Source organism: Camarhynchus parvulus, chromosome 1, assembly GCF_901933205.1.
Source record: "Camarhynchus parvulus chromosome 1, STF_HiC, whole genome shotgun sequence".
Lineage (NCBI taxonomy): Eukaryota > Metazoa > Chordata > Aves > Passeriformes > Thraupidae > Camarhynchus > Camarhynchus parvulus.
Genome location: NC_044571.1, coordinates 71611725 through 71672672, shown reverse-complemented (window position 1 = coordinate 71672672; position 60948 = coordinate 71611725). Strand labels below are relative to the sequence as shown.

The 60948-nt window shown below is 44.0% G+C and overlaps 1 protein-coding gene across 1 annotated transcript; it reads left to right on the top strand.

Annotated features, from left to right (window-relative positions):
• Positions 1 to 6932: 6932 nt before the first annotated feature.
• FGF9 (fibroblast growth factor 9) lies at positions 6933 to 33541 on the top strand. Its single transcript, XM_030961480.1, has 3 exons — positions 6933 to 7641; positions 14040 to 14143; positions 32677 to 33541. Exons 1-3 carry the CDS (start codon positions 7365 to 7367, stop codon positions 32920 to 32922), a joined length of 627 nt encoding a protein of 208 aa, XP_030817340.1. The 5' UTR covers positions 6933 to 7364; the 3' UTR covers positions 32923 to 33541.
• The last annotated feature ends 27407 nt before the right edge of the window (positions 33542 to 60948 follow it).

Genomic DNA, 60948 nt, shown 5'->3' with positions numbered 1-60948 from the left:
TGGTTCAGTGGTTACAACAACAGTCAGAGTAAAATTGCAAATATAATACTGAAAATAATTTTTAAATTGAGGAAGGAGAAAAAGTATAAAATTTATTTGCAAAATGGGAAAAGTGATAGCGTCAAGCTGAAGTCTACAGGAAGAAGGTCACTGCCAGTTTTTTAAAAGACGTGAATTTTCTAAAACATTTGTAAAGCAAGCATTCCTACTGATAATGTATGAACTTCTGTTAGATGGAGATAGTATGCTTAAAATAATGTAGGAAAGGACTAAGTTTTTAATTAATTTGGAACCAGGAAGGAAGAAGATGATGGAGATGGCGATACTGAAATATTTTCTAAACCATTAGCAGAAAAGGAGAATTCTTAGTAGACACAGGCTATACAACTTAAAGAACTGAAATGGTGTGTCAGAACACCCCACATGAGCGCAGATGTCCTCCCTTTCCCAAACACAGCCTCCAGCATCACTTCCACCCCACTCAGCTGTGGGCTGATGCAGAGCTGCCTCCAGGTCTCTGCGCGGCCCGTGCCCAGCACTCCCCTGTCCGCAGTGACTGCTCCCTTCTTCAGCAGCAGCGGGCACACGATGTTTGCCCAGCAGCTGGGGTGCACAGCCCCGTGCTCCCCTTTGGCTCCCCATCCGTAGCTGTGGTCATAGCTACGGGATCATGGTCAGCCACCAAACCGTCGGAAGGAATCGCAAAGACGAATGGTGTCCCTGACTGCCCCATTACGATCTTGTTCGTCAGCTCTTCGTGCTGCTGGCTGGGGCCGTGGCGCTGGGTCGCTCTCGCCGCAGCTGGTTGAGCGGTGCTGGCATCCTGGACAGGCGCTCTGCTCGGAGCGCTGCTCCCGCCGCGCTGCCCGGCCCGGCTGCCGCAGCACAGTCCGGCCCCAGGGCACGGCCCGGGCCCCAGCCCCCGCGGGGCTGTCCCGGGCGGGAGCCGGGTCTGGCAGAGCGGGCCGCAGGCTCCGGCCCGGCACGGCAGCGCTGGCCGGGGGGCACGGCGGGGCCGCCCCGCTGGCTTCGCCCGCTAGAGGGCAAGAGAGCCCCGCACAAGCGCGGCTGCCCCTGCCCGCAGCCCCCGGCCCGCCGCGCCCGCCCTTCCCTGCCCCGGCGGGGTCAGCGGCGCGGCCCCGTGGGGAGCAGCCCCGGGCGGCCGCTGCAGGCGTGGGCTCGGGGCCGTTCGGCACGAAATGTCCTGGGTGGCCACGGTGTCGTGGAGGGAGAGGTAATCCTTTCCATCGGGAAGGCTCTCAAGGCCTTTGGCCGTTCCAGAAAGCGGGCACAGAGCCATCCTGGAGCTGGCACGGGCCTAATCCGTCGGGGCACGGCACACCGGGCTGCTGCCGCGCCTGCCGCAGCGCACATGGAGCGGTAAGCGGGGCACGCACCCAGCTCCTGCCGAGCTGGGCAGGTGCCGAGAGGCGCCTTCTCCCTGCCCGGCAAGGGGGCAAGGACCTGGCTGCTGTCTGCAGCTCCAGCCTAGCACTGGTAAGTAGCATCCAGCTGATGGTCAAGCTATGTGCCTTGGTTGGTGTACGAAGGTCGCCTCATCTTTCAGGCAGTGAACTATCTACAGAGGAAGAATATCAGCCGAAGGAAGAGCCTCCGGGATGCCCTGCGGCCTGCTAGCAAACCCTACCGAGACTGCTGCTACAACTGAGCACCGATAGTATGGGAGCATGAAGAAGGCAGAAACCTCTGATGAGGCACTTGTTTGGGCAGGGAAGGTGCACCAAGCAAAGCACTGCCCATGGCAAAGAAGTTCTCACAATGAGCAGTTCTGTGAGCCTTGCCACACAAATTGCTTGCCATGTGGAGGCTTGTGCGGTCCCCTGCACACATGGCAACCCTGATTTCCTCCCTTTTTCTCCTTTCAGTCAGTGGCACTTTGGCTCTTGAGCTGGAGGGACTTGCAACACAGTAGACAATCAATTCATTACTAAAATAAGCAGATAGAAGCTATGTACAAATAAACACACCACAGAAATTGCAAACATATTTGGCAGCTTTCATACTTACATCACCCTGTCTACCTTCAAGTATCACCGAGGACGTGCATTCAAAAAGACTGTGTTGACACCTGTGTCAATGCACTTGACTTTATCCTAATAACTCCCTCCCTAAGATGATCACAAAGATCATATTCTGCCAGTATTTGTTTATGTGATTCACTGATTCCTGTACACTGCAAAATACCATAACACCATGAAAAGTCCATGTCAGATATCCCACTGTTGCTGTGTATCACATGGTGACACTGACACTGGTGTTTTCTTGGAATTTTCCATCTAAACTGCATGTTTTACACTACTCTAGTGTGAAATTTTGATGAACTGGCCTTTTCCTGCTTAATTCTGGAATTTTAATGGGAATCTTTTTGGTCAGAAATACTGCTATTTTTTCTACAGTCTCTAAAGTGAGAAAGCAAATACATTCCTCCAGTTTAAATTTTCTGGATTTGTAGACATTTCTTTTATTAATCCAGTTAACTTGAATCATATGGATTTTTGTTTTGTTTTGTTTTCACAATTGTTTTCTTTATTTCCAGTCAATCTGATGTTTGATAATTATGACTTTCAGTCATTTTTCATTGCTGAGATCACATGAGTTTTCTTTGGAGTGTTAATTTCTGTAGCTGTATTAATAGTTTAGTGCCCTCACCAGCCATTCTGGGGAAATGCTCAATCACATGTATGAGGCAGCAGGTGGGATCCATGCAGTCCTAGCTAGACCTCTGTCAAGTAGAAGTCTACATCTAATATAGGCTCCCTCCATACACGAGGAAGAATTAAGCATCTTTAATGCATGAGTCATGTCATCCTAAAGTAGATGCCTAGAATAGGTCAGATAATTTGTGCCCTAAAATTGCTCCTATTTCTCTGTGTTAAAGAACAAGTCATTTATAGTTTGATGTTTCAATTCTAGCAGCCTCAAGTGAGATGAGATTAATTAATAGTCTTATATCCAGGTTTATGTCATGCTTTGAAATACCCTAAAAATTCTTATTTGTCAAGAACACTGAAAACAGCATTACTTTTTATATTATTCTCAATTTATATATAAAAAAAAGCTTTTAAAAGTTTTTTGCCTCAAGACATTTTAGTAAAAATGGCAAATGCCATGTGTTTCATGGGAAAGTCATAACACCTCTCTTTTTAATAACTCAGTCTTTCAGTTCTCTGTCTGCAAGGATGGAAAATAAATGAGTTAGATACATTAAAGGTCTAGAATAAGAACCTGCTCTTGGTGAAATTATACAATACAGGAGGAGTTAAAAAAAACCCAAAACACCAAGAAAAAAATTTTGGCAAGCTGAATTATTTTTTATATGACACTCAAAAAATGATATGTGAAATGATCTTTTTAAACTAAACTAGGTGGCAGAGTACAGGTGAAATAGTTTTCTTTTAAAAGTGCCATAATATCTAAAACCTGACAGAGGTGTCACATTAGTGTGGTACATGTGAGAAGAACGTGTGCCAGGAACTCCTCGAGAAATGCAGGATCCTTCTGACCAGTTCTGCTCTCAGGAATTAAAATCCTGCATAAAGCTGATGAGTAAGCTCTTGATGACTCACTGTGGCAGATGCAGTCTTTAATTCCAGGAGGGTATAAGGGAAGTGGGTGTGAATCTCGAGTAGAGGGGAGCTAGGGATGTTCCTGCCTCAGTGTCTTGGGGATAAAAGTGTAGGTTTTTAATACAGCCCCAGCTATCAGCAGTGCCAAACTTCTGTAAGGGGTAAGTTTGACATTACACATCGCACATAGATTTTATGTGAAGCAAGGTTGGAATACCACCTACTCACAGATGGGTATAATTTTGGGGATGTCCTGCATAATTCATGTGTGGCTTTGATACTTATGAGTAATTCAGACATCAAAGCCTCAACTTAGATAACACTTTTATAACACTAAACTTCCTATAGCAAATAACCTGTAGGCTTTCATTTAAGTCCCTTAACAAAAAAAAAAAGGCAACTATTCCAATACTTTCTTCTTTACCTTAAGATATTTTTCATAAGGTAAGCTGGTGTGAAGTACAAGATAGAAAATACTGAAGCCTGAAGTAAAGAAAAAAATCCATATAATACTCTTCACTGGAACTAGAAATGTAAATTTAAAGCACTAGAAAGGAGCTGGGAACCTCTTTCCTGAGAGCACACCAGATACCAGGCCCTTATGGTCACTCGGCAAGATTCCCCTCTGCTTTGCCAGTGGCACAAACCTTCACTTTTCCGCAGTGCAATTTTTTTACAAGCAATCTTATGTTCTCTTCCAAGTTAGCCATTATGCGTGGAAAAATCTCCCCATTAATAACCGTAAAGCTTCTTTATTGTTCTCCTTCAAATCTCCTTAAAACTTCCTTCTGACACCAAACACTTGTCACTGGCTGGGCCTGTTGCTTTTTATTCTCAAGGCTGTTTTTCCCTTATCCTTCCCCCATGGGTTTGTACTATACACCTGTTGTCTTTCATCATGGGTTAAGATCATAAGCTCTTTGGGCATAGACCATCTCTCTTATTACATGTGTCTACAGTATCCGACACAATGGAACTGTGAGCCCTGAATGGGGCCTCCGGGTACTGCCATGATCCACTTGATAAAGAATGATGATTTTTGACATGGTGAGTTCTGCAGTTTTTTCCAAGTCATTCTGCAGTTGTTCATGCTGATATAACCAGTGTGTGAGAGCAGTGTCCTTAAATCCTAAAAAAAAAAAAAAAAAAGGATAAATGCTTCGGAACTATTTGCTAGAGAGCAAGGACTTTACTGCTTTGGTGTTGGGGTTTTTTTTTCTGTTCCTGCATATTGAAGTGCATGGGCTGACATGCAGCAACTCTTTCTTTTTGTAGGTTTGTACAGAACTGGAGTGATGTGACCCTGCTCTGAAGCTTCTGCATCCTGTCCTTCAAATTGCAATAAAGACTGTTAGAGTCAAATAAAAGAGGGGGGGTGACTCCTGCACCACTGGCATGAGTCAGTTCCCTAAAGGTCCGTGTGGATTCAGGACACAGCTTTTCCCTGCTGCAGTTTCCCCGCTAGACATGGAAACTAGTCTCTCTCCCTCCTCTTGTGTTTAGTCACATTGGCAAGCGGAGGGATGCAGGAAAGCTGCACCAGTCAGAGCTGGACTGCTGGCTTTTGTGGTGGGGAAGGCAAGGAGAGCCACCCCCTCTACCGCATGCCCATCGAGCAGGAGGACATGCAGAGTCGATTATTTTTAATTAACCCCCTTGCAAAATTCTTCTCTAGAGTTCTCTTTTCAGGCTCCACCAACGACCCTCCCAGACCCCACTACCTCAGCGGTGCACATCATCATTCACACCATGCAATCTCTTCCCCCAGCCCCCAAGATATTATATTTCTCCTCCTTTTCTCCCTGCCTCTCTGTCTCCCCTCACCATTCCCAAATGAGCCTGTCTTTAGGTTTTGTGCTCAATTCAAGGGTTTGCCAGAGTGTCCTCTCCCTCGTACAAGGCTCCGCATCGTGCCCAGTCCTTGAGCTCTGCTCAAGAACGCTTTTGCAAATGCAGGAGACCTTCTGGCCCTTTGCTGATTCACACAGCTCTTTTCGAAGGGCAAAACCACAATAACACCAATTCTGGACATCGTAAGAAGAAACAGAAAGCCTCTCTCCATTCGCGAGTTTCTCCCGACAGTTTTAAATAACTTCATTTTGGGGGGCGGGGAGGGGTTGAGGGCAAAGAGAACACGTATTTCGCACTGCACCCCTATGTCCCCCCATACCACCTCCTAATCGCTTCTCCCTTCTCTCCACCGCGCTCTTACAAACTGGGGTCGAGCTAGGAGCCGCGGGTGGCCCGCGGGGCGTCCCGGGTGGCGGCGGGGCCCCGGCGCTCCCCGCACCTCCAGCAGCATCCCCGAAACTGCCCCTGGCAGCGCCGGGGCAGAGCGGGAGGGCTGCGGACTGCCGGGGCGAGGGGCCGGGGGGGAGAAGGCAAAAACTGCGGCGTGGGCAATACCGACCCGCACCACCCCGCCCCAGGTCCCCAACTTCCCGCGCCCCGCCGGTTCGCCCGCCGGAGCTGAGTTTGAACCCCGCCTGGGACAGCGGCAGCCCGGTTACCTGCGGCAGAGCGGGCCGGGGCCGGGCTGCGGAGCGGTGCGGGGCGGGCTCGCCTCCGCCTCCCCTGCGGCGGGGCCGGGCCCCGGGCCGAGCTTGGGCTGGGCGGGCAGGGCGCTGCCCGCCCCGCTCCCCCCGCCAATGTCAGCGGGGACTCGGGCTATGCGGGCATCTCCCGAGGAGCCCGCTTCCCGCAGCGGGCGGGCGCGGTATATTTAGCATCGCGTCGCTTTATTCCTCCCCCAAAGTTTCGCCCACTTATTTATTTATTTGCCGGCGAGCGCCGCGCTGCCGCAGAGCAGCAAGAGCCGCTCCGCGCCGTGCCGAGCGCTGGAAGCGGCTCGGTATTGCAGCAGGTAGGGCTGAGCGCTAGGACCTCGGAGAATCCTTCCAGCAGCAATCAGGACTACCTTAAACCCAACCCAATGCCTCTTCCTGCGCCACTCTGCGTGCTGGATGGAGATCCACAGTCAAGAGCTGCAGCTCAGTGCTGGAGTACAACATTTCACAGGGAGCCCTGCAGAAGCAACACCTGTTTCGAGCCAGCCAAGAAAGACACAAGCACTTGTATGTTGCTGCTTTGCTTGTGGATCGTCAATAATCCTAAACCAGTGGACATCTGCTGAGCCTCCTGAGAATTCTGGATAATAGATTTGGACGTCAAAAGTTTTTTTTTTCCTTTTTCTTTTTTCCATTTTTTTTTTGGATTTATCTCAGCCAACAACGTGAGATTTCCCCCCTCCCCCTTTGCAGGATTCATGCTGATGTATGCAGTCTGTTATAGAGTAAAAACAGCGCATGCCTTTCTGGAGTCAGAATCCATAAATCCTGACGTAGCCTGTGCATCTTAAAAAAAAAAATCCCTATAACGCCTAGGTATTTAAGTTGCTATGGTCATTCTTATCTTAAACCAAATGGAGAAACTACGGATTTTTTTCTTTATTACAGTTGGATGGGCTGAAGACCGTATTGCTTGCTAAGAGCTGGGGATATATGCATTTATATAGATATACACATCTATGTGTTTATAAATATGTCAGTGTGTGAGTATAAAGTGGTGGTTTCTTAGACTAACTGGTTTGACCTTGAACCTGTACCAGTCAAAACAGAATATTACTTTTATTTATGCATTTAATGGATTGAAGAAAGAACATTTTCTCTGTAACTGCGCTAGGGAGGGGAGAGGAGTGGAATATACCTAATCTTATATCTCCTGGGTTTGGCACCATCATTATTGTTTATTCTCATTCTCTAAAAGCAGAATCTTCTGATGGCTCCCTTAGGTGAAGTTGGGAACTATTTCGGTGTGCAGGATGCAGTACCCTTTGGGAATGTGCCCGTTTTGCCGGTGGATAGTCCGGTTTTGTTAAGTGACCACCTGGGTCAGTCTGAGGCAGGTGGGCTACCCAGGGGGCCTGCGGTCACGGACTTGGACCATTTAAAGGGGATCCTCAGGCGGAGGCAGCTATACTGCAGGACTGGATTTCATTTAGAAATCTTCCCCAATGGTACTATCCAGGGAACCAGGCAAGACCACAGCAGATTTGGTAGGTATTTTCCTTAACCCTTTAGTGGTCATGTGATGAAATAATGGGGCAGAACTGCGGGCGGGGGGACGGTGGGGGGTGCGAGGCGGGCGGGAAGGGGGGTTTGTGTTGATGGCTGATCCGCCGAGGGGAAAAATGAATGTGTCCGGGGGTGCAGATGTACACGAGCGGCACCACCGCGGAGGAGCAGGAGCCCTCGCCGGGTGCTCGGTAGCGATGTTTGTGTAGCCCCAAGTTCTGCTTAAGAGCAGACGCGTACTGGGAGGTGGTGGTGGCGGTGGTGGAATTTTTGCTCGGGACGTTTCTGCTGAATGATTTGATTTCGCGAGTTTAAAGGGTTTTTAATCATTAACCACCACAATTTAAAATTCACCGAGTTTCCTGGAGGGAGTGGCTCTCGTCCTATACGCAAATTGACGAGGGCTTTTCTTTCGTTTTCTCTGCCGATTACCTGCCCTAGTAACTGCCCGAATTGCACGCCCTGTCTGGTTCGCTGCTCGGCGAGGATTTAGCGGCAGCGCACCCGCAGCCGACCCGCAGCCAGGCTCTCCGCCCGGCCGAGCCCGCACCCGCAGCCGTGCGGCAGTGCCGGTGACAGGCGCCCCGGGAAAGAGGGAGCGCAGGTGGGGTCCGGAGCCAGCCGGGAATCCTGCACCAAAACCTGCCTTTCTCGAGCTGTGTGGCGTGTCACAGCGAGTTTGAAAAGAGCATTCCCTGGGTTTCCTTTCCAGGGGACACTGTTTGTGACTCAGCAGCGAGGGCTGGAGGGCTGCTGGCCCCGGCCGCTCCGGAGAGCCTGTGCATGCACACACGCACACATGCACATGCACACGCGAGTCCAGTGGGCCTGGAGCTTTTCGGCTGCCAGGGAGTCTGTTAAAGGCCCGGCAGATTGAATGTATGAAAGTGACTAAAACAGCCTGGCTGAGCTGATACTTTGGGTTTTTTTTTAAGGAGGGGTTCGGAAAATATGCCAGGTTAGCTCGCCACGCTCCCAGCTGTTGGAAGGAGTTAACTTGTGAGTGAACCAACCTGACAACACTTAAATTCGGTCGTAAAAACAAAGTCCTGCGTTGATTTTTTTTTCTCTCTTTGTATTTTAATGGCAGATGTTGAACGATATCTAAGCTGCATTTTATTGCTTTGTGAAGCTATTTAGATAATGCCGGTGTTGTAGGAGATGATCTCCAAAGGGCTCATAAGGGAAGCGGAGAGGGAGGGACGGGGGAGGAGAGGACTGAGGCTCTCGCATGGTCGCAGGTTCATCCTCCATCCCCCTCCATCCGCTGCTCCCTGACACTCTCACGCTGCTTACAGGCTCTTGCTCCCTCCCACGCCGCCCGCCCGCGCTCTCCGGGGCTGGGTGCGGGGTGGGGGCAGCGTCGCAGCTCTCCCGGGGGCGCAACATCCACGCTTCCTGGCGAGAAAAAGTGCGGAAAGTGTTTAAGGCAGACGCGTAGCGAGGGGAATGGGGCGGGAGGGGTGGGGGTGTGTTGCAGCTAGGCGTTTTCCTTGGCACGGGCAGGCGCCGCGCGTAGCTGCCGAGCCGCCGCCGCAGGTTCCCCTTTCCCGCTGCGGTGCGGGCGCGGCGCGGGGCCGGCGGGGCGGCGCGGAGCGGGGCCGCAGCAGGTGTAGGGCGCTGCGCGCACCGGCAGCCGAGGCGGCGGGGGGCCGGCCGCCCGCGGGGCCCCGCCGCCCCCGGAGGAGGGCCGCCAGCTGCTCCCTTCGCAAGGCGGCCGTGACCACATTATTCGTGGCGTCTATTTTTGAAAATGGCTTTCCAGCCGCAGTTGTAGGAAGCTGACAATTCCGAGGGGCAGTTCTTCCACCCCTTGCAGCGCCTTGGCTTTAAATAGATTTTTTTTTTTTTGTCCTTGTCGGTTTGATCTCCCTCTTCCCTCCACCGGGACGCGCCTCGGTGGTAACTCTTTTCCCCATGCAGCGCGCCGGTGATGCCCCTGCTCGCTCCGGGGTTGGGAAGACCGGGCTCGGCAAACCCGTGGGATGCCTAGGGGCTCCCGGTTTCTTTGCGGGAAGGTACTTTTGTATCGGTGCCGTGACATTGCTGTTGTGCTTGCCGGAAGGTCATAGAATAGCTGGTGCTATTTGAGTTTTGGTGATTTTGAAGTCTTCTGATGATCCTGGGGAGGTCTGTATCCCAACTCGGGAGTTGCCCTGGGGAGAGCTCACATGGTCTCCTGCGAGCGTGTGCGGGAAAGCTGCGTGCGCGTGTGTGGATGCGGGGGTACGCATCAGAGGGAAGTTTTTCTCCAGGAATAAGGAGGACAAAGAGAAAACCCCGGGGGCTGCGCGTAAACTCTCTGGGCTCTGCCCTGTGGGAATCCCCCTCCCCGCACACACCTCTGGAGAGACATCAGATAAGAGTAATTCTTTTGTGATGCTATGTTGGATGTGTGCCTATTGCGTACAATGAACCGAGCCATATTGTGTGTCTATACTCGCCCGGTTCTGGGAGCCCTGGCATTTCGCAATTCCTGCAGCAAGACGTCCATCTCTAAAAGAAAAGCTCCCCGGGAGAACCCAGCTGGGTCCCCCCCGTAATGTGATCTCAGGTGATCAAAGCCTTATCTCTCCCGGGTCACAAAAGAAATTTTTTTGATGCAGTCTCCTTTAGTGTAGGGCATTGGCTAGACAGTAGAGTCATTGTAAATTCAGGAACTCTTTAACAGCGGAGAGGCGTGTCTCTGTGCGTCAGCACAAGTACTGCATGCACAGCATTAAAAAAATAGGAGCATGCAGGAAAAGGAAAAAAAAAAAAAGCTTGTCAGCAGGTGACCTCCGCTCCCCGGGACCTGCTGCTACAAGGAACCGCTGCGTTCATCATCTGCGGGAGCCGCGCAGCCGCCCGCCCGGCCCGCCCTGCCCGCCCTGCCTGCTCCGGCGCTGGGCTGGCGGGCGGGCTCAGCGCCGGGAGGGCGCGGGGGCGGCTCCGGCCGGGGGTCCCTGCGCTGCCCGCCCCTCTGCTGCTGGATGCGGGTGGGCGGGCCTGCCCCCCGCCCCAAGCTGTCTCCGGGGAGAGCCAGCAGGCCGGGGCGGGGCGGGGGGAAGGTGATGCATGCGGGAAGGCGCTGGCCCCCGGGACTGGGAATCGTGGGCCAGGTTTTAGGCGGAGGGAAAGGCGCCGAGCAGGCCCGACAGTCTCCTCCGCTATTGAGCGTTGCAGAGGGGAGGGGATGGGGGGGGGCGGGCAAGGGCGCTGTGAGAGCCTGAAACTGAAGCAGGGCCCTGCTGCCTGGGGGTGCCGTGTCTGTCTGCGCTCCCGTCTTTTAATTGGCATCATGTGGGGGAGCGAGCGGGGTGGTGACAGCTGCGACAGGCGGGACGCATCCCGGCGGAGCGCTCATCCCCGCGTGTCTCCGCGCAGCCCCGCACCGCAGCCTCGGCCGGCGTGCGGGAGGCCGAGAGTGGGGGCGCCGGGGAAGCTCCTTCCCTCGCCCCATCTCTGGGCTGACCTCCCGGCGGCTTCTGAGACACGAGGGCCTCCGCTTCCCTCGCCCCGCCGCTCTCCGCGGCAGCCCGGGGAGAGGACAGTCCGGAGGGTCCCCCAGCGCTCCCCCTGCGCTCCCCTTCCCCTGGAAGCCGTACAAAGAGGGGGCTGGCAGAGATACTTGCTCAGCGTCTTCGTTGTCATAGATGGTCTGTTGCAGTGCTAAGGGAAAGCTAAACTGCTCCACTCCATTGATACAAAGAAAGCCAACGTGTAGACAAAAACGGGAAAAGGTCAAAGCAGCAACAACATAAAACTGTGCGGTTACAGAGGTGTTAATTGCCTAAAAGCTAAGGAAAATGCTTCTGTAGGCCTGCTTTTCACCAGAGCTAAGACAGATGAAAATTAAAATTTTACTTTAGTGAACAACACACCTCCTCTCACCTGTGAGCGTGTTGGGAGAGCAGGACCAGCGTTTATGTCAGGCTGGTGTCCTGCACCATTCAGCATGGTCTGAACCGGATCATGTAGAAGAAGGTGTGTGAAGGGCTGATATGGGCATGTAGCAAATAAATAGCTTCCCTGAAACTTTCTTCCTATCCTTGTGAAGGAAGCCTTTGAGCATTTTCCTCAATAAAACCAGTTCAATGCAGTGAGAAGAAATTCAGCACCACATGTACTGAGTTATTTCCCCTCTACTTCTCTTCCTTTCCACATTTTTACCTATAAATAGGGCTCTGCTTTCAAAGTTTGGAGTTGTCCTGATTTTCATTTGATACAGCCTTATTTTGAAGAGGATTGTCTATTTTAATATCTAGTTCAGGTCCTAAGTACTATCTGTATATTATAGACACTATACAGTGAAAATATGCACAGAACTCTGGGACAAATGCAGTGCTTTAGCTGACAAGGCTTCTGTAAGACTGAATGCTTGGCCCCAGATAATCTCTTGAAGGACTTAATATGGCACATAAGACTTGCTGTGAGTAGGCTTTTGAGTATTTCAAATGAAGAAGTCTCTATTCTGATCTCAAATATGTGCATGCTCTTTGCCAAGTACCTTAAATTAATTTTCTGCACTTACCGTAGGATGTGACAGTGCCTTTTTTGTTCTTTTGATGCAGTAAGCAGCATGCATCCAAATATTTGAAATGATGACAGCAATTAAAGACTACATTTGGACTGATATGAAAAATGCCAGACTCACTAACTTAGCTATAGTAGTGTCTAATACACACTTAATGTAAGATTTAAACTCAGTTAAAATTGCTTGGTAACATGTATCAAGTAATATGATATTTTGGTAAAAGCTTTAGAGAAAAAGCCTTAGTAAGAAATCTGAAAGTATTGCATGTCCAGATATAATGGGAATTTTAAAATTGTTTCAATGGATCAATTGTATCTGAGACACTTCATATACCAGACAAAAGGCATGCTGCCACTTTATATTACTTAAATAATTACATAGTGGCAAAATATTTCCTCTCAGTATTTTTTATTTCTGCATATGTAGAGAATAGTTTAAAATGACCAGGCCTTAAAAAAGGGTTATCAAAACAATAATACTGTGGTGTTTGTAGTGCTGAATAATATATAAGGTAATGATCAATACTCCTTTACAGGGAATACTTTTCATCATTACATTAGCTTGGCTATAAATTTTCCCTATTGGCTTCAACTTGTGCTGTGTTCAATCTCTGCAATTCATGCCTGCTATTGATTAGTGCACAACTATTTTGTGGGAGATGCCAAATTAATTGTTTAAAAAAGCCATGAAAGTGCTTTTTTATTGGCCACGTGAGGCTCAACACACACTGTACTGTTATTTAATTATTTCATATACATATAATTTCCAATAAGCTTTAAAAAATAGTTATGCAGTGTACTTAGACATGAAAATTCACATAATATATTGAAAATGCTACTCTGTGCAGAACACACCTTATTTTGTGACTCAGAAAGTAGCATAACACAGCAGCATGCTTCTGAATGTTGCTGGATAACTTCCTGTGAGACCATTACAGTATTAGATGAGCACTCCCAAATAGGAAGAAATTTCCATTTTTTAACACAAGATTCCTAGGCTTATGCCAGATTTCACCAGTAGCATCCTTAGAAAATCCCCAAACCTTCAGAACCAGATGAGCCAATACTTGATACAGATACTTGTTGTACTGTGCACATGGGTGCTGAACCTTGGAGATTTGCAAAAGCAGTGCTTCTCTGCAAAGTATTCTTGTTTCTGAGTGAACCAATATCTGTGTAAGCTTGCTGTTATTTGCATGGGAAAACTTAATCATATACACACTACACTTAGGTGTAGGATGTTATAATGTCTGAATTTTAGATGAGAAAATAATAACACACCAGAGAGAATGGTTACTATCTAAACAGAAATGCATGACACTGGACTATACTAAGGATTTTCATTTCTCAAGCCTCTGGAAGATCATACTGTGAGTAAATCTTTCCCTGTATTTCTGATTCATTGATGTCTGAAAGGAGATCTTTTGGTTCCATGCATAACATTGCTTTATTTCACAATTCCAATTAAAATGTGTTTTTTCAGAATTTATTTTGCAAGACAAGTTTCATAGGTTCCTCATTCCTGCTAATTTTAGCAATCTAAAAACTTTTTTTTTTCTCTGATTATCTGTTGTGCAAATTGGAATAACTGAGCTTAAGATACATGTTTAGGAATGATGAGAAAGATTGGGAGCAATCTCTTAATTTGATATGTTAATGCTGTCTGCAATGCATCATTCTAACAAAGACCCAAAGTACTTGAGTATTGTATATTAATTTTGTCCTCATCTTCCAAACAACTCAGAAAATGGGGAAAAAAAGCCTTGAAAATAGCTGCTTGACACTTGATAAGTCATATCTGGGGGGAAAAAATCTTTCAATGGAAACAATACATACATTGTTTGTTTTTTCCTTCATTTCATAGGTATACTGGAATTTATCAGTATAGCAGTGGGCTTGGTCAGCATCCGAGGAGTCGACAGTGGACTTTACCTTGGAATGAATGAGAAAGGAGAACTGTATGGCTCGGTGAGTTCCTGCTAGCCTTGGGCAGTTATGGTCCTCACAGTCTGTGAGGGAAACACTTGCTAGCTCCTACAAGCTCCCATTGCACTGTGTGTGTGTGTGTGCTGTATGAGCACTCTTTCTGCTCTGAATATCTTGCAATCTAATTCAAAACAAGACCCTGTGGGTGACATAATGAATGTGGGAGAGGGAAAAGGTGACAAAATCAGGAATGAGTAATAATGCAGTTGAATGGCAATTTAGATACAAACAATAGAAACTGTTGGCCAGAGCTGGTCACTGAAGACTAAAGGATGTACTATAAGATTTGTAAATGTCTCCTGTCAGTGGAAACCTAAATCCAGACAAAGTGGATTCCTTTTGTGTGTAGGCAGAGAGCTTTCTAGGAATTGACAAAATAAGGTAGAGGGGGAGAAAAAGGGTGGCATATGTGGATGAGAGAATGAGAAACAAGAGTATGACAGAAGTTATAAAAAGTATAGGAATGAGAGCAAGAGGCTTGGTGATCTTGTCCTGAAAGTTTTGCTGGTGCTCCCTGAGGGATGGCAGCAGGAGTGAGTAACGGGTGTGAGGGAGGAGTAAAACTTGGTATTTCAGATGTGGGAGTTTGCCAGCCTACCTGCAGCTGATGGGTGACTGTTCTCGGCAACATGGGCTGTCTTCCAGCAGAGCAGAGAGAGAGAGAGTGTGTGTGGAAGTGTGCATGTGTTGCTATGACATGGCTCTTTCCTGGGACTATTGGAGGCATCTGATGTACAACCGGCTTCATACCCTGGGCAGATCGTGGGCAGGTTAATCTGAAATTTGGCAGATAATTTACCAGATGGTAGAAGGCAAGCTCTTCTAGTAGTACAATATCAAGCTCCAAAGCTTACAAGGACAAGAGAAGCAGTTGTATTTGAGGAAAAGGATGGCAGGACTGAAGGGTAAGCAAATATCTGAAGCAAAGTGAAGCTGTGCATTCACAGGGGTTCATTAGAAGCAGAGGAGAAGGCTACAATGATCCACTGATTGTGTAAATGTTGAAGAGAAACACTCAAAAAGAAGTTAAAGTGATAGAGAAGGGCTTTGAATGTAATTGAAGACACCTGTGTCACAGGGCAGTAGCAGTAACAGGGAGAAGGGTGGGGATGGCAGTGAGAGTAGGCGAAAACATGAGATGATGGCTATGAGTGGGCAGGTGAAAACAGAAGGGATAAGAGGGAAGTCCAACTTCCGTGTATATTATCCATGTAGAAGTGTGAGCAAGTGAAACCAGCAAAGTCCAGCAGAAGTGTTTCCATAAGGGTGTCCAGGTTCACTGATCTCTTTCTAGCAAAATTTTGTGTGAGAGAGATGAGGAGGATTATCTTCTGAACAAAGAGCAAGCCAGGTGAGGAAGCCGGGAGATGCAGATAATGACAGTGTATGTGGGAGGCAGAAAGAGAGGGGGTAAAATGAGGGGCAAGGCTGGGATGGAGGATAAGTGGACATGGGAGAAGGGAAGATGCAGAGGTAGTGAGTCAGTGAGCAGGAAAGGTCAAAGAAAAGGGATTTAGCATAAATGTCGATATAGAGGAAGTAAAGTTTGGAAGGATGGAGAGGGAGTGAGAAAAGGAATTGATGCAATGACAGATGTAATCCAGTTGCCTGTGAGGAGCAAGTTGTCATAAGTCATAATCCTTGTGCAGCTGATGAGTGTGACAAAGAACTAGCAAAGTACATGAGTACATCAGGTTCAGTTAGGCAGCAAAAAGCAGAACAACAACAGTAATATGAATCAGTAATGTTGATAATCATCAGTAATTGTTTCAACATATAAACATAGTGAATCAGTTACTCTGCATTTCAGATATTCTGAGGCAGGAAATGTGGTTATTGATAGAGCTTAAATGCATAGACTTGGGAAAGCAAATGTTACATCACTTTCCTGTGCAATTTATGTTTTGTGTTTGCAATATGTTTGGCTGTCAGAGTGAATTAGTCAAGACAATCTTTGCTGAAGAAATATACACAAGAAATTCTTTGTAAATTACTAAGCTCACTGCATTTATAAAATAGTTGTTCCATGAACAGCAGTTCTAAAGGAGCCTGCTTTCATAAGGAGCTGTATCTCACAGTACAAGGCATGGATCTCTCTGACATTCTGTCCCTGCAGTAGCACAAATTCCCCAGCCTTTTGTGTTTCTTGTATGGAGAAAGGGACAGTGTTAGCTGTCCATGCTCACCAGACTGTCAGTTTGCAGGGATTACATAGCTCACCACTCCCAATTGGGATGTGCAAATAATTTCTCTTCTTTACCCTGGCTCTAGTTAGTTGCAAAACTGGTGGGAACTTAATTTTCTTGAAGACCTTTGCCTCCTAATTGAAACTGGTTGACAAGCTAAGGAGAGACAAGCTGGCAAATGGATGTACAGTATAATTGGATAACCTCTTTTTCCTAAGAAATGACACTAAAAATATGAAGCTGTTCATAATGGAGAACTGGCAATCTCTGAGGCTAGAATGCAAAGTTCAGGTTAAAATCTGATGGATGATAGGGCTTATTGTCAGCCTCCAGAGATGGGGCATACTAAAGAGTGATGGTAATTGAATTACATTACTTCCAATGAAATATAACCTCTAATGGCTACTCAGTGTGATGATGCTTTAAAACCTTGTCAACACTAGCAATCCTAGTGCCTATATTTCAGCAACTGTCAGCTCCCTTAGCAACACTGAGATAAGCAGGCCTCAGAGCAGATTTTTGTGTAGAATTGGCTGGACATTTTTAAGTGACAGTGTTTTGCTTTTGGTTTTGGTAAAAAAAATGCAATTAATTGAAAATGAAGTTCTCTGATGGGAATGAATTTGCTGCTTGAACCAGAAGCAAGGCACAATCCAGTACAGAATTATCTCTCTGGCAAAGTAGAAGATTGGGTTAAAAGAGATTAGTTTTGAGACTGATGTGTGGTAGACTGGGAAAAACTTAAATCAGTTTTTCTCCTGCATAAAGCAGACCAATCTCTTCAGCTGAACTGCTCTGTAGCACCAGTAAGTTGTCCTTGTGCTGCTGTGCTGTGAGGTGTATCCCTCTGTCTTGGTTTATTCCCTAAGGGCTGTGAGCAGCATCAGCTTTGTCACCTAGCAGGTACATTTAAGACACTGTGGCTGTGTTTCCTAAGATGGGAAACCCACACACAACTGAGTAGCAGCCTAAGAAATAACTGGTCTTGCTCTACATCAGCATTTGGGATCTAAGTAGGTGCTTAGATTCGCAGCTTGTGAGGCATTCAGTACTTGACGCTATTGGAATACATGCCCTGTGTCTGACACTATCATATTTATATTTTAATTACTCCATGAAAAATACATTAGGCATGAACCAAATCAGTGACCTAAAAGACCTCTATCCTTCTATATTTCTATTTGAAACATTTGACACAGGAAGATTTTTTTCCCAGCATAACTGTGGTGCCACTGGAGATGGGACATATGGTAAAGCAGAGCAGCCAGGACGGGTGATTGCTGCCAGTTTTCATGAAAGACAACAGTAAAGGCAGTTTCAGCATATCTTGATCCAGTCACATCCCTCTTGGCCTTCTCAAAGTTCTGCTTTCCTCACTGATTAGCTGCCTGACAAGCTCTTCCCACCTCCCCACTCTCATGGGGGGCAGCTCCTGCTGCATTTTCTGGTCAGAAGAGCACAGTGCCTCTCATGCTGCTTTCAGGCAGATGCGTAACATAACGTGGTTGTTCTCAAATTCCTCCTCATGCCGTGGATTTAGCCAGGGGAGGCTGAAAATACGTGCACATGGTGCTGCAGAGAAACCATTGGTAGATCCCTGACAATGACTCTGAGCCTGGTTAGTGACAGCAGCTTTCCCTCCTGCGTCATCTGTCCCTGCTTTCCCTTTACCTTGCCTTTCCCTGGCAGCCTGCAGCTATGACTCATCATGTTTCACAGCAGCTACTGTGCTTGTCACTGGAAAGGAGGAAAATGCAAACTACAGATAGGACCCACAGGGGGTTAAGACAAGACATGAAGACCTTTTCTTTCCCAAGTGCCAAACAGCTTTTGCCAACATGTCTGGCAAGGGCATTAGCAAATGTGTCTTAGCCGTGTTCCTCAGGGCCATGCCACAGGGTGAGGGAGGTCTTTCTGATCTGATCCCACAGCCTTCATGCTTTTGTAGGCTGTCGCCATTGTCATGCTGCCCTTGGGAATATTAGCAGCTATTGTAACTATTATGGTAACAAAACATTGTGAATCACTCTCTAATTTTCTTCCAGCCTGTGTAATAGTAACTGTGTTAATCATTTAAATGGTTTGCTGTATTTCCATCCTTTTTACAGCAGTATTTAGAAGTGCTCCCATCGCTCTGGAAGGTACATTGCTGAGTTTATGTCATGCCAGTCATTATATGGTCAAGTACTAATTTGAAAACCTAGCAAAAATGAATATTCCCCTGCGGGCTGTCCTCTGAGGGAGTTCTGTGCTACCTCGAGCACAGACCAAGCAGGAACATGGGACACCCTTGCCTCAGCTGCCCTGGCTGTCCTGGGCTTTTCTGTAGTAGAGAGCTGTGCTGCTTCTGACTGGCATGCCCACCTCGCTGATCTCCCACAGACATGCACCTGCCCCATTCCTCTCCTCAGACTCAATATAAATAAAAATGTTTTGGTGGTGGGTGTAGTGAGACGCAGGAACAGTTTGCCAAGGGACACTGTAGGTGCCCCATTGTTGAAAACATTCAAAGTCAGGTTGGACCAGGCTCTGAGGAACCTGATGTAGTTGAAGATGTGCATTGCAGGGGGGTTGGACTAAATGAGATTTAAAAGTCCTTTTCAACTAAAACCAGTCTGTGAAATGCTGGTGCCTCCACTGCTCCTTGTGCCCTTGGCAGGTGGAAAAGACAGCTCAGGTTGGTGGTCAGGAGGAATATTGGTAGCTGGAAGATCTGGAGCAGCTACCAGGAAAGCTGTGCAGGTGGGGAGAGGAAGGCGGGAGTGGAGAGGGAGGAGTTGTTGGGGAAGGGGGAAATAGTGCTTGGAAGGAGAGCTCAGGGCAGCATACAGAGCTTCCTTTACTCACAGAGCAGGTGGGACAGAGCTGAAGAGCTCAGATCAGGAGCCACGGAGGGCAGCTCCACACCTCTGGGCTGCAGACTTAAAGGGTGTGTGCTGCAAGGTGAGATGTAGGAACGCTTTTAACAGGCTCATAAATTGCCGTCCTTCAAAAAGTGAACTGAAAGCTTGATCTGGGAGACTAAACTAGCCTTTTGCTCCTAAAACACTGGGGAGAGGGTGGAGGAGGAGAGAGAGAGAGTACTGTCCTTGAAGAAACATGTTTTCACAGTAAGTGTGCAGAGAGGTGACGATATGCCTCTTTATTGTCCCAGCAGGGCTGCACCTGCTGTGTTTTATGCTTTTGTTTGGGTCCCCACAGTCCTGGAAGGGCTGTGAAGCTACAAAGACTGGTGAACAGAAATTTTTCTGACAAAAAAAGGACAATTTGTCATAGTTTACTGAAAATTGCTTGGTGTAGGCAAGGATTTCTTTGGCTGCACTCTAAAAATATCTTTTATGTTCCTGTGCAAATAAAGGAAGGGAATTGTTCAGCCCTTCAAATGGTAGGTCAAGGTGCACGGAAGCAACATGAAGAAAAAAACAGGTTGAAAGTGCATGTTGGTAACAGCATTTGGGCCAGGTATAGAATTACTACAGGTGTTTAAGAACTGGATAAATAAATAAATTACCCTCCACTACCATCATACTTTCCTTTTAAATACCTCTGATCTAAAATGATTCTATATGTTTCAGATTGATTTTTTTTAAAAATAATAATCTGGATTATCTGTTCTCAGTGTCCAGGTACCACGGTTGAGGTGAGCCTGGAAACAGAACAGTCTCAGTGCATAATTTTTGGAGGGAGAATTAAAAGCAATTTCCTTGAGTGAAGATAGAGACTTCTAGGCTGAGAGTGGTCAAATCCCAGGAGGGATAATGGCTGTGGGTTTAACGCCCTTCTGCTTGTGTTAGTATTATTATTTACAATAATAAAGTGGCTTCTGGTAAATGATGTAAATGGTACAAATGGAGAGACAGAGGGTGATTCCTGGGGCAGCTGGCTTGTAAGGAGTGGTCAGGCTTTCTGCACGAGCAGCTTTGCTCAGGAAAACCTGGCACTCCCATGATCAAAAACCCAATGGTGTCTTTTACTGACGACAGCGACCTGTGTCTCCCTGGGTAAATCTGCTTTAAGCAGGAGACTGCAAGAAGCAGGCCTGTAGTTAATTTGATGGGCAAACTCTGAAGAGGCCCGGTTCAAAAAGGTGATTATGGCTCTGAATGTGAAGAAAACCTGAAACTTTGTCAGACATGCAGAAATCCTGTGGAAGTGGTATTCCAGCAAGGGTGAAACTGCATGTAAGGATTTGAAGATTGTGAGAGCTTGGCAGAGGGTCTGCAGAGAACGGGAGAAGAGCAGGTTGCAGAAAAGATTGTGTCTTAGAAATGTAGAAGCATGGGCATGAAATGGAAATTGATGCAATAAAGGTGATTTGGGCCCTGAAATGTGTACTTAAACTTTTATAAGGTGAAAAGTTTTTAAGCTATATACCTGGAAAGGGAACAGAAGTCTTTACCAACATGGTGTATTCAGAAGGGAGTGTAAATGCAATACAGTTTGAATGTGGATGCTAACTGGGCTAGCCCTGTTTCTGATAAAGTCCTTTGGGTGGTAACATGTGTCTGGGGAGCTCCCTGCTGTGGCATGAACAAAGGGAGCAGGGGCAGCCAATACTGCTACTGAAAGAAGTGGCTATTTTCCCTCCAACCATCCATCCCCTCCCTTTTGCTGGCACAAGTGTTTCTTTGCTGCCTGGGGAATTGAAGCACGAAACTGGAAAACAAATCTGGCCAAGCAAAAGGGCTTCAGCCACAGTGGTTCCCTTCCAGGTCACTGGAAGGTGCAGCACAAAGGTGGGAGCAAGTCCTGGGTGTGGGAGTGCTTCCCTCTGAGGCAATTTCCAGCCTCGAGTGTGTGTGTGCCTGGGGCTATGTGGTTTGTGTTTGGCTGCAGGGCTATCAGTCTGGCTTGGGACGTGCTTGAGACATTAGGAACATCCTTTTAAATGGAAGAGTAGAGGAAATACATGCGTGATGGGTTTACTGAAGCAGGATAAATAGTTTCAGGCAAGCATAGTATTTTATTTTCAGTAGGAATATCTTTTTCTAGAAATGGAAAATAGTGCTCATCTTCAGGCCTGTGCTAGGTATGACCTACAGAAGAGAGTGTTTGTTACAGTGGGTAGAATGAGTGTTATTAGAAGGCCTGTATGATAGATGGTAAAAACTCTGAAGAGAAGACAGCAATGGGGAGTGCTGAAAGGTATTAGACTGGAGTGAAGCTGTTAGTGGACTTTTTATGGATTGGTCCCTGGACTGATTTTATTCCCTGGTTTTATTAGGGACATTAAACATCTTGTCATAAAAAGGCAGTGGTGTGTTAACTGAATTTTTTTGCAAAGCTGGGAAGTATTTTCAGCAGAGGAGGCAACCTCACAGAAGGGCCTTGGTGACCTAAAGTGCCTAAAATATTTACACATGAGGAGAGCTCCATCAGTGCCACTCCATACAACACTAGGAGGATCCAGTCTAAATGCAAAATGCAGTTGGTCACTGTGTTAAAGAAGATGAGTTGAAACCAAAACAGGTACAGAAAGGGCATGCTGGGATGATCAGAGGGATGAAAAGACTATCAAATGATAGACTCTAAAGATCTTGACTTACTTAACTTGCAGAATGAAAACTGAGAGGGTATGCTCTTGCTCTCTGTAAGTACTTTGAGGTGTAACACTAGGGAGGAAAAATAAGTCCTTAAAATAGAGTACCAGAATGAATTGGTTTGAATGGGTCACGAGAAAGCTTAGGCTGCCTAATGAGGAAGATTCAGGCTGTGAGGAAATGGGTTTTTGAGCTGTCCAGAGGGATTTTTGCAGGGAGGAGTAGATGAGACATAAATGCTTTCTCTGTACTGTACAGTAGGAAACAGCTTTGTGACTGTGGAAATTTCTTTTGTGGAGGGTATAGATCTGAGAAAAGTCCCTATACTTGAGTTACCTCACCTACTTCACCCTTGCAGATAACCAATCTTGGAATTTGGATGGGCAGTTTTGCTGAAAGCTGGGTACTGTTAAATGGTGTTCCCCACAAGCACCAGCATGGGGAATGAGGCAGGAACTGCAACCTCCTCAGCAAGGTATGAAGGACTCTGTAGAACAAAAAGGTCTTTTGAGATGTGGGTACTGGTTTAGGAAAAAATGATAGGTCAGTACACTTGACACAGGTAATACAGGAGAAAGCTTTGTGAGAAACTGCAACTTTTGTGGTTATTTTTAAACTACGATTTCAGGCTTTTTAAAATCCGAATTTCATAGACTTGAACACTGTCACCAAAGAGGGACACTTACTAGTAGTGTTCTGTTAGGTAGGCACTACACTTTTCCTCAAGTCTATGATCTTCCTCAGAGGACTTAATTTCAAATGCTAACTAGGTCTGAAGATAATTTTTTCTGAGAGAAAACCCTCAGTGATCTCCTTGCCTTGGTCTGCAATTCTGTGTTGATCTTGGATTCTCACTATATGCCTGGGACAGGACAGTATGAGTAACTTCTATATAAATTAAATGTGTGTGTATGTTTGTGTATATATATATATATATATGTGTGTGTGTGTATATATATATGCATATGCATATGTTTATATGTGTGTGTTTATATAAAAAAGCTAAGCTTTGGTAAAGTAAGATCCTACTCAAACCTTAGTTTAATGATTTGCTTTCCCCTAACTAAAGGTGTCTGAAATTTTGTGTTCTCATGAAAACAGGAGGCTAGAGGTGCTAATGTGACCTTGCAGGAAGCTCCTTCCAGAAAGGGCAGTTCTGATTCCCTGCTAGTGCTCTACGCTTCTGCTTTCTTCTCTGCTCCAACACGGGCACTCATCTGACCTGTCAGGAGATCAGTTGAAGGATATTAAGCCACAGGAAAATGTTCAGCTTCCTGAACTGGCTTGCTGCCTGTTTGGGCAAGCACTGGGGCTCAGTGGGAGAATCAGGTGCGGTGTGGGATGGTTGATGGGTTGAGCACCATGCTTTCAACAGCAGGGAGTTGTTAAAGTGGCATAACTGCATTGCAAACCCAAATCATACCCAGTAAGCAAGAGTGGGAACATCTTCAGATTCTTTTCTTTGCAGTTGTGTAGTTCCCTGTCACTGCAGCCCCGAGCCTTTCTGGAGCTGGCTGTGTAATGATGCAGGGGTGTGAAAAGGTTCAGTGCCTTTGGTTGATCTGAGAATACTGTGTTGAAGCGACATGCTAAAAGCATCAGCAGCAGTGACACACTGAGATGTGCTTGGGGATTATTCACTGCATCAGATAAAGATCTGATGTGTTCTGTTTCTGATTCAGGAGCCAGTGGTATGTGAGTGTGGTACTCTCTCCCACTTTGCCATTCATCATTTTCAAAGAAGGAGTAGAAAAATCTGCCCTGTGGGGACTTCATTAGGGATTTTGACGAGGTTGAGATTTGCTTTGCAGTTTGAATGTGCTTAGGCTGATTTGGTGATGTGCAGCAATGTGGTCCATTTGTGTCACATTCAAAAAGCTTGAGAAATAAAGATTGTTACAGTGCAAATCCAAATTTTCCCCTTCTATAAGGACCTTTTGTTACTTTTTCATTCCTTTTATACTGGCAGATATCTGATTTGAGGCTAATATTTTATATTTGTGTTTCACAGGCTGCTGCTGAGGTAAAACTTGTGTTCTCGTGTGGATGCTGCATACTTTTGAGGTCTGGCCCATGCTGTGCATCTTTAATCTGCTAAACTTTGCTCTTCAAATTTAACACAATTATAGAAGCAATTGTGACTTAAGAGAAATTTTGACTTGATTCCATTATGGCTAAACTACTATTGCCTTCAATGGGATCAGGATTGGACCTGCTCCTGTAAAACCACCAATTAGTTTTATGGTTGTGTCAGCAGATCCCAATCAAGATAAGAGCTGTATTGTATTCATCATTTTAAAAACCTAAGTCTAGACAGGGTTCCTGCCTATGAGAGTCTGCAATCTAGAGGCAATCTTTTAACATATAATCTTACATTTTCATGACAAGCGGGATTTTGTCCCGCTGATGCCTTTGTTAAGACATCATATAGTGTATAATCTGAACTCAGAACAGGAAAGTTATTGGAGAAGACTTCAGCAAAATATTTTTATTTATTTTAGAATATACAAATGTTTTAAAGTTTAAACAAAATAGCAGGTTTTTTCCCCTTTTTTTGCTTTAAAAATCTGATTTCTTTGGAAGATCTATGTTCGCACCTGCGCGGAAGACCTACCACCCGGTCTTTGGGCTCTTAATTCACTAGTTCTGTTGAAGTTGTTACTATGTATCTTTTGGGTTTTTTCAGACAGAATGAAAACTTCTTTCATCCAAGCTGAAATTAACTGCGTGACTGAAGTTTTACCCACTGAAAGACAGGCCCACTGGTGTGCATGTGAGGAGTAGGGGTCTTGTTAAGGAGCAGAGCCTCCAGTGTTTCCCAAAGGCTGGGTCAGCTGTAACTCTGACAACAAAAGTCATGGCATAACACCACCAAAGATGTGTGGATTTTCTGTGAAATATTAAGGAAATACTCTTTATTCTACTCAGAAAGCAAGATACTAAAATTGTGCGACTAAATCCAAGACTTTGTGGTGGAATTGCCCCTGGGAAAAGGGACGGGGGAAGTGTCCAAAAAGTGACCCCTGGAGAGTCTTTTTATGAGAAGTGTTTGCCAAGGGAGGGGGCACTGCTGTATGAAAAGGGAAGTGTGACATCTTTTCTTCAGCAGCAACTATTTGAAATGCTGGCCTTCCTTCCTGTCCAAAAAGGTGGGAAATCAAAAGGCCTCATTTTTAAACAATTTAACCTGAATAAGAAATTGAGCCCTGCTAGGTAAAGATCATAGTGTGCCAGTCCTTTGCTGTAGTGCCCACTAAAGCACATAGTTTTTAAAATTTCTCTGTGAAGCTTGTTGGTTTTCAAGACCCCAGTGGATATGTGGCATTTCACTGAGGATCTTTCCAAAATGTGATGACTTGTGATGCTGTGTTTATTTGATGACCCCTGTCCAGAATGACAATGTAATTGGTAATGTCCTTATTCTCTGAGCTAGTACCTAGCCGGTAGCTTTGCATAAAACTAATAGCAAAATGTAGAGACAGGCTTTTGTTCATCAGTCCTTGACCAAATCATCTTGCTGAAAGAATAAAACATGAATTACTTTTATAGTGTACATTTATATCACTACATATGTATAATAATTATTTGGTCCCCGTGGCAAAGTGTTTCATGAAGGGTCCTGAGCATTCTGCTCTTTTTATGATGGCACCTGGTAGCTGAGAGATGAGGTGCTTCTTTAAGACTGGATAAATCTGTTTTGTGGGGTACTCACTGAATGTAGGGGCTCATGCAGATTAAGTACTTTTTATCCCTCACTTTACAATGTTTTCTGCATGTGAGTTTAGCTCACTTAAACAGCAGTTTCTGCTGAATGAGGTCTATCTCTCCTTTCAGGCTGTGTTCTGTGCTTAGAGAACCACAGAACAAGGCAAAAAATACTGACAAAACACTTTGTTCCATCTTAGTTGGATTTAAGGAAAGCATGTTTTATTTACAAATCTCTGTCTGGGTAAAACCTTAACTGGTGCTCAGGCTAAAGACTGTGTGTTGCTGTAGGGTGGCAACCCTGCTTTGACATACAGATTGTCTTTTGATAGAAGGGAGCTGGGGAAGGTCAAGTTACAGCTTTCAGTAAATCTGAGCATGCCTGAAATGGTTATTTTAATGTCTTAAAATATTTGTTGCCTTTTTATCACTGCAAGGCTGATCCATGTTCCATTTAAGCTGACGGGAACCCTTCTCCCATCTTCTTTAAAAATTGGCTCTGGCCCCTGTATCAGATTGCTGAATACCGCCTCACTTTCTGATTCTTGGAAGGGTTCAGCCAAGCATTATGAATTAGATGCTTAGATAACATTGATGACTGCAGTTCTTTATTGTGCCAGGCGAATCAAAAATAAAATAGAGGTTAGAAGTGTGACTGGTAAATGACACAGTGTGGGCCCAGACCTGCTGGTATGGAAGGGAGGGGAACAGACCTGCTTGTTTATTTGCTTTCTAGGAGTCGACTTTGTCCTGGTCCTGTTCCGTTGTGGTGTGGAGAAGGAAGCTCGTCAGCTTCCAGAGAAAAGACACTGTCACAGCTTATGTAGCCTGAGATCTGCCCCTGGAGTTTTGTCAAGACTTCCAACAGCGTCATGAGCAGATCTTGGGTGTTTAGGTGAAAATGAGTTTTCATCTTGTGAGCTTGGCTGAGCAGATATAAACCCAGCCTTTGTGAACTTGAAGCATGGCTATTGATGGGCTGCCTATCCTCAGGCACAGTGGGGCTGCTCGTCCCATAATGATTTCATGTCCAGGGAGGGCATGCTTAAGGCTTGACAGATGCTGCAAACTTTAAATCTCAAAGGAGAGGATATCAGTAAAACCAAGAGCTGAGGAGTTGGCAGTGGCAAAAATGGATGGAGGCCTAATTGGCATCTCATCCTCCTACAGCTCACGTCAGAAGAGTTCTGTAAACAGCCCTGGGGTAGCACAGTGCTCTGTGCCAGTCTGGTCTCTCCACAGAAGGTTCTTGATAGTGTGGAGAGCAAGGGAGCAGGAGAAGAGTGGCAATGGGACAAAGGGGTGAAGCACTGAAATCCCTCCTACACTGACAGCGTCCTGGGATTTTATTGTTGGTCCTGGAGTCTGCTTACTTTGTTCAGGAAGTGCTGCTTTTCTGTTGTCTGCATCAGGGTGTGGAAGTACCACAGTGTCTGCATCTGTGTAGGTGTTGGGCCTTTAGGGAATCATGATCCCAAGGGGTTCAAGTTCTGCTGGATCTTGGGATGTTTACAAGCTTTTTGTATGAAAGATGATAATCTTTAAGCACCATCATTACTTGGTGCGTGGCAGAAGCACAGAACACACTTGATTTTTATTTTGTAAGTGGGAATTGATGTATAATAAAAACTTTATACAAATTAACTAAGAGGTTTAGGGGAAGCAAGTAAGATGGATACTGGATGTACTCTGTGAGAGTACAAGGTGACCTCAGGTAGGGAGAATGCAGTTGCCTAACTGTGGTTTTGCCAGGGACACCTTGCCTGATTTCCCTCATCTTATTTAATGTGCCATGGGATATGAAATGTATATCAGTGGCAGCGCTGTTGCCTGACTGCTTGTCTGTCCTCTGGCCCTGAAGGCTTTCCTGCTAAAAAGCAAAAAGGCTTTCCTGTCTAAAAGGCTTTTGGAGAGCTACTGACACAAACACAAAAAACCCAGTCAGCTAGTCCTCTTTGCAGACTATTTTTCCCCCATTTTTTTCATGTTTTGTCAAATTATCAAACAAAGCATTCTGAAAAGAGGCTGCTTGGAGAAACTCATCAAAGAAAGCTCTGTGACACTCACCAAATCAGACACATGGTGTGCAGGGCTTGACTCACCCTGTGGTCTAATTTGGAAAAGAAAGTGGTGCTGCTTGGACACTGGTATTTGGCTTCTCATTGTGGCTGGAGGTGCTTCACCCAGCCAGAAATGAACAGGCTTAGCATGAGAGTACAGAAAATGCCACAGCAAATGCTAAGCTAGACCTTTATTTATGACAGCTCTGGATGAGTGTTAATTATTAGCTGAACATAGTGTGTTCTAGAGGCTGTTTGCATTACGGCATGGGAAGGGCCGATGGCATGTAAAATGTGTGTGTTGGTGGGCACAGCAGCAAAGCAAACTGCTCCAGAGGAGGATAGGGCTTTTCTTTGTTTCACTTCACTACATATGCAGTTTTCAGTAATGCCATGTAGCCATAACGAGGGATTTGCATGAAATTACTCAGGAGATTATACATATAAACCTGACTTTTATTGAGACAGGATGGATTAACAAGGTGTTAGTGTGCAGCAGGTATACAGGAAGTGTTGACTACATCAGATACATTTCTTGTTAATAGTTGTTTAGAGTTCTGGATTAAGTTTTTTCTTAAGTCTCTACTGAATCAGTGTAGCAGTTTGCAAAAGGGAAAACTACATGTGGCATAGAACAGAGTAGTTTGCTTGGCATGAAAGGTACTTGCTGTGATTTTAGGAATGATGGTCTGAAGAGGCTTTCTTTTGTCAGATTACAAAATGAATTGAAGTTTTAGCTCCATAGGGTCATTTAAAAGAAAGAAAGAAAGAAAGAGTATTGATGTGTTTTATATAGGACCCTGTACTGTTCTTTCAAGTAGCAAGCAGCACGAATGTCTTACATTCTTTAGAGTCATGAAACCATTCTCTGAACAGTGTACATGTGTTTTACATGTTTCTAATTATTTGTGATTGACTACTTCACATGGATAGCTATTTTAAAACAAGCAAGCAGAACTTTCATTTTGATGCCTGCAACCATGCACTTTATTACTTTAGAATCTGACTTTTAATCAATCTGCCTGGAAATGGGATAACATAATTATTTTCTTCCCTTTTTAGGTGGTGGAGAATGTAAAAAGGGAAAGGGGTCCTGAGCTTGCTAACACTAACCAGTCATTAGCAGATTTCTGAATTAAATCTTTCTTGGGGTTTTGTTGTTGTAATATGTGCATCTTTGTACAATGCAATTATTTTCACATTCTGAGTTTAGTAACCATTGAAAAACCAAACAGGTGAAACGTGGAAATGTAGCAAAATGAAAATCAATCACTTTGTATTTGAATACTCTATGAACAGCTCTCACAGAAAACATGTGGAATGTGGTGCAACATCTGATTTATATAATTTTGAGGTCACCTCCTTATTTGGCCCTGAATTAAATGATTTGAGCAAGGCAGGCAGCCTCCCCTTTCACAGGAATGCAGGTTACTTTCCATAGCTGTTCCAGTTGGGTATGTTTGGTATTTGTGTCAGCTTTCGACAAAGATGTCCAGCAACTTTAAGTATGGTGCAAGGAAATATTTGCACTGGAAAATTGATAGAGAAGTCAGTTGCTGGAATAAAAGTATGCAAAAATTGCTGTATTGTAGGGCTAAATCTTGCTCTTCAAATGTGCATAGAGGGACTTTCTAAAAGTCATAGCCAGAAGGAGAAATGTGATCAGGAAACACCATACCCTTTCCGTACTGGGAGAGTTGGTTTTCAGCAAGACTTTCCCTTCCTAAGATGGTGAGACAAGAGGGTGGTGTTGGCAGGATGGACCAGCCTCACCTCTGTTATGCTCATTTCTGGCTGGAATAAAGACATGCATACTTTAAAATGTGAGCATAAGGTATTAATGTTATGTAGGGCTGTGGTGGTACATGGTTTAGGGGTAGGCTCATCAGGGTTAGGTTAATGACTGGACTCTGGGATCTTAAAGGTCCTTTCCAGCCCAAAGGATTCTGTGATTCTGCTTAAACGACTATTCTGGTGGATGTTGATTTCTGTCTCTCTTGGTACTAGATGAGACATCATTTTAAGACTCTCCCAGGGCATGGGAAGAAGGATATTATGGGATTTTAGTGTCCCACATTACTTACAGGATCTGATCCAAAGTCATCAACACTGATTTACTCCAATGGTGTCTGACCACAACCAGAATTTCTAAGTCTCCCAGAAGGAAAAGGTTTGACTGTATAAAAAAATTATTTAATTTCTTTTAAAGGGTGATTGTTAATATCCCTACATATCTGATCCCACATCCTGATTGATCTGTCACGTTGTTGTTGAAGTATTTGCTCATGTTTGAATTTCTGAGAATTTTGAAGAAGGACAAAAGAGATGTAGCTGTCCTTTAAGTGAATAGAAAGTTAAAATGGGATAAGCTTGTAAAATGAAGATTGAATTTGTGAGCTTGAAATCAATTTAACTCATCCAGAGTGCAGTACAATGCAAACCCCCTGATTCAGGGTCTGCTAGTTACGTGTACCACAGCACTGTCATGATCCATCAAACCTGCCAGATAAAGAGAGGCTATTTTAAAATTTCTCCTTCAGGGCATGGGGAAGTAGTTCTTGCAAAGATAGAAATTTATGATGATGCTAAAAAAAACTGCAGATGAAGTGAATAATTAATGAATTCACGACAGGACTGAAATATCTTCCTAAAATGCTGCTATTTTTAGCAGGGAGTTCTTCTGCAGTGCTTGTCATGTGATCCTATTGCCTTCTGAGAGCAGGAAAACAATTTGAATTAGTTTCTCTTTCCCCATGGACTTATATAAGTCCAGTATATAATACTCCTTAGCATCTGAATCTGCCTTAGGACAAACACAGATGATTTAAAACCTCATGCAAAATAAAACACTAATGAAATCTATACTTAAAGATAATCCTCTCTGCAGCAGATTACCTTTTATAATAGTTTGTACTTTTGAGGCTGTGCAAGGGGAATACTGCAATGGGTGTAACTGGCAGCTGCTGCTGGTCTGGTGATGCTCAATGCGGCTGCGGTTTCAAGCTGGCAAAGGACACAGAGGCAATTATCAATAGGAGGTTGCAGGGTATGGCCCACAGATAAGGGTTTAATGTGAACAGATTTGTGCTTCTTTTGCCTATAACCATTGTAGACTATTGCTCTGTTTGAAGTAAAAAAAAATTGAACTAAAAAAAAATTGAACTAAAAATGTCAAAGTCAGGAATTTCTGTAAAAAAAAGTTGTCACATCCACAAAGGGATATGGTCACTGCCACAGTGAATTTTCAAGTGTTGAACATGTGAAACCAGGTCCTGTCTGGGATTTCTACTTCCTGAGTGGTAATGAGGTACCCATTAAAAGGGAAGTCAGGAGCAGCTTACTTGCTGCCTTTCTTGCCTGCTGGAGTTGCCACAAATTTAATTTAGAAGAACCCTCCAAATCCCAAACCTTCAGGTGTTTGGGAGGTCGTGAGGAGGACTCTGTCTTTGCAGCTCAATACCCAGTTTGTACGGGTGCAGAAGGGTGTTTCTTTCCCCATTTGCCCAGAGTTGTTTCGCCTACATGGGATAGTTCCTGGGTGTCTTCTGTAGGGTGTATAGGGCTCCTTGGACCTCTCTTGTCCCCAGCCCAAGGGGGCTGCCCTGGGAGCAGAGTGCTTGCCACACAAAGCAGCAGTGAAACATCTGGGCCAAAGCACAGTGGTTTGGGAAAGGGTTGTGCTGAGTCTCAAGCAGCAGAGGTGGCCCCAAAGGCACGTGCACCTTCAGAGAAGCTGCTGGCTTTGGTCATGGTACACCTTGGGAAGCTCCTTGGTAAAGTCATGGAAAGTGGTTTCTTTGGGGTGCTTAAGCTGTGGCTCTTTAGTACTGTGCAGGCACAAGTTTATGGCTTAGATGCCATACATTGCTGCATCTGGGCCTTGATCTCTGTTTTCCCATCTCCATGCGCCAATTTAAAAGAACGTTTTAAAGATTTAATGTCTGTAAAACACATGCATTGTATGAAACCTTGTAATAATTAGAAATTGATCCTCAGCTGGAAGCTGGATGTTGTTGATGTGAGTGCTATTGAAATGAGAACTTGTTTCAAAAAAATACATTGAATTATCACTATTTTTTTCTTTTGCCTGGTGAAAAGACTATTTTCAGGCTTATTTTTCCCAGCTTTCCATCAGCTCTCCCATGCTCACCACCTCTTTTCCCAGTAATTTTTGTGAGTCCTTCCTAAAATGTGTCTGGTTATCAGGTGGCTGTGTTTTAAGCAGTTTATTAAGCAATTTTTAAAAAAGCAAATTTAAGCAATCTTAAGGATGTGGAAGGCAACACACAGACTGAAGAAGTGGGTCAATTGGAAGGAGTCAGCTGGGGTTCTGTGGTGGCAGGGGGGGTCTGATGAATGATTGATATCCTTAGTGGGTCCTATCCTCGATAGGATGGGACACAAGGACAACCCTGACAAAAACCTGGGGGGCTTTTCCTTGCTTACTTCATCTCAGCGCACAAGGTTCCTGTTTGAAGCTCTGTTGGGTTGTGGCTTCATGATACAAATAATAAATCAAATGAAGGCTAGCAAATTGCATGTCTTTAAATTAATGAAATGCACCAAGTTCTCCATGCGTTGAAATGACATAGAGATTTTAAGACTGTAGATTTTATTACAGCCCTGCAAACTGGTTCTAATTTCCTTTATTTATATCTGTTTGTTTGAATGCCTGCACTCACCATTGAAACAATTTGTTACAGAAGTCCAGTAAGGTCTTGTGAGCTGCTTGGGAGCTATTAGAAATGAAAAGTATCTGTTTTCATCTTTGTTGTTATGGTATTGATTTGGGCAGTGAGGCTTTGATAATCATTTTTGCTTCACATAGAATTATCCACCCTTATGACTGCCTCCTGAAACACCCACAAATACAGATCTTCATAGCTAAAACTGGGAGAATTTAAATAGTTTATTCTGCAATTTATTGAGGAGATACCAGCTTCAAGCCATTAAAATAGTGATTCTTTAACAAGTAGCTTATTTTAGTGGCTGTCTCCTTACTGGTCTTTCTTTTCTTTCCACAGGAAAAATTAACCCAGGAGTGTGTATTCAGAGAGCAATTTGAAGAAAACTGGTATAACACATATTCATCAAATCTATATAAACATGTGGACACTGGAAGACGATACTACGTTGCGTTAAATAAAGATGGGACTCCAAGAGAAGGGACTAGGACTAAACGGCATCAAAAATTTACACATTTTTTACCTAGACCAGTGGACCCTGAGAAAGTACCAGAACTATATAAGGATATTTTAAGCCAAAGTTGACAAAGACAATTCCTTCACTTGAGCCCTTAAAAAGTAACCACTATAAAGGTTTCATGCGGTGGGTTCTTATTGATTAGCTGTGTCATCACATCAGCTCCACTGTTGCCAAACTTTGTCGCATGCATAATGTATGATGGAGGCTTGGATGGAACATACTGATTTTGTTCTGCACTTAAAGGTTTGTCCTCCTGGAGGAGAGCCTATGCCCACTCGCTTGATTTAGTACGAGAGGGAGCGCGAGAGAGTGAGTGCGAGAGAGAGAGGAAGGGAGAGGATGAATGGGAGTGAGAGCGCGAGAGAGAGGAGCCGAGGGGAGGAGGAGGGTGAGGAGGAGGAGGAGGAAGGCCTGATGCATGCTGGGGAATAGACACGCTTTTAAATTTTTGATCAGTTGTACTTCGTCATATATCAGCATAGCTGCCATACTTCGATTCATCAGGATTTTTGGCTGGTGGCCTGCTCAAGTGTACGCTGCATTTACAAAGGCATGGAGGGTGCAGTCTTACTTAAACAAGAGACTTTTCAGTTAATCGCTCTCTGGGTCTCACTCCACTGAGTTTAAAGCAAAGACCTCTTAGTAAAAAAAATAAAAATAAAAAGTTAAATTTATTTATAGAAATTCCAAAGGCAACATTTTATTTATTTTATATATTTATTTATTATATAGAGTTTATTTTTAATGAAATATGTACAGGCCAGATAGGCATTTTGGAAGCTTTAGGCTCTGTAAGCATTGAAATGGCAAAGGCCACTATGAACCTGTGGTAAATTCATGCAAGTAAATATAAAGGTGCATGGATAAAAAAAAAAGCCAACAATAAAAAGGTAATAACAATAATAAATTCTAGTGACCCTCATGTACTAAAGGCGACAATCTCTTTTGTGCCCATATTATTGTACAAGTATGCACACCACTCATGACACTGAGTCCTCACTCTTCTGACTGCTTGTTTCATAGCTTACCCCAGAGGATTAAAGAGAAAACTGGGTCTTCAACTTTTTTTTATGTGTCTGTAATATTTCCTCTCTGATAAAGTGACTTCTTACATCATTGTAAATTTCACAGCTGTGGAAAATATAGGGGTTGGAATATATTCTACTTGTTAAAACCTATTGCAGATTATACCAAAGCTAAATGATAAATATGCTATTTTTTTTTCCTAAAGAGAATGCCAGAAACAACATAAGTAATACCAACAACAATTATACTAATTTTAAGATTCCACAAAGAACACATAAATATTTCAGAGGGCAAGAACCAGGTTAACAGGATCACTCTTGTAAACATGTTTATTTGTGCACTTGACTATCTACTATGAAATTATACAAGTTCCATAGGGGTCATTGTAATACCTTTTATGGAAAATTGCTTTCAGTGTGAACTGTCATAATACATGATATTAGCACCCTTCCTAAAGTAAAACTTGCAAAATGAAACTAATAAATCTCTATCAATAATAACAATGAGGGGGACAGTATTAGACTTATTTTTATTGTTTTTCCTAAAGTATGTTCAAATATTTCTGAACCCTAAGTGAGGAGACAGTATATAATATTTAAGGGTACGTAGTATTTTAAGATAAGCACATGAACACATTGATTAGCCATTTGGAAATTAACCCTCAGGAAGAGGCATTTTTTTTCCTAATACTCTGAAGAAAAGGGGAAAAAAAAGAGATGAAAACCATGTTAGGATCCATATGACAAATGCATTTTGTAGTTGTTTTATCCCTTAGGATTTCAATCCAGTGCCATTAAGTTGAGTGTAGCCTTCAGCATTGGATATGTTGGGAGCAGGGCTGATCCTGACACCCTGGCTGTCTGCATATACATGGGGGCTCCTTTGGAGGAGTGATGTAAAAGGTTGTAGCCTACTTGTAATTAAGAAATTTTTGCTCTACAGCACCCTTGTCCATCTGATTTATATGATTTGAAACTTATTTCTGTTCTGGTATGACCTCTGGTTCGGTGTGCTGAACAAGCGTTCCCTTTCCGTGCTGAAGCAGGTAGGAGGAGCCATGTCTCAACCGGCGATATCAGTGATCTCAAACACAACATGGCGTTTTGTTGTGATTGTTCACGGATGATAAAGAGACATAAATTACATTAGTTGATTTGTAGGGTACTTGTCTAGGGACTGTTATTGCCTGGGAATTTACAGCCTTCAGCTGCAGCCCATGCATTTGTCTCCCACCCTTTGGGGCTCAGATGGTTTGGCTGCTGTGGGTCGGTTGGGTGCTGGATCATTCGTGTGGGCGACGCCGAGATTGTAGGAGAAGAAAAGGCGCCCCTGGGCAGGACCAGGGCTGACTGCTCTGTGGTAAATGCATCAAGCCCACCACAAGGAAGGGAGGTTGCGACTCTGCTGTTTCAGTAAATCTGACATACCCCAGGAAATTATTTGCAAAGGTTAAAATGACTCTGAGTCGAGGCCACAATACTAGGCCACAGTTAAAGTCTTAATGTTAAATTGACTTGGATTTTTTTAGTCATAGGCTAATCATTACTACTAGTTAACATGTTTTATTTAATTTATTTTTTTTTGTATTTTTCTACAGAAAGGATTAAACTCGAGAAAAATGTTATGAGTTTATGGCAGTCCTTCTAAATAAACTGTAACCGATTTACTCGAATAACCCGTAATGGTGTGTAAATACTGACTTTATGTAAATATAGAAACATGTAATTTAACTTAGGCATTATTGCAGGACTGGAAGGCCCAGGAGCTGGCAGTTTGCCACTCCCTGCAGGTTCACTGGGTCAAATTTGGCCTGTTTTGGGTAGCGAACAACCGACTCTGTTCAGTCTCTTGTCTAAAATGAGCTATTTCTGTTTGTTTTCGGGTGGGGGATGGGCAAAACCATTGTCACCTGGGTGCTGCTCAGCTCCTTTGCCAGGAAGGTGTGAAGGGGTACGGACACCCTCCTGCTCCTTATGTGATCCTGCTAAAACAGGGCTGCAGAGAGCTGACACGGCAAAGCAGGGAGGCTTGCAGTGCCTCTCCTCCTGTGCTGTGGGCAAACAGAAGTCTTCACCTTCTAGTGCTGCCCATCTGGCACCTTTCTTGAGCTCTAAAATTGACTTGAAGAAAAATCTGAGGGAAAAAGAAAAGAATGATTGGTGTTATTTTTACTTGGTATTCTGTAATGGTGTGTAAATACATACAGAATTCTGTAATTTGTATAAATATATTGCTATAGAATTTTGAAAATTGGTATTATTTGCTTGATGTCCCTTCAGAGCATTTTCTTTTAACTGTGCACATGTGTAATAATGGGATGGCAAAGAGATGTCCTTGCTGATTCCTAGAAAGAGTGTGAGAATATTCCAGGAAAACATAAAACATCAATATTTTGTATGCCTTTTGCTAATTTGGAAAAAAGCAGGGACATGTCTTTTTGGCAAGAATGGTATTAGCATTTCACCTGAAGCAGATCTGTCTGGGCAAGCAGTATGGCCCAAAAGATGATGGAGATCCAGACCAGTGTTATAATATGGGCTGCTGTGGAGCTGCATTTGTTAACGTGTAAGGCAGCACTCTCAAACATAGGTGGGGTGAATGAAACCTGGCAGAGCTGGGCAGTGCAGAGTGGAAAGAGAAAAATCCCAGGAAAATCGCCTTAAGTTTCTACCAATCAGTGCAGGACTCAAACTGCCTGCCAACTGGATGGAAAAAAAAAGGGTGTCTTTTGAAAATGACAGGGTATAACATGTGGAGGCTGGAGATGAGACTCTGGCCTAAAAAATCAAGCTCTTCTGTTGTCCCCTTGAAAATAAGATAAATGTGAGTTTAATGAATAAGCAAATAGGAGGGAGTCGAAAAGATGCTTCTGAGGCAGTTTCTTTGTATACAGAATATTGCAAGAGGTAGGAGAAAATGTTTCTGCAGCATGCCTTTCTCAGTCCCTAGCTTATGCTCTGCTCTGCCTCTTGTATCGAGTAAGGAAGTGTCCCTAAGGTTCAGCTCTGTTACTCATGATTATAGGAGTAGAAATGGATGGGCTGTGAGCCATGCTGATTACCTTTTTGTATGAACTCCTGTCCCATCTAGTGAATTCTCACAAGGTCGCCATGAGGTACATGAGCAAACCTCAAGATGTGACCAGGCTCCTTAAAACTGCAGTTTGCTTTGCAAAAATTGAGAGGTTCCAGGTTCTTTGGAATTTTGATGACAATCTTGGAAACTCAGACCTCTATTCATTTAGCTGTGTATGTAGGCAGGTAGCTGTATTTGTAGGTAAATTGGGGAAAGAAGTAGACAACCATGTAATCCTCAATATTTTATTCCACATGGCCCATTGTTTACTGATCTGAGAATAAAACCAGAAGGCTTCTGTTTTCCAGAATTTTATCTCTGTTCTTAAACTGTTAGAGCTCTCCATGGGTTGTTCACAAGTCAGTTCTGTCCTGCCTTTTTGTTATCTTTCACCTTTCCATAACACTACAAGGTGGTTTTCCCAACTGCCCCCCAAGTAAATTCCAGTAGTAAAAACTCATCTCCTCTTGTCAAGAAGCTGGAACAGCCTGCCCTAGAGTTTGTTGCTGAACTCTTTGGCATTGAAGTATGCAGGTCATGGATAATTGGCACCTTAAATCTAGGTCTCAAAAGACAATTAGTGATTAGAAACAAAAAATGCTGTTGCGAAGGTGTCTTGCCAGGTCAGATGCCAAAAGTTTGAAAGCAGAAAATATTTAATGGTGTTCTGGAAATTTTAAGTGAGAATAATAACCAAGTTCCACCTGCAAAGTAATTTATAAAACCCAGTCTTCTTGCCTTTTTCCAGTCATTGTTTTCCACCTTTAATATCTTGTGTGTGTGTTTTTTTCTAATAGGGAAAATGATTCTTTTATTTTTTCATTCATGATTTCTGAAGTCCAGCTGCCTTTGTATACTTTTTCAGAGTTATTCTGGTCTGAACCCTGGGGTAGGAAAATTGCCATGTGATTCTGGTTTAGGATAGAGGATCACATGCCTTGCAAAGATGCTGCTCTTGTGCTCAGAGTAGCTGTTCATAGTCCATAGGATGACCTTTTCTTACCATATCTATTACATGGAGGACAACAGCATTAATTGTACTTTAATACTTTGTATGTTGTTGTTATAATGGGAGAAATCTTTCCAAATGATCCTCAGGTAATGTCAGCTTTATTAAACCTGTATCTGTTGCTTGAACAACCTCTCACAAATATCCTGTCACAGAGAGCTCTGTATAAAATAAATTTTAGCTCTATATTGTTTAGTGATGCAAAAGGGATTTCACTTCACAGCAAAAAACCCAAAACCCAAAAAAACCCTACCCTCAAAAACTAAAAAAAATACCCAGCAAAAGACAACAACAGGAAAAAAAACCTCAAAAAACCCCCACAAGCCCAAAAACATGACCCCCTTTTGCTTTAGGTTAAGGGAAATTATTTTTATGTGCATCACTCACAACTAGCAACTACACAGCCAAAAGAATTCTGGAATTAGACTGAACTGTCAAAATGTTTCTCACATTTCTGTTTTTTTGAGAAATCACAGGCCGTCAAATTATGCTGATATGCAAAATATGCCCTGTAGATATTTTTTTAAATGTCCAGAGGGTCTGGATTTATGTATATCTTACAGTTGGAGGCAGTCAGTCTAGGTGAAAAGAGCATTTCTGTAATGTTGGAACTCATTCATTTTATTGACAAGCTCCCCCTGCCCCCGCAGAGAGTAACTTTAGTTAAAACTATTATTGTTATTTCTACCCTTGTTGAGAGAGTAGATGTAAACATTGAAACAGTGTCTTGAAATACTCCCTCACAGCTGTGCTCTTGAATGCATACTTCTTTCTTTTGTATTTCTTATGTAGCCTGATTTCTATTGCTTTTTAGAAATCTTTATGCTTGTTATGAATGTCCACACACAGAAGTAGTTGCAGTCAAATTATCTATCTCTGGCTTCTTCGGTTCAGCCAGTTTTCTAAATCTCTAATGTTTTGGTTGACAAGGCTGTAACTTCTCAGGCAGGACTCTCATTTTTCCTTTTCTTTCTGCTACAATCCATGTTTTTTTTTCTTGAACTGTAGTTAATTTCACTAAGAACCTGCATGGTAGGTCCATCTTAACTTCATTCCTAGGAAGCAGAAGACTTGCTGGTAAACAGTTCTCTGTGCATTTTCATCTTTGATACGTTGTGTGGTTTGGCTCCAGAAGAAATCAGTGCTTGCATCTTCCTCTTCAGGATGGTTTAGGTCTTAATCATACTGTGTCCCTAGTGTGACCATTAGAAGGGTGTTCAATATGTATTGTCAGTTTACTTGGATATGGTGTATCCGTTCCATTTCTCCTTTCTCTAAGTGTTCTGTGCAAGCCTTGGTTTATTATCCATTAAGATAATTTAACACCTAAACTACATTGTAGACATCACCTTATTAACTTGAAATCTCTTGATCAGCCACGTTGAATTACCCATGTGGGCCACTCATTGAATTGTAAGTACTTGACATGTGTGTTAAAGATGCACAATTTGGTTGTCAATCCCTTTTGTTGTAAGACCTGAACTGTTCTCTGAAGAATGAAAATCAGGTTCACGTTCCCAGTTCCATTAAGGATATTTTCCTCACTGGCTCCAGTCCACCCCACTGTCCTTTGGAGGAAAGCACATCTTTTGGCCTCTTCAATGTGTATGGGAATCACTCCCAAACAGCTTGCTGTATTATACGCTCTCCTGTATTAGCTCTCCTCCTTCTAATAAAACCCACACCCTTCCAGTATTTTTAAAGTGTTTCTTCCTATTACCTCAATCTTCCTAATATAATTTTGTAGTATTTGGGTATTTAGACTGATGCTATCAATGAAACCTGTATTTTGTAGTTGTGATTGAGTCCAGTGTAATCTCATTACCAATCAAGTCAATCTTTACCCAGTAAAAAAATTTGGAAGAAACAGTGAAGGAGAAGAAAACTGCATGTTACCCCTTATCTGTAATGGGTTTGAGGAAGGCAGATGTGAACTTGCTCATGCTCTGATCCCTCTCAACAGATTTCCATACTCTTAACTGTCTTTCTGGGATTCTGTAATATCCCATTACTTTCCAATTGACATTATCTGTCATCTTAGCAAAAGCTTTTGTCAATCTCTGTGAAGTTGATGTACAGTGAACTCAACAAATGCTGTGCTAAGGGGATGGTGTTACACACTGCCATGGTCGCTGACATTTCCTGTTGCTTGCGATCAGCCTGCTCTCTTCCAAGTGGAATATCCCCTGCTTGTTCCAGCCTCTGTAACAATGTGCCTGCCAGGCTGCTTGGTGCAGAAAGGAAGCTGCTGCCTTTTGGTTTATTGTACTGCACAAGCAGTTCCCTCAGCAAGAGGCTACCTTCCTCGTTCCAGGACCACATGAAGGAGTTCATGCTTGACTTCAGTAGAATTTGCACCTCTTATCTTTCCCACCTCAGCCCATATTCCATGCACCTAATTAATGTTTCTATTTTTATGGCCTTATTATCTATCTGAAAAATGCCCTGTTGGTGTATGCCTGAAGGCTGCTCTGAGTAGACTGGTGTTTTCCTTCTGTACTCTCTGTGAATTGTTATGTACATACAGGTGCTCTGCTAGAAGCATCTCATAGCCTTCCTTCTCTTTAGAACAAACAGGCCTACTTTGATTAGATTAGGTGGGATCCCAGGAGTATCCCCACTCTTCTGTAGCAGCAAAGTGGAAAACAAGCAAAGTTCTGATCTCAGCTGTCAATAACAGTCTTTGCTGTATAAATTTGGTGGCTGTGACATCTTAATCTCCCCCCAAACTAGATGAACAACAGGCTTGACAGTACATGTGAACCTGTTTATTTCCACTTCCTCTCTTGTATTGCTTAAATAAACAATTAAAAATCAGCCAAGATACTCTTAAGTTGAAACTTTGAAGTTGAAGCTGTGTTACTTGTAGCCATATTTTCAGTTGTGATAGTAGGTAAGTGTTCCACGGCTCATGAGGCAGTGTGCAGCTGAGCATCCATTTCTTTCTTAATGGAAAATGTGATTTGTTCACAGAGATGTAGTCTTGGAGACCATGTTCAGCTGTTACATGGGTATGCCAGGCCTCTGATGCACAGTAGAAGTGCTTACCTCCCCACCTGCTGCAGATGCCTCTCAAACCTCCCCTCAGCTGCTGCCGCCCAGCTGCAGGGTTAGCTTCCATCAAGGCAAAGTGCTCACTCAGACAGGCTGAGGAACTTGTCTGCACTGCAGGGAAAGTCCCTCTGAAACAGGGAAGCCATGTCCCTGTGGAGAGGAGGGAGAGGCAGCAAAGAAACGTGTCGAAAACAGGGCTCATTTAAGCAGGGGGACAAGGAAGTTCCTTGGGTTTGCCAGAGGGAAATTAGCACAGTCTGAAATTTAATAAAACAGAAAGACAAATGTTTCTGTTTCTTCTCCCTGCTTTGTCTGTGTGCTACCCCTTTTCCCCCCAGCACACTCTCTCCACTTTCCAGCTAACTGATATTTCTTAGCAGCTTTAGAAGACCTTGTGTTGCGCACCTCTAATGAGGGATCCCTCTCAAGGGTCAGTTCCATAATGTAAGTGGTGCTAAAAGGAATCAGGCCAGAGAAGAGGGTCTGTTTTGGGGCTGGGAAACTCCTCCATATACCAAGGACTGAACAGCCTCACTGCTCACATGAGTGTGTGCTGCAGAGCCTGGTCTGCCAAGGTGTGTGCTGGGTTGTGGTGCTCAAAACAAAGGTGTCTGCTGAGCAAGGGCCGTGTCTGGCACCAGGAGATGTCTGTGCTCCTTCTTTGCAAAATTCCCAGTTGACCACAGGCAGCTACTTAAGATACAGGCAATTTGTTCCTAACTGATCTTTGTGTAAGTGAGTTTAGGGCTAAGCCCTGGCTTGGAGGAGATCAATATCTGCATGATCAGTACAACTGACGCAGGCTTAATAGTGAGAGGAGGTAGGATAACTTTGAAGTTTTCCTCTCTTCCACAGTTCTCCTTGTCACAGGCATGAATCAATAATTTTTGTAGAGGTGTTCCTCTAAGGAAGGTGTTCCTCCTTGCTAAGGTCACGTTTATTCACTGCTTTGTCTCCAATAGCCAGTTAGGATGTATTATTGGAGCTATTGCCTTCTGTAGCAATAAATAGGATGAAAACAACATTGTGAACACCACAAAGAAAATAACAAGAAAATAAGATATGTTTACTTCTAGATTGGCCTGAACCAAAAGTCAAACATCTCAAGTAGGATGACTTGGTAACCTTGGGCTTCTTCCACCACTGCTGTTGCTGGGACCTGCTGCTTGTCTCTGTGGGCAGCAGCAGGCAGGGTGTCCAGTACCTGATGGGGGAATCTCCCTGCCCTTGCCTCACCCCTCCTAGGATTTTGGGGGTAAGGGCTGGTACAGGAGGGATGTAGTGGCCCACTGATTCAGAGGAGCAAGGAAAGACGAGCCCTCCCAGCCTCCATGGACTCAAAACAGTGGCACTGGTAAGCAGGACCAAATTCATTCCAATGCTGGCATCAGTCCCTGACCTCTCTCTTGCAGCAAAAGCTCCCTGAATTCCAGAATTAACATCTGACTTAAAAAGGAGGTTTTCTTGTAGAGGTATTATTTGACCAAGATAAATGGAAAAATTTATATCTTACTGTTATTTTTCAGGCAAGTCCACAGATCAAGGAATTTTTTCCTCTTTTCTTTGTATTTTATACTTCCAAGTAAAAACCAAAGGCAATTGCCCACTTTTTCCCTCCTTGAGGAGATCATTGGTTCTGGGAAGACATGGATGGGAGCTTGTTACAGAGCAATTTAGGAAATTAAGCTGCACAAAACTTATCATTGCAGGGGACTAGAACAGTAGAGCCAATACTTGAATTCATGTTGTAATTTTTGGATGCAAAACCCCCAACTCTCTAAATAATTGGAAAAATAACTTTAACAACAACCGATAAAATTAACAGCTACTTGGTAGTGAGCCGAAACAGAATGGTGGTGGCTCTGTCACTTGGACCCTCCCACTTCTGCTTACTAAGCAGCTATTTATTTACACAGTCTTGGAATTCCATTGACATCCCCTTGATTTATTTTCTGCTCCCATTTTGACTCAAGTCTCATCATCCCTGTCCTTCAGGCAGCAGTAGGATCTTCATATGCCCTTGCGTGTCATTTGTTGTGAATATCTTGGTAATTCTCTAGGCTAAACATTCTCTATTTCATGCTTCCCTCTTGAACTGTGTGTGGTGCAAAACTGGGCACAGCATTTCCCATTTTTTACACACTGCAAACTTGCGTCATCTCCTTTATCAAGAATAAAGGGGCTCCAACGAGCAAAGTTCCTTTCATACCATAAGATGCAATTATTGAACCCTCATCTTCTTCCTTGTCCCTGCTTTAAAGTATTAGAGCATCATGTCCAATTTTTTAAGCACATCCAAAGGAAGAGAAGGTCTGCTAGAAGTGCTTGGTTGACAGGACTCTGCATTTGCTGCAGAGTGTGTTGCAGCAGAATGTGTTGCAGCAGAGTATGTTGGCTCCTTCAGAAGAAAGTGACCTTCAGAAACAAAATCCTCTCTCTGAAAGAAAAAACCCATTTAGTATTCTAATTATTCTGCAGCCAGCAGGCTTGGTTTTAATTTGTGTTCATGACAACACATATTTGAGAAGAAGTAGTTGAAAAAGGGTGCATACTTACTGTGGAAACTGGACCAGGGAGATTTTAGGAGAAATGATCCTATTTTTTTTCACGTGCCTTGGCTTTGCTAGAGCTTTCTGAGCTGCCAGTGTTTGGAGTGACCTGTGTGAATTGCATGAAAAGGTGGCTAAAAAGCAAAGTACAGAGAAATGGGCCAAAATATATTTTCCCTTCATGTGACTTTTACTGCTTTAGTGCTACAGAAACTTGCTCACTTCACTGTGCAGGCAGTGGGGAGGCAGTAGCGGTGAGCCTGGGCCTGTGGCACTGAGGTGGGCAGTGCTGCAACCCAACAAGGTGGACAAGGCTGCTGCTCTCAGAGTCAGAGGCAGAGCCAATAGCTTCAGCAGTGACAATGCAGCAGGGGCACCTCAGGGACACTGGAAAAGGTCCTGAGGGCTTGCAGATAGGCTTTAGTTCAACTTCTGCTTAGGGCACACATTGCTTGCCTTTCTTTTACCCACCAAAAAATGCCTACCTAGGCTGATGATTTGATCCCAAAAGTCAAATATTACAACAGCTGCCAGGCATAACACTGGGTCTTGTCTAATGTGCCAGCTTTGATTTTCTTTGCTGCTGCAGTGAATAAGCAAAAGCAGAGGTCCTAATTCCAGGAAAGACGAGCAGCATGAGTCAGGATTCAGCTAAGCAAATTCCCTGTGGCTAAGGTAGTTGCCATTCTGTAGACTCATCTTCCTCTTCTGCTGGGACAGAAAAGAAGGCAAGTTAAGGAAACTGTACAGCTCTGCTGCTGTAGATACCATGTTCTTTCAGCATTTGTCACCCTTCCTGAAGAGATGTTTCTTTTCTCTATTTCCTGGTGTCGTCATTAAGACAGATAGAGAAAGATACACAACGGGCAGCACTGCTCCTGACCGGGTACAGCTTACCTGTGCAAACTCAGACTCTGTTTAGTTTTGCTGGTTAGGTATGGCTGGGACTGCCATAGTTGTCTGTCTCAGACAGCAGCGACCACCCGACCAGGCTTTAGCAAATAAAATACCACAAATACATTCTGAAAAATGTGAACATAATACCCATGAAGGACTATTAATGTGTACAGAAACTATTCAGGCTGCAAATACACCTTCGTCCTGACCTTCAACATTCCTCTTAGTTTAGTCCTAAAGGAGATGGCCAATTATGGTTTTATGATATAGATTACAGGTGAGCACCTGGTGCTGTTTGTGCCAATCAGAGTTTTCTTGTTGGCTTCAGCAAGGTCTGAGTTTCTCTTCTTTTGTATCTAAAGAGAGGGAAGCTATACAAGTTACTCTACAAGCTAGCTTAATTATAAATACACACAAAGATGGTTATTTCAAAGTGGTGTGTATTTTTTTAAACTTGACACACTATATCCAAAACCACCAACTGCAGATGTAAAAAATCCCCAATGAAATACTTCAAAGGACATTGTGTAACAACTAGGATTACTTCTCACTGGATTTTTAAAATATTTTAAACTCTCTGAAATGAACAATCACCATCTCAGAGGCATAGGAGTCCTCACTTGTTGTCAGTGAGGAACAATAGTAATCAAAACCTTCAGTGAGAAAACTTCAGCTTAGCTAGAAAGTTCAAGAGGAAAGTCATGTCTGAAAAATATATTTTTGATATGTAAAATTTAGACAATATTTAAGTTAGACATTTTCAGTAAGACAAGACTGAGCTCATGGAGATCATGCACGCAGGTTTTGTTTTTCGTATCTTTTTCTTCTGTGAGGGAATTACAAGATGGGGAAACCCAAAAGGGGATTTTGGAAGTTCCTGCAAGACACAAGGAGGTCTAAAGGACTGAGTCACACAATGTTGAATTGTTTTGTTATTCTTGTTATGGCAGACCAGAAAGAGCAAATTTGTGAGTATTGTCTGATGTGACATTACTTTAAAACTGAAGGAAACAGGAGGTGGCATTTCCTCCTCACAGACCGAACAGGTGGAGGAAATGGTGGTAAAGGTAAAGGTGGAAATATTCTGAATGAGGCTGCAGTATATCTGATGAGTCCTACTATGATGTGATTGCAGTTGCAAAAATAGGAGTGCAGGGAGCTGATACTTGCATGTCTGCAGTGTGAGTTACACTAAGGGTTCAGTGCTACAAACAGTTCATTCCTGCCAGCTCCACATGGAGTCTGGTTTCTCACATTTTCCATTTGTCAGTATCTTCTTATTGTTGGTATAGATACTAAAGGTATCTTTATAGATACTAAAGGTATTTTCTTCATGGGATCTTTAGGTTTTACCCCTGTTCACCTACAGCCTCCAGGTAGATGGACAAAAAGATGGACATCTGGGGACATCCCTATATGCGCAATCCTGCACCCAGGACGTTAGCTATACTAACAACACTGAGATATCTCCCAGGGGAAGAGCAGCACTATTGCTCTCCTGAATCTGTTCACCCCAAACTTGTTTGACCTTTCCAGTGCAAATGAGTATCTGTCCCCAAACCACCAGTAAGGCTTATGCTTTCAGGAGAAGTGGCTGCAGGTCACTGTTTCTAAGAACACCACACTTGCAAATTCCTAGAACACTTCTGCTCTGTGTAAGTAAGCTGGGAACATTGTTTTGCTAGACAGAGTATGCGAATGACCACCCGGTGCCCATTTACTCAAGTCTTCTGGAATGTGAAAAGACTTGCAGCATGGGGTTGAGTACTTCTGTTTGTTAACTTAGTGGAAACCACTTGGCATAGGAACATGTTCGAATCATGATGCAGGCTTTTGAAATTCACATTGGCAGGGGATCCAGCTGAAAGGAACTGTGAAACCAAACTTGGTTTTTTCAGGTTAGTTCACTAGAAAAGATTCCAGAAAGTCAGTGCTGCAGGTTGTCCATTTCTACTCTGACAGAACTGATCCTGAAATTACCTGCCTTGATGTACTAAAATATTTCTAGCCCAGAAAGGGGTCATGAAATGCCAAGACACAAAATGCAGGAGATACCTAATTAATCAAAGTAACTTCACAACATATTTGCCATAGTACATGTGTCAAATGCCAACAATTCCCTGGAATTGAGAGATGAATATTCAGAAAACTGTTATGTTTCTTCTCCCTCCAAACCCATGTGGCTTCACTGAGACCCTGCTGCTGGCAGAACCTGACTGTGCAAATGGTCATTGAAGTGCAGGCATGGTCAGAGCTTTCATGTTTGGCTTCCTTCCTGTTCATGATAAGCTGTGTTTTTGGGTTCAGCTGGCATAGGGACACAAATCAGGACAATTAGGAACCTTTGTAATTACAGTTTAGTGAACTGCAATTTTTATAAGGTTAAACTTCAGCACCAAGTGAAATCTGCTTTCACGTATTACCTTCCTTTGTTAAGGGCATATACTTAAAAGTAGTGCTACTCTCAGCTCACTTCATGATTTCAGCTCCAATTCCCAGTTTAACCCAATTTTAGCTGCCACAGCAGATACTGGAGCTTGATCATGATGTTTCTAGTGCTCAGAGTTTCAGGGTGTAGCTTTGAAAATTTATAAAGACCTGAAGGAGGAGAAAGTATGATGATGCTGGAGCAGCGTGAGGGTAAAATCTATCAGTTTGTCAACTGCTGGCTAAAGAGAATCCATTTCATCCCCTTAAGGAAAAGAAAATGATTTTGTATTAATGTACCTAAAACTGAGATCTTCAGAGTTTCCCAAAATTTGAGTTTTTGCTATAAAATTCGAGTAATAGTGCATGAAATTCTGTAAACTTCTAGGTAATCAATAGAATTTTATGTGTGAGCTTAAGTATTAGGAACCACAGTCTTTGTGAAAGCTGTTTCTTTATAAAATGTAGCTACAAAGAACTTCTACAAATGGATTTTTTTTTAAACTAGATCTAAAAATAACTTCATACACAAGTGAATTGGTTTTGTTATAATTTAAAAATGAAAGGGAAGTCCAGTGCAGCAATGATGGGCTGGTGGTGCTGGCCAATTGAGAAACTGAAACGTACAGAACTAGGAGTAAGAAAAATATCTGCTCCTTCCTTTTTCTTGCTATCTAACTCTTTGCCTGCATGAGACATGGAATAAAATAAGAAACCTGTAAATCTGCATGGTGTCCTATACCAAACATTGGTTAAGACTGAAGAAGGCTCTCTGCAGTGCTGAATGAACTGAGTGGGGTGATAAGGGTAAGAAAAAATGAACATTTTTCTATCTCGCTTCTCTCCAGAAATGAGTTTCAGGAAAAATTTTGGGAGAGCCTTTGTGGTCAAGCATATCAGAAGCTATTGCATTGGCTTGCAGACATTTTTAAAGAAGTGTTTCTAAGCAGCTGCATAAAGGAACAGAGCAACAAATTGTCTTGAGAGGGCAAGGGGTAGGAGTCTCTTGGGGACCACTCACAGCTGTGAGTTTGGACAGCCCCTGTGGACAAAAGTGGCTCAGCTGAGCAGCCTCTGTGTTGCTGCTGCTCTTCTTTGGACATGTTTTATCCTGTTTTCCCAGCACCCTTTCATAAATAATTACAGAGAGGTAGCTGAGTGTGTGCTTCTGCAGGCTCAGCTCAGTATGGTGTTATACATCATTGCCTTCTTGCTTATGTGCTGAACTGTCAGTGTAAGCAGTAGGTTGTTTTTATATTTAGAAAGTAAGGTATTAGCTGAGTGGCAGTTTGTCTGGCACGTGGTTTGCTATCTTTCTTTGTCCAGCTTTGTGTAATTTAATTTTAGGAGGCAGCATTTTCCACCTTCAAAAGAACATCTTGGCAACGGTTTTTTCAATTCCCATTTGTTAGAGGTTATTATTGAAGAAAAGGTTCCTGCTCATTGTGCACAGCTTGCCTAGTACAAGCTTCTTTCATTGCCTTAAAAATGTCAGATTGACTCCAGGGGAGCTGACACAGCATCCAGCGTGTTGGGCTGTACCCAGCCATGGTAATGCTGTCCCCTTTGCCATCAGTACTGAGGTGCTGAGAACTTCACCACAGATCCAGTAAGGACAGAGGTGAGCAGTAAAATAGAGAGAATATTTTTTAAAATTGATAATGTGGGAGAAATCCCATTGCTACTGGTGGATGTAATTCAAGCTTAATGTGAGATTGAAGTAGGTTTTGTTTTACAGATTTTCAAAACTCTAGGGGCTTTAAAGAAGCTTGAAATCCCAGTTGGACTGGTGGGAAGGGGCCTTCTGGGAAGCCTGTGTGGGAAAATCTGTATGGTGGTAGCTGCCTGTATGGGACAAGGAATGGAAACTGGAGGAGGGTTAGTGGGGAAGGGATCAGAGCCTGTGGGTGAGTGGGAAAGTCTTTAAGAGAGTGGGGCAAGACACAGTTTGGGGGGGGTCTCACTTTGAGGGGCCTTGGGGGATTGGATAATCACTGGGTCAATGAGCAAAGAAACCATCTCCTGAGGTTTGAATCCTGCTGGGTTCAGGGCAGAAGGACCTTACGTAAAGTCTCTAAATAAATAGGACTGCAGCAAAAAATAAAAGAAATTCTTGTTTGCGTCATTTTCTTCCCAATGGAGAGAACATGTAGGACACTGAAATTTGGTTACTTACTCAAGTTGCAAAGAGTGTGGGTATTAAGGAACAGTGGAGGGAAAGGGGATATTCATAGACAGCAAATTATTTAGAAATGTGGTGTGAAGCAGAAATAATTGGTGAAACTGCAGAAGAGGAAGGGGGAATTTTTTCCAGTATCTGTTAACCATAAAGGAGCCCTGAAAATGATTCCTCTATCTTTGGTACACAGAAGAGGACTGAGACGAAGCTAGGTACAGAAAAGATTTCAGTAAGTCAATTTTCAAACTGGAGATACAATTATTGGAAGACATTTGTAAGTTTGAAACAAGACACGGTCTCCAGCCTTCAATCACAGCATGCCCATTTCCAAAATTAAATATATGGCCAGCCACAGTGAGACCTGAGCTGTTGCTGCAATCACTGTGAACAACGGAGTTTCTGGACATAACTTTCTCACATCTGTGTGGGTGCAGGTCCTGAGGATGGACACCTCAGAACAGCTCCACCCACTGTGCTGGGCATTGTGGAGAAGGCAGCAGTGGGATCTGCATTCTGCCAGACTGGGATGGGCTTCCTCGTGCAGCAGCCAAGCACAGCAGAGCTGCAGTGCAGCACGGAGGAGAAGCCTGCACCATTCAGGGGGAGGCAAACACAGGGAATAATGCAACTGTGAGTAAACTGCCTGGCTGACACTCAAGATGCCTGGCACCAGTCTCATTTTTGCCCTGAGTGGGGCACTTTTGCCCACAGTGTGGGGAGTTAAAATACTGTCCTCCTAATGCGCTGAATGTGCTGAGTGTGCCGTGGGGGATGAGATGCTGCAAGCCAGGCTGGGCTGCTAGAGCTTCCCAGAAAGGTGGTAGCTGACAGCAGGCAGCACTGCCAAATGTTTTTTCTCAGCCTTTAATAAAACTGTGAGATTCCTTTTACAGCTGTGCAGTCCTGGAGAAGCTGGAGGCTTGCATGGATTTACACGATGGCAGAGTTTGTCCCTGGGCGTATAGGAGGGGGAAACTGTTAGCATTCTTGTACAAAGAATATGACCAGAGACAGCTGGCAACCTATTTCTGGTACTCACCACTTCAGTTTCTCAGATGACATCTGAGAACACCTACCAGCATTTAATTCTCATTAGTACATTCTCAACAATTTTTGTAGTTTGCATGATGTGTGAATTCTGAGCCCCTTTTCCTTTGCTACGCCTTAGGGGAAAAAATTGTCATGGGAGACACACATCCAACTGTTTTCTCCAGCCTTGTGATTCCCACCGCTATGTGCTTTGCTTTGAATGCTCCATCACTGCTTTTAATAGACAGTGTAAGGTTACTCTACCCTCCCCTTCCTTTGTTTCTCTGCTCTAAACATAAAGACATGAGGAATGAGCCAAAAATGTCACAATATACAAAGAATTTGTGTCAGCAGTCAATAAGCAAAAAAATCTTGAATGCTGTGACTTAAAGTAGTATAATAAGCGATGTCTGGAGTTTACCACTATAAGATCCAGGGTCAAAAATAGGAGGGAGGCGGCTCTTGTTGTCTGCTTCAGGCTATGTCAGGCTTTAAACTGAGGTACAATTCAGCCTGCTTCAGGCAGGTACCTCCAGGACATGCTTGAGGTGAGGCAGAGACACTTTCTGGAGGACAGCCTTGCTCTGGAGAAAAGGATAGAGTCAGCAGTCTCTGCCAGATTTCTGAGGATAAGGAGGGGAGGAGAGACCAGGCTAATGGAAGGCAGCTCGTCCTAGTGATGAAAGATCATGCAATCATCCAGGGGAGGAAGAGATGGAAAGTCCCCCAGATCGAGGGGGAGGATAATATTCAGGTGGGTGGTGAACAACTGTGATATCTAAAAAGGGACTGAGTGTACAACTGGTGCATGAAGGCTACCTGGCTTTGAGAATGAACACTTTTATTCTCCTGATTTTGCTGTTTGTGAGGACTGTTTTCTCTGCTTCTGCTTATTTTACTTTATGCTTTTCCTTTAGGCTTTCCTTGAAGTCAAATTTAATATTTGGAAAGAGAGAGGAAGAATTGATTTTGATTCAAATGTGGGCTTGTGAGCAAAAGAGAACTTCAAGAAATCTGTTAAATCCCCAGATCTAGACAGATATTTCAATTTTTTCAGCAGTTTCTTATACTGAGACTGCCTTAAGGCTCAAGTCCTCACATCATGGGAACAAGTAGGCCAGTATCAAACGTTCATTTCACCTTGAAGAGGGACCCCTGGTAGCATGACCCTTAATAAGAGAAAGAGAATGCGTTTCTATCAAACAGTACAGTGAGTTTTTTCTTAGAGTTTGGTGAATATTTTTGGTCTCTGACTAAAAGAAGAATGAAATGAGCTTTTTCTTACCGTATAGAAGCAGTAGGGGAATGGTTGGAACAAAAATGGATTAAAAAAAAAGCCACACATGGCAAGAAGAAACGCAAGCTGCCCTTGTGTCTATCAACTTTTCCTCCTATTTCCATCCTCCAAGGTCAACCCTCACTGCAGCAGAGACATGGCCTACGCTGCAGGAGTGGAAGATGTTTTTGGACCTTTTTGAGCAAGAATGTGCTCTTTGCAGCAGCTTCAGGTGTCCTGGATTTGTCCAGCTTTTCCACCAGCAAATCTGCCAGCATCAAATGCGTCTGGTAGCCGAGGACTTTGGAGTTGTGTGCAGGGATCCCTCCTCACTGGACAGTTGCTGCCTGGGGTGGGTGCATGTGTCTCCTCTGGCATCCATTATGGAGATCTCAGGCTGCTGACTCAGCATGCTGTCTCAAGACATGTTTTCCTCACCTGCTCCTGGATTCCTCTGTGTTTGGGGGAAATTCCTGGGCTCAAAAACAGCACTGCAAAACTATTTACACGGAGACTAAAATGGTGCTAGCTTCCTCTTGGGAGTCCTGTGATTGGGTCTTCCTGGCATGGCTGTGGGATGAGTGACGTGAGGCATGTTGGGATGGCCAGGCAGGATGTGGGCAGCAGCAAGGGGACCAAGGCAGGAAGTTGGAAGCTGCTCCAGATGCAGCAGCAGGACTGTGGCACCTCTCAGTGCTGGCAGGAGCCAGAGAACACCAGAGCCTCACTCTGGGTTACACACTGTAGTGGCTTTTGGTCAGAGCTTCCTACACTGCAGGATAACTTCTGTTTCTGGTCACTACAAGAGTGGTGAGTGGCTTGGGAAACAGCTACAGTGGGGGCCAGGACAAAGCTCTCACAGACATTCCAGGAGTAGCCCAGGGATGTAGTGCTACATGACACCCAAGGCAGCCCCCTCAGAGGGCTCTGTGCACAGCTGGACACTCTGCAGAGGCTCACCCCCCACACCACTGAGCCTCAGCCCTTTGGCAGCGGCTTTGCTGGGAACCCCTGTGAGCTGCTCAGGGGGGAAAAGTAGGCTCAAATTCCTCCTGCTGGAGAAGGAAACCCGAGGAAAGGCCGTACATGGATGTCAGAGTTATTTGCATGACAAGGCTCTGTGATGCATCTCTGATCTGCTTACACCCATGCTGTGTTTAAGCTGCAGACTGCAGATGACCTCTGTATGATGTATTTCTTATGCTGGTTTGGATCTAAACACACACAGTTATTTTCACACAATCTCCACTGACATGCAAACTGAGTTCAGTTTTTGAGCTGAGAGGGTACAGGATGTGCATTTCCAGCTTCTGAATGAGGAGAGAAGAGCTGGGTGCTCTCCCAGACCTTAGGGCCAAGCTTGTGGAGGAGGGTGCAGAAGATGTGCTGTTGGGAGGTTTTGAAGTTATTCTGGGGGAAAATAAAAGCCAGTACAGTAGGAGTAATCCCAAACCAGGAGGGAGGTGAACTGCCTAACCCCAACAGGTGCTTTCTGTCCAGCTTTCATAAAGCAGGGTGGTTGTGTGCTTGGAGCAAGAGTAATTAAGACTCTCAGGACAAGTTAGGAAAACAACCACTGGGTTTAATAATCACTGAGCGTGGGACAGTGTACCTCCACCAAAACTCCCCATGGGGCCGTGGCAGAGGTGCCAGCTCTTGACAGATGTCTGCTTTGGTGGAGGGACTGGTTGTTCCAATGATGCTTCAGACCTCCTCTACACTCTTGAAAGAGCCCAGAGTCTTTAAACCTGTGCCCTCAGGTGTGCCCCTAAACTGGAACAATACCTCACCCTCCCAGCCCAGCAGGATTACTTTCCTGTGATTAAATTTTTCATCTTTCACACAACAAGTAGAAATCCTGTTTTCAAACAACTCTCAGGGTTGAGTAAAACTAAAATTTGAAAGGAAAAAGCACATAATTAGCTTAAAATTTTCTAAAGATACCAAACAATATTGCAGAACCAAACCAATCCTACCCCTGTTTGAACTCTGTAAACTGCTGCCCCACCATTCTACCTTCCTTCCTGTGTCCTGCAACCTGCTCCATATCTAATCTCTCTATATTGCACAAGGTGTTTTCTAACATCCAAAGTATCTTTTACTGTTCTGAATGCTCTTATCAACATCTTGGTGTAAGCAGTAAGCCTGACTAGGCAAACAAACACTTTTTTCACATTAAGTTTCCCTTAATAAGTGACCGAAAATTCACTGTCTCCAATTAATAAAATGCTGAGCTGGAGCCCTCTCAGGCTTTTTGAGCACACCTTCTGAATATTTGCATCTGGAAAGTACACAGTGTTTACAAGAACTCATGTTTATTTATCCAAGAACACTTCCACAGAAAAGCTTCTTTATGACTAGCTGTACATTTTCCTTTGCCAGTTTATTGACCTTTTGCAATGCATGGGTATTTGTTTGGTAAAAACGATAGCATTGATCTCAACCTGCCATGTGTAACACATCTTGGTAACTTGCCATTGAAAAAAAAATATTTTGGGTGCCAGAAAGCCCCCCATCTCACAGGGAAGAGCGTTTTAATCCAGGGCAGCTCAGTAGTAAGCAAATATCACTATCTGATGACCCTTGCTAAGTGGCTGTAGGAAAGTGAGTCCATGCTGGGAGCTCACTTGTTAGCACATCCCCAGTGATCCTGCTAACACTTTCAAGTTCTTCTAATAGTTTTTGTCCTTGGGCCAATGAGGCTGTGCAGCTGGGTGCTCGGCTGCTCAGGTGGCCCTGCCAGCTGCTGCTGGTTGGGACTCAGGAAACTTCTGCCTCTTCCCTGGTTAACGGGGAAGCTTTCATTCCCCTCTCTGCCTAGTCTGGCATTTCCTCAGAGTTAAGCATATTTGTCCAAGAGCACTTCCGCAGAAAAGCTCCTTTATGCTTTGCTGCACATCTCCCCTGCCAGCATCCTGACCTTTAGCACTCACCCGCAGGTTTGCCTCAAGAAAGTTCATTTCAGCAGAGCCCTCGCTGGACTGTGCAGGGGCCAGCAGGCACCGACATGGGGATGCTGCTTTCTGCCAGGGACCCCTGTGTGCAGAGCTGGGCTTCCACGAAGTATATCTGGCTGTGCCAGGTGCTGCTGGCTTTCCAGCTCTCCAAGTACCTGGCTAAGCGAAACTGAACTGCTCAGAACTGAGGGAAGGCAGGAAAGACAGAGGAAGGCACGTGGGCAGACTGTAGATGTTGACTGATCCCCTCTCCTCAAATTGCAGGGATAAAGAGTATTTAATTTAGTCCCTTTTATGAATTGAGGTTACCTCCAAGTTTGAGTTAATTAAAGGAGGTTTCATGCAGCATTTCTTTCCTTACAGAGGAAGTTGTTTACTTGCGCAGGAAGAGATTTGAGATAAAGACCTGAATTTCTATTTCATTATTCTACAGTTTCATATTAGAGTAGCAGAGGAGCAGAAACTGCATCTGGTTTTCTGTGATTCCAAGGGCCCTAAGCCCAAGCTACAGGGACATAACCATTGTTCCTCAGTCTAGGGAATAACTGGGCCTTGCAGGTTAGAGTGGCTAGAGGAGACAGGGCTGGAAAATGATATCTGCATGAAGGGCTCACTGTGCTGCTGGTGATAGCTGCAAGTCCATGATGGGACCTGAGGATGGGGAATCTGTGCACGAAGGCCCTGAGCACTGGGTTCACAGGGGCAATTAATCATTGGAAGGGCTTCATTTGAAGGCTTTAAATCAAGACTAGAAACCTTAAAACACTACTTGTGGTCTCCAAGGAAGACATCGATTTTAACCGAGGAACAATCAGAGTAAATCCTGTGCTGAGCTTTGTGCAGGGGCTCCAGGTGGATGTCCAGCTCACTATGGCTGGGCTTGCTCTGGCAAGGTCTGGGAGTACCATGCGCTGACCTGAGATAATACCTGAGCCTGGCTTCACCTCTCCCTCTGGCAGACTCTTGGCCTAGATGAAGGGAAAGGATGGGGCGCAAAAATAGCAGAAGCCGCAGTGAGTTCTGGAAAAGCAGTGAGGAGGTAGAGGCATCTTGGGAACCTGGCTAGGCTTTATGCTGAGTCTTCTCCTTGGTTTGTGCGGTCAGCACTTAAACCTGAATTGCCAGGGACAGGGCCTTCTCACCAGAGGAGGAACAGCCTTTGGGGATCTACATGAGGGCAGAGAGCAGATGTCAATAAGCTACTGCAGCAGCCATAGGATATATATATCATCAAGCTACCAGCGGAGAAAGGTAAGAGACCCAGAGTTCTCTGTAGCCAGTTTTCCCCAAAATTTTCCCTATAGCTGATAAAATAATACCTTCGTTTTCAAAAGCTCTGAGGTCTGATTTCAGTAACTGCATTTCTTTTTTGGTGTGTACCAGAGCAAAACCAGAGAGCCATCAGGTAACTGTGACTAACATGTATACTCTGTGTCTGCTTCTAACTACTCAAAATCTAATTTTGGTGAGCCCTGGACTGGAGCCCTCAGGGGATGTGCAGAGCCAGGGAGTAGGTGCTCATCCAACAAGGATGATCACAACAGTCCAGACTGACTTTAAACCATGTAAAACCTCCAAAGTGCAAAGCAACCTAAAAAGTTCATTGGGAGTTGATGGCATTCAGACCCCTCCCAGATCTGGGCTGTCAAAGAGAAATTTTAGTAGCATATTAAGTATGAGAGGCTGGAACGTGATCAAGACCTAACACAAGGAAGTAGCTTTTAATTAACAAGTTCCACATACTATATATGAAAAGTAACAGCCATTAAAATTTATTAGAATTAAGTTGCACATCAAGACCCCTTTAGTGTTGGGTTTGACTGCTTTAATTTAAAATGAACATTTCCACACTGTGGTGGCACAAAAGAATATTTGCTTAAGTTTGATTTTTATACTACTAAAAAGGATTTAACAGCTTAGAATATATGCTTTACTTCACACCATACAACTGGTGAAAATTGGATTAATTATACTGCTTTCAGCAATACTACTGGCATAAACCATTAACAATTTAGACTCACAGAGTTGGTTTTGCTTAATTTATTTCCAAAAAATAATTTTTACTGCAGAATGCTAAACTAACATGGAAGTAAACATTTATATTTACATGGTGAATTTCAGCTGGTAAAACCCATAACTAGAATAGCATTAACTGTGTTTGGATTTTGAAATTCTAGAGAGTTTCATTAAAAGCAATCCTATTAAACCAGAAACTTGAAGACATAGTTTGGTTTGATTTTGCTGAAGTTTTTGAGCTAACATGAATTATAGCATTGCTGTAATAAGAACTAGAGGGGTCAAGTCCTGCTTAACTGCATCCTCACTGTTCTGTAGTCTCCTAAGTCTCCCTAGCTTTGGCATGTCATTTTACTAGGAAGAAGATACCTTTTAATGTTCTTACAGTTCCATAGTGATCTGCTGCTATGCTGGAGGACTGGCTAGAGAACCAGATCATGGAATGTGCATCTTTTGAAGTACTTTTCACAAACTAGATAACAACCTGTGTTTTCATACATTTTCAGCAGTTTTTTAACTGTTGCACAAAAGCTCACTTGGAATTTGTATTTAAAAATGAAATATCCCAGAATGTCACTGTATGGAGGGAGAAAGGAATAGACAGGTCTGGAGGTGACCTCTAAGGTCACTGAATCTGGTCTCTGCTACTGCAAGTAACCACATCACAGGGTCCCCTTCAACAGCAATTCATAGGTCTTCAGAAAGCCTTCTCCACTATGTAGAGCCTTTGATATTGAGCGCAGGCTAACTGTTTAGCACATACATTCCTGATTAAAAGGAGAGGGAGAAAAAAATTTAAGTCTGTGCTGATTAAAGTTAATGTTTACCGAATAATGGAAACCGTCATTCCACCCACTAAAATGTGATTAATCAGAGCTTTCTTTGTTGCCCAGTACAGCCAAAGACAGGAACTGCTTTGCAGACTCTTGTTGTGCACAGATCAGCAGCCCCCATCCCTGGAGAGTAGCTGTACTGCCCACACGCCTTGGGGTAGGAGGTTTTGGTTCAGCCTCCTGTCTGCTGCTGCTGTCCCCCACACTCCCAAGCCACAACAAGCACCATAAATGTCATCAAACAAGTAAATATTGTCATTTTTTAGACTGGGATCCTGAAGCTTTTGATTTAGAGTTTTCAAGTTTTTCTCCATAGTCAGCAGGGCCCCATCTGCTTTTATGAAAGTGATAGCTCAAACTCCACTGTGTAAACTCTTCTCTGTGTGCCAGGAGTAAAAGCTTATTCCAAGAAGGCCAGAGAATTCTATAGGCTTCCTGGCATACCAGGCAGCTCCCTGTGGGCAGAGTGGTTCTTGCATATGATTTTTCTCACAGTGTTTTGCATCCCCATGTCAGTGTGGACTTTAAGATAAATTCTGCTTGTCTGTCCCTGTTGCCGTGTTGGTGGCCCCTGTGCAAGGCATGGCATGGTGGTCACAGGAGGATGGTTTGACTGATGCTTGTTTTCTAAAAGGAAAGCTGCCTTTCTACAGATGCAGATCTACCTTTAGTGTATGGTCTGGCAATCACTTGTTTGAATGCTGAACACTTCATGCTTCCCTAACTCCTGCTCCTCTCCTGGGCACTCTTCCAGAGCCCCACAGCCAGGCTGCTGTGGATGCTGCCTGGCCCCTTGCTGTTCGCACAAGCAGAGGTCCCCATATTGGTTTAAGGGGTTCACTGAGATCTGAAGTTTCCCACCTCTAGCAAAACAAGGCTTCAGAATTAGTATGAGCTTTGGCAATTTCATTTCCTACTCTAAAAATCACGCTCTAAAGCCTCTTGTCTTTCACATCCATTCAGGCCTATTGGTGCTACCCAGCACATCCCACGCAGCCACCCCTTGGCTCTCCCTGCGCTCCCTTCCACTGCTGGTGGTCAGGCCTGCCTCTTTGCCATGCCAGCTGTCTGGATTAATTGCACTCTCTCTCCTTCCACCTCACCAATTCCCCATCTGTTTTTCTGCTATAGCTTAAATCCCTTTTGATCTGATCCCGAAATACTGACTACTACAGGAGCCTCTGCACACAGGCTGTTCCTGGGAGCAGGTCCCTCCCTCTCTCCCACTCCACTGCTCCAGATGATGTTAGCCTGAGGGGCTTATTGCTGCAATATTGAAATTCTCCTTGTCAAGGCCTGGATCCTGAAAATTGTGGGAACCGTGGTCTTCATCTCCAAGAGTGCACAGATAGCTGTATTTTTTGGGAGCCTATTAATTTAGTTGAATGCCAGACTGTACTTAGGGTTTGTCTGGAGAACATCCAGCACATGCAGCACATAGCAGGGTGGAACCTTTCTTTCCTAAACTGTTCTACTGGCATGCTGCAATGCACAGTATAGCCAAGCACTGGTCCTCTCATTTAATTTAAAAGACATTTTATTTACCCTAGCAGTTATTTAATGCCGTTATCTATTTATTCAGTTTAGTTAACTTAATGCACCATGACTTAGACAACATATTTGGACTGGAGACAGAGACCATCACGTTAATTGAAACTGCAACACGGTTCAGTTATTATGTAGTCATGAGAACTTAATTGTGTGATCAGAAACCGTTATTTACTGCTGGTGACTCTTTTGTATCCCAAACACTGGCATTGATTGTAAACCAAAAGGCCAAAAATTATACATAACAACAATCTTCACAGCCTCATCTGTCTTCTGGATCTTGAAAAGTAGTAACACAGAATGCCCTATTCACCAAACATTTCTCAAGACCGAGGCAGCATTTTTCACCCATGGGTGAAGTGATTAAACGGCGTATTTATGAACAGTTTGGTTGTGCACTTTCCAAATGTGTACTTCAAAGTGTCTGTGTTTTCTTGGTGCTTGATAGATAAAACAGGTACACACAAGATCCCTCTACTCTGACAAACATGAATGCAAGGGACCAGAGTACCTACACTGTAATTACAGGATAAGCAGAGAGACATTAATGTAAACTGTTACTGAGGAATGTGTGTTTGAGTCTCCCTTTTTATGTGCTGGAGCTAAGCAGAGAAAAGGATCAAGACAAGCTTGCAGGTGAGCACAGGAATCAGCAAAATAGAAAAGCAGTATCTGGGAGTTATCTGAAACACCTAATCCATATAAGAAATTACTGTACCAATCTTTTTTTAATAGGCTGATAAGTGGAATGGGGTAGATTACACCAGCAAGGAAACCAGTATCTTTGGTGAAGATTTGAAAATTTATAGAAAAGAGAACAAATGGTAATCATCACTTGATGTAAACCAAAGGAGAAAGCTGAGCTTCAGGGGCTACCATTAAGCCTGCTTTTAAGGTTTGATCTTACAAAGCACTGAATAGCTTCAGCTCCCACTTCAGTCAAAAGAAGTTGAATGTCTTTTGCAAAAAAGTGGAGTCAGCAGGCTTAGGTGATTTGTTGTATTCAAAATACTGAAGGTGGTTGTGCGACATCAGAAGAAAGTTCTAGAAAGGTCTGGAAGGAAGACCAAATCCTGTTAAAAAAAAATAGCAAGTTGTGCCATTGGAACAATGAGACCCTCAAAAGGGCTAGAACGGAGAGCGTGGGTTACCAGACACCTGGTAAATAAGGGTTCACAGGGATATCAGTGTGGGGGCAGGAAAGGGGCAGGTTTGTGGAAGCAGTCCCCAGTGCTTTGCATATTGCCTGTGCTCCCTGATTGTATCTAGTTTCATGTTTGACTATTACCCCAAACTTAAGCTGGCATAAACAAAAGGAAAGTAAGAACTGGCAGTGATGTGCTCATGGAGGGACCCAGAGGAAAAGGGGTGCTGTGCTTGCTGGGCTGGAATCCTTCCAGACTTGGCCCTTCTCTGTGCCAGCTTTACCTGTCCTCTGCTTTTCCTTGGGGTCATGAGACAAGGCACTGCTGCCTTTCCCTGAGGTACTTGATCCAGCTGTGTACCCTCTCCCCACTCCCTACACTACAGTCCTTACCAGGACTGACATCCCGCCCTAGGAGAAACACCTCAGGCTTGTATGTGATCTTTTGCCAGCCCTGAGGACAGGCAACTTCAGTCCTGCTCAGTGTGAAGGTCTTACTGTGGATGGAAGGTATACAAGCTCTGCTCAGCTGCTCTTACCATGATGTCTGGTGCAGGCTGATTTTGGCTTTTAAGTAACTTTCTTTCATTCTTCTTTGGCATCAAAAAGCTCCAGCCATTATAAAATTACTTTTTCCCTGTAAGGCACTGCTAGAAAAACTGAAGGGTGACAAGAGACCTTTCCCCTCCCAGCTGTGTTGGACTGGCTGGATTTGACTGCCCCAGCTGCAGGTGCTTCCTTTCTGTGTCTCCCAGTCCCCTTGGCCCAGACAGACTCTGCTCCTGCAGCTTTTTGGAGGAAAGGACAAAGAAAGTGGAAGATTTACAGAAGGAGTAGTGGGTTCAGCCCAGGAAAAAAAGCGAGGCTGAGATTTCTGCTGCTGTCTGTGGTCACTGAAGAGTCATGCTGGGAGTTCTTAGAGCTTTTGATGGTTGGGGGGCAAAGCATCTTTGCTCTCTGATACCCGCACAGCCACACAACTCCTCACAGCTCCAGCACCCACAACCACACTCCAACACTCCAATAACCACACAGCTCCTCAAGTCTCCTAAGTGTCCAGCAGATTTGAGCT

Excerpts from the sequence above, each read along its gene's own strand:
- FGF9 (XM_030961480.1), top strand. The coding sequence starts at position 7,365 with ATGGCTCCCTTAGGTGAAGTTGGGAACTATTTCGGTGTGCAGGATGCA. Across the intron at positions 7,642-14,039 it reads GCAAGACCACAGCAGATTTG|GTATACTGGAATTTATCAGT; the intron begins GTAGGTATTTTC and ends TTCATTTCATAG. Across the intron at positions 14,144-32,676 it reads AAGGAGAACTGTATGGCTCG|GAAAAATTAACCCAGGAGTG; the intron begins GTGAGTTCCTGC and ends TTCTTTCCACAG.